Raw genomic sequence first — 72089 nt, forward strand, 5'->3', positions numbered from 1 at the left:
ATCAAAATATATTGTTTGATTCCTCTAAAGAAATTTCTCAAGGAGTTAATTATAGTGTAAAGCTCGTTACTCATCCTGGCAATGTGCAAATCCAGAAATATACAGAAAATGTACAACAACACAAATTAATCTTAATATACACATTATGTCATTAATATCAAAATAGATATGAATTTCTATAATCTTCATCTGTAAACCTTAATATCTTTAAAAATATTTAGGTAATGTTGCAGTTTTAATTTGTGTCTATGTAGTTTCGTCCCCTTTGTCCTATTTTAATTTCTTTCCACTCTTGGTATTACTCCCTTGTTTTCATTTGTTTTGCTAAGTTTTCCTCTTATTATTATTTTGATATTTACGGAAGAGTTGCAAAATTGTATAATGAGTTCTTGCTAACCATTTACTCATGTTTCTCTGAGGTCTACACTGTAGGCAACCATAAAACATTTATCACAATGTAGAAATTCACATTGGTGATGAAGTGAAATTCACATCATCAATTTGATGATGCTGTGAATTAAATTGCAGACTTTATTCTAATTTTATGAGTTTTTCCATTAATATCTTTTTTTTCTGTTTCAGCATTTAATCTATGATACCATGCTGCATTTTTTTCTAGTGTTCTCTAGTTGAGTTCCTCACTCTTTATTTTTTTTGTAAGCTTGTCACTTTTGAATTATGATCAGGCATTTTGTAGAATATCCTTCAGTTTGAGTTTTACTGTTTTCTCATGATTAACTGAGTGAATAAATTTTCAGGAAAAAAAAAAACACAGAAATAAAATACCCTTTTCATTGCATCATGCCTATTCCTTTTTAAATCATAACTTCCCTTTTCTTCTGTTTCACTCTCACAGCTCTGATTTCTGCACTTTCTCTTATTACAAGAATATCATCATTTTCTACTTAAATGAGTTTGTTTTCCATAAAAAAAAGTCTGCACTTGGAATTAAAATATTCTTCTATTTAGCATCATGATGCTTAACTGACCAGGATGCTTTGAGATGATTTATAATAAACCAATGATTTCCTACTGCATTTTTTAAGAATGCATGCTAGCCACTGATACAATATATCTAAAATCTAGTTTCTTTTTTCCTCTAGATAGAAAACTGAAGATTTTATATAAAAATCTCAAAAAGAGAATCATGCTTAATTATGAAGCCAAATGATTGACACAAATTGGTAAATTCCCTTGACAACTTAGACAATTCTTAGTTAATATAAAAGTTTTATAATAAAAACAGACTTAATGCCACATATTTTAATAATTACTTTTCAAAAATGTAGTGCTAAGTAAGAAATTCTATTATCAAGGGGATAAATTACAAAGGACTATTATTTATGATTCTGGTTTTAAAAGGTTCCTCTAAAAGTTATTTTTAATATTACAAAATATTGAAGTTGGTTGAAAGTTAAGAATAGTCCTCATTAAGTTAAATTAGATATAATGGGAAACCACTTATTCATTTATTACTTACACCTTTTTTCTCTCATTTTTTAAAGCTCTTACACATTTCTTTCTTTCTTTCTTTCTTTCTTTCTTTTTAGTTAAGGGAAGGACATTATGAAAAATATTAGGAGTAATAAAGATGGCTGACTAGATACAGCTGGGATATACCTTTTCTACAAAGAGGAACCAAAATACTGAGTAAATCTTCACCCATCCAACAGATCTCTTGAAAGAGAATACTGAAATTTAATAGAGAGACAACAGAAAAGGCTTTGATTGAAGATGGGTGATCTAGATCAGCATCCCCAGATCTAGATCAAACCCAAGAAAGGGGTTAAAAAAAGAATTTCATGGCACCACATTCCTGCTCTGGGCCACTGAGATCCTAGCTAAAAGCATTTCCAGAACCCCCACAGACCTTTGGACTGACTTGGAGCTGCCTGGAGAACACACAGAGGCACTGCCTAAACTCATGGGGAGCCCAAAAGACTTCAGTGTGTTGGACAGATGCAGTAAAACACGACTCAGCGCCCACTTCTCAAGATTCTGTGTCCTGCCCTAAACAACTGTAGCTCATGTTGTTTGCTGGGCTAGGAGAGAGAGGGGCCTGTGTACACTTAGGTGCCCAACACAGGCCACACCACCATTGCTCTGGGACAGAGGTGCATCTGCACCACAAACTCCCATAGCTGCTGGTTCCTCCCATTACTGCCTACCTGGATTTTCTTGCAGGGGCAGCCCACAGCATAGACTTCGTTGCCCGACCTGAGTGATTTGTAGGGCAGCCTGGGAGCAGTTCACTCCCCCACCACAGCTAGCCCTTGACCCTGAAAGGCCAAAGGACAAGTCCACTGGCCTAGTCCCAGTTCCCCAGTAGTCAAGCACACTATCTAGGGGTACAGAGATGAAAACTGTGATCGGATCTCATGCTGGAGGAGGGCCCTCTTTGTCAGAACACAGAGAAGAGCATAAAACATGCTCACATGATGGCACAGAAGCTGTGTGCATATTTCTTTTCCTTCCTGCTTCTTCCCTTCCCTTCCCTTCCCTTCCCTTCCCTTCCCTTCCCTCCCCTCCCCTCCCCTCCCCTCCCCTCCCCTTCCTTCCTTTCTTTCTTTCATCTTTCTTCTCTTTCTTTCTTCCTTTCTTTTCCTTTTTCCTTTCCTTTCCTTTCTTTCTTTTCTTTTCTTTTCTTTTTTTTTTTTGACAGAGTTTCACTCTTGTTGCCAAGGCCAGAGTGCAATGGCATGGTCTCGGCTCACCACAACTTCCACTTCCTGGGTTTAAGTTATTCTCCTGCTTCAGCCTCTGGAGTAGCTGGGATTACAGGCATGCACCACCACACCTAGTTAATTTTGTATTTTTAGAAGAGATAGGTTTTCTCCATGTTGGTCAGGCTGGTCTCAAACTCCCGACCTCAGGTGATCCTCCCACCTCGGCCTCCCACAGGGCTGGGATTATAGGAGTGAGCCACCACGCCCAGCCTGCCCCTTCTTTCATGAACCCAGACTGCTAAGAGTGAGGCCTGATAGTCTCGGTTTCTTTTGTACAGAGTCTCACAGTCTGTAGCACCTGGGACATCTTGGTGATATAGGTGTGAATGCTTGGGATGAGCTTAGCTGGTTGGCTCTGTTGTTCACACTGGACATTGGAGAGAGACCCCTGGGGGGTCAGGGGAGTAGTAAATGGGTAGTCCCCATGGCCCTTTGCTAGACTGAAAGCCCAAGACTATCCCCTCTTTCCCTGATTAGGCACTTTGGTAAGAAGACGTGCCTCCCCCATTCCCTGGAGGGTCTCCCCAGTGGCTTGAGGGCTGCCTCTACAACCCCACCAAGGTCAGGACTTGCGCCCAACCCAGCCCCATCTATATCTGCCATCTTGGTGGGAGAACACCATGCAATTATCTTGAACCCCGCTCCTCACCCATTCCCAGAAACATTCTGGTACTTTCCCAATCAACTAAAGCCATGTAAAATTCCACTGCCATCACCACATATGCTTGTCACTTGTAAGTGCCAACTACTGACCAGGAGGTCAAACTGCATGACCCATTACAACTTCTGTGACATCAGTGTAAAATGCTCAGCTGGCTCTTACCTACAAGCACCAGCTATTAATGTGTGGTGTGGAATGTACTACCCAATACAATTACTGTTGACAGAAGTATACAGTACTGGGGAACTAAATAAGCCTCTCAAGCCCTCCACCTCTTCATCTCTGTAGAAGACAGTGAGCCTCACCACACACAAAGCTTATTGTAGACTGCTACCACAATCTACAAAAACAAATAAACAGAAAGCTACCATTTAACAAATCCATTGCATTAAGGTTATTACCACAAAATTTATATAGAGAGTTGACCCTATAAAAACATGGAAACAAAGCCAAAGGGCCATGCCCAACATACACAATAGTCACACCCTCAAATGAGGAAAAATAGCCCACCCAAACAAAAGCAAATTGAAAAGTAAGAGGTAATAGCTTCTACAGATAAAAAACAGTCAGCACAAGAACTCAGGTATTATGATAAAACAATGTAATAACACATCCAAAGATCATACTAGCTCTCTAGCAAGGAATTTTAACCAAAATGAAAACTTTGAAATAATAAAAGATTCAAGATATATATTGTAAGGGAGTTCAATGCAATCCAAGAGAAAGTTGAAAGCAAACAAAAAGAAACCAGAAAAACAATTCAGGAGATGAAAGAAGAGACAGACATATTTTTTAGAAAAACAAGGAAAACTTCTGGAAATAAAAAGATCACTGAAGAAAAGAAAAGATCACAAGAAGAAAGAATTTCAGAGCCTGAAGATGAGTCTTTTGAATTCATCAAGTCAAATAAAAACAAAGAAAGAAGTAACTTTAAAAAATGAGCAGAGCTTTCAAATATATGGGATTATGAAGGCATTCTTAAGGAAAAAAGAAAAAGTAAGAATTGTGGAACATATATTTGAGGAAATAATTTAAAAATTTTTTCTCAATCTTGCTAGAGATATAGACACCCAGATACAAGAAATATAAAGAACACCTGGAAGATACTACATAAGGTGATTACTACCAAGGGATATAGTCATTAGACTCTTTAAGGTCAATGTGAAACTCTTTGTCTTAAAGGCAGCTAGAAAGAAGTGTCAAATCACCTGTAAATAATATCCCATTAGACTAACAACTGACCTCTCAGCTAAAACTTTCCAAGCCAGAAGAGACTGGGGAACTATTTTTAGCTGTCTTTAAAAAAATGCCAGCCAAAATAATTTTATATTCTGCCCAACTAAGTTTCATAAATGCAGGAGAAATTAAATATTTCCTAGACAAGCAAACACTAAGAACATTTGTCACCACTGACTAATAATACACAAATTGCCCAAAAGAGTTCTAAACATGGATATGAAAGTAAAATACTCACCATCATAACATCACACACAAGTAGAAACCTCACAAATCCTGTAAAGCAATTAAACAATTGAGACTCCAAGGAAACCAGCTAGCAAACTATGACAGGAACAAAGTCTTATATATAAATACTAACTTTGAACATAAATGGTATAAATGTTCCACTTAAAAGATATAGACTGGAAAATTAAATTTGAAAACAAGACTCAACCATCTTCTGCCTACAAGAGATCTCTCTAATAGCTAAAGACATCTACAGACTCAAAGAGATTGAAAACAATATATCACCTAAATGAAAAGCAAAAGTGAGCATGAGCAGCCATTCTTATATCAGATAAAACTTTCATGAAACCAAAAACAGTAAAAAAAAGACAAAGAAGGGCATTATATCATAAAAAAGTGTTCGATAAAACCAGAGGTTTTAACTATCTTAAATATAAATGCACCCAACACAATAGCACCCATGTTCATAAAACAAGTACTATCTGACATAAGAAAAGAGACTAATGGCAATACAATAATAGAGGAAATGTCAACATCCCACTGGCAACACTAAACATGTCATTGAGGCATAAAGTCAACAAAGAAACCCTGTACTTAACTGAACTCTAGACCAAATGGACCTATTAGACATTTACAGAACATTCTACCCAACAGCTACAATATTTCTGTTGTACATAGGTGCAAAAATCCTCAGTAAAGTACCAGGAAATTAAATCCAATAGCACTTTAAAAGGGCAATTCATTTAAGTGGATTTCATTCCAGAGATGGCAAGAATGATTCAACATTTGCAAATTAATAAATGTGATTCACCACATAGACAATTAAAAACAAAAAATTATATGATCATCTCAATAAATGCAGAAAAGACCTTTGATAAAATCCAACATCCCTTAATGATAGAAGTCCTCAACAACCTAGGCATTGAAGAAACATACCTCAAAATATTAAGAGTCATATATGGCAAACAGACAGTGAACATCACACTGCTCATTACCTATAAGAACTGGAACAGGACAAAGATAAATTGCACACTTTATAAAGCAAGTAACAATGTTAACAACGGTATACTTGTTAACCATTTTAAATTTTACAAAGAAAGGTTACTTTTTTGTTTGTTTTGTTGCAATGTTTGTTGCTAATATTTATATTATCTTTTTCTTTTTTACTTTTTTCATCTTTTGTTATTTATTGTACTCTAAGTTTTAGTGTCATTATCAAATGCAAATTAGTAGTTATCTTATCAGCATGGTCAATGAAAATTCATAATTTAGGTTAACAGGAATATCTTGGTATTACATACTGAATGGTTGCTGAATATTCCTAAATCATTACAATTTAATATAACACTTTTCTTCATTTCCTCAGTAGAAGACTAACAGTAGGATCAGTGAAAAGTAGTACTAATTAATAAGATCTTCTTATGTCAGACAACATGAAAATGAAAGTGTGAATGGCTTATTTGAATAAATCATTAAAAATAAGACTACACACAATTTTAGCAAGCATATAATTATTTAGGCAGTCTATTCAGGAAGTTTTTTACAATTCACAGAGAGTTAAAATGAAAACAAAACAAAACCTGGGAAATATATCTGTTTCTGCACAGAGCCACTTAATTCCAGACATATACCTAATAAAAGCAAATATATATATATATATTTCTCCCACATCAAATAGTGTATTTTAAATACCATAAAAAATTACAATCCCAACATAATTAAAAGAAATTTTGTTCTCTTTCATTTAAAAATAAAATAGTAAGTCGCTATCACTGAAACACTAATATTTTATCAATCTGAATATTATTAGCAGTTTTGCTTCAGTCCATAGGATTTTTATTTGACTCTTCAGTCAATTTATTTGACTCTTTTCAACATTTACTAAATGTATCTTGGGATCCTCAGAAGACTCAATGATGAAAGTGAATTCAATTATCTAAAAAAACAGTTCAATGTTCTTAAATGCTTATTATATTCTATTTCTCCATCTCTCTGTATAAAGTTTATTGTTTACTGAAATTGTGTTTTGCTTTATCTTACAGATAGAATGTAAGTATTGTCAGAAAGAAGTTCCTTTATTGCTTAGTTTTATATATTAGATTACATAAAATCTAAAGTATCAGGCCCTTGACTTTGCCATCGTTGTTTTTGTCTGAGCATAAGAAACAAGAGATAGTTGTGGCAAATGTAATCAATATATCCCATGGTTGTTTCAATTCTATCTACTTAACAATCTCTGGAAAAATAGTAATTTTTGTGTGTATAATCATTAAGTCTTTAAATAATTTAGCACAGCAAAAGATAATGTCTATGATTTAGGTTAAACTCAATGAAGACACTCTTTTGCAGTCATACATTAGAAAAGATTAAATGCTGTTTTTCAGTCCTAACTCAGATACTTCTTAAACTAGAAAACCTGGGCTCATTATAATTGAAGATAATGATTCTTTGTTTGATATGGAAAATAAACGTTTTCTCCTTAAATATATAGGGTATAGAAAAACTCCTAGGAGCACTGTAAAAACAGAATAATCTTACATTTTAGGAGATCTGGATGATGAAAAAAGATAGTCATTAAAATCCTTCCTTCCTGTATTTGTTTCTACAGTTTATTATTTCTCAACTGCTGCCCTTGCTAATTCTACTGCACTGCTTATAGCACATGTCTTCTTCAGACAAATGACTCTTTCTTTTGGCCAATATTACAGTGAATAATATGCACAAGTGCTTTCATTTGTAAAGTGCTTTACTATTATAATTCAATCTTCTCAGCAACCAGGAGAGGATAATTAACATTATCTCCATTTTACAGACAGGAAAACTAAAGGGAAAAAAAAGGCTGAGAGCTGATGCCAAGGCACGAGGTACAGAAATATACTAGAAAGGCAGAGTTTTTCCGGAATATGTAAAGAACATTCAATTTCCTAAAGCATCAGAATGTTCTGAGTGGCAAGAAACTGTATCTGGCAAGGTCATAGAGGCTTCTGTGATATATCCCTACAAGGATATATATCATATATTAACATAAAGCAATCATAGACTACATGCTCTTATATGCACGCCTTCATGTATGCCTCCAGAAAATCTTCTGTAACTAAGTTCTGAATATTTATTTAATCTATGTTTGTGCACACAAATATTTTATGACAAATTAATGCATACCAGTACAATTGTCTGTTACATGATGTGCATATTTTCTGTTTTTCATATTTTTCTATGTAGTTACCTATCATTTTTATACTCCTTGATTTCTTTAGGGGAAAAGCTATCTTCTATTATATTATTACAGTGCAGTCTACATAGGAGAATAGGCTTTAACAACGGGCACTCATAATAGATAAAAGTTGGAGATAGCCACTACAATTTAACAACTTGGTATTGAATGGAATGAAAAGCAAGGTGTCATTGCAGGTCAAATAATCTTTGCATATGTTATAGAGCTTTGCTATTCCTTGTGTTCTTCATGTCTGAATCCAAAGGAAACAGAATAGAGCTCTGGTGACTCAATGTATGAGACAATAAAATGGTATTAGCTTATGAGGAATGTGGGATATAAACATGAAACATTTAGTATATCTCCTAGCTCAACACAAATACTACCTGATCAGAAAGACATTTATCTTTCTTGTTCTGTACAATTCTAGAAATTCCTTAGAGTATTGCCCAGTAAAACAAGTCAGGATGTTGCTCCAAAAATATCTCCCTTAACTTTATTCTCCCTAGAGATAGATTCTGTTTCAAGTGAAGAAATTTGTATATGAACTGCTCTGAAGATGGTGATTTTATTTCTCTTTTACAGTAATTTATCTCCAATTAACAGATATTCTACAGGTTTCATCCAATTATAAGAGTGTAGAATATTCCAAAATTCCCTAAACCAAGAGTCAGCCATCAACTAACCAAGGGTTAAATCTAGCCCACAGAATGCTTTGTATGGACCAAGAACTCATTTTTTTTAATGTATATTTTAGGGAGTGATAACAAAAAAATATGTGACAGAGATTATATATTGCTCTCAAAGCCTAGAATGTTACCATTATATCTTTGAGAATGAAACCTGTCTGGCCCCTTAAGAAAAGGTTTGTTAGTCTGCCAATTAAACCATCTCATCAGGTATAGTGTACATCAAAATCATATTCTATGATGTGACTTTCATGGAGACCATCATTCTGCCTGCCAAGTTTCCTGTAGTAGCCTTAAAATTTACAGGCCTGTGGGTCTGAGGATGTGAGCCATCCATTACCCAAGAATATAGATTCATATAATGTTAAAACCATTAATGGCATCTTGCTTAAACTCTATCTTTCCTAATTAAACAGCTGAAACTGGATGAGGTGAAGTGGCTTGCCCCAAATCACATAATATCTTTCAGCAGAGTCAGATCTAGCTGGTTCTCCTGATGCCTAGCTGAGCAATATTTTGTTGTGCTTTGGGCCACTAGGATGTAGGCAACCAAGGGCAGAGACTTCAATTGTCCTTTTCACTATAATACAGACCTCAAAAAATTGCCATTTCTCAGTAAATACCATATAAATATTTGTTAAGCTAATGAATGAAAGAATAATACTTTGAAATACTTTGACATTCAAGGAAACAGCAGGCTGCAGATGGAAGTAAAACAATATGCCAATGTTTTACTGGGTTCCATAGGACCAAATATGCTGATAATTCTTGTCATTCTAATTCACAAGGACATCTAGAGTTAAGCTGAGGGTACGAGGCAGAATCTCAATAAGGTTGTATGTTTCTGGATATAAGATGAGATGAGAATCTGTTATTTTAAGTAGCATATGCTAACCTATATATTTAATTAATCCTATTTATACGTCAATCTAATTCAGAGGTTTGCAAACTGGCCCACAAGCCACATAGAGCCCATACCCTTTTTTTTAAGAAATAAAGTATTATTGAGAGTCAATGATGTCAATTCAATTACTTTTTGTCTTACAATTTCTTTAGCATTGCAATGGCAGACTGTGCACTTACAGCAGATATCATAATAAATTACTTGAAAAGCATAAAATATTTGTTATCTGGCCTTTTTACACACAAAAAAATCAATAAGAATAAATTAAAAATCGATTGACCTGGTTAACTGCAAATAGTAGAAAATGGGGTGAAAGATATGAAGGAAATAAAGGCCGCGCACAGTAGCTCATGCCTGTAATCCCAGCACTTTGGGAGGCTGAGATGGGAAGATCTCCTGAAGTCAGCAGTTTGAGACCAGCCTGGCCAACATGGTGAAACCCCGCCTATACTAAAAACACAAAAATTAGCCGGCAGCCCACCTGTACTCCCAACTACTCCGGAGGCTAAGGCAGGAAAATTCCTTGAACCTGGGAGGCAGAGGTTGCAGTGAGCCGAGATCACGTCATTGCACTCCAGCCTGGTTGACAAGAACAAAACTCCATCTCAAAAAAAAAAAAAAAAAAAAAAAAAAAAAAAAAAAAAAAAGACACAAAAAGAATGTCATTTTGTATACTGTTCTTCCTATTAAAAAAATAATAATTAAATTTTAAACAATTACTGTGGAAACCAAAAAATGTAAAAATGAAAACATATTGAAACAAATGACCCTAACTTTTAAAAATGAACATTAACGAGGGACTGTGTTAAATTCTCTTCCCCCGTCCCCAAGGGGTGCGGTTTCAAAGGCAAGAACTTCCCAGTGCCATGCCTCCATCCCCCTCATCCACAAACCTAGAGTTCTATGTCTAACTGTGGGCTGGGTAAAATTCCCTGCAAGCTTCCTTTGTTCAGAAAGCCCTCCAAAAGCCCTGGAACGAGGAACTCTGTTGAGTTTGAAAGAATGCCTCTCATTGGACAAGAACATGAATGGGCAGGAATAACTTCAAACTTAAAACCCCGATGCCCCTACCTGTGCAGATTTCCCTCTCTGGGATTCCCTCCCACAACAGCATGGAAGCTCTCTCTACTTCTCTCTCTTTCTTTCTCTCCCTAATAAATCACTCTCTGCAAAACTCTTTGTGTCCAATATTTACTCAACCAGTAAGCTCACGGTGCTGCCAGGGCCTCTCCCCAGTTCCTGGGACCAGGGAGCCCAAGTACCTTGGCCACACCAAATCGTGGAGGAGGAGCTAAGCCCGTCCTGTACCACGACCCGGTTACACTAAGACCCCACTGATGAAAGAAGGAAAGAGAGGAAAAAACAAAAAGTAATCCAAATATTTATGAATATGATAGTGAACTATATTCCTTTAATTTGGGGCAGGATGAAATACTAGACAGCTGCAAATAAGCCCTGAATTCTTTTTCAGTAGTTTTGTGTATAGTTTTATAGATTAAAAGTTATATTGGAATTATTTTGTATATATTATAAGATTGAGAAAATAAGTGAATGTGCTAATCTTGTTGGGAGTCAGGGCTCTCAGTTTGGAAGAACACAGTTATAGATATGGAATAGAGAAAGACCAAGAAAAACTTGGATTAGAATTGGAGTCCTTGATGTTAACTTGAGATTTCTAAAATATGTATTTGTGAAAATACATTTACCTATACACATACATAGTTAATGCTCATTATTCACAGAAGGTTTGGTATACAAAATTGCCACACTGCATTTCCAGTTTCCCAGATGGAAAGCATGGCTAAGTTTCTGCAAGTCTGTAGTCTCAATAGTTCTATCAATAGATCAATACATAAACTAGTTTTATATGTGTTTCTGTTTAAATATACATTAAGCATATAATGTTGATTGATTAACATTGAACTTATGGTCAACAGCATTCTAAGCTTATTTTGCACAGAGAAACACTAGACATCACTTCAGCACTACCCTTGTGGGCTTTCAAACAGTGAAATCAACAGCAAAAGGCATAAAAATGCAAAAGAAAATGTGACACTGCATAGACCCTCAGATACTTAGTTTACAATATGAGCTCTGAAACAAGAAAGCAAGGTTAAACTTTGTTTGACTTCACTTGGGATCCTGTGTGTCAGTAACTCAAAATGCTTGTCTCTCTGTTGCTCTGTGAATTTCTGCAAATAACCACAATCATACCATAAGTATTGACTTTGGGGTTACAGATACATCTTTGTGAGTAGACAAATTCCATAATTTGAAATCCATATATAATGAGAACTGACTGTTACCATGCGTGTGTATATATAAGTATTGACTTTGGGGTTACAGATACATCTTCGTGAGTAGACAAATTCCATAATTTGAAATCCGTAAATAATGAGAACTGTTACCATGCATGTGTATATATGTGTGTGTATGTGTATACATGTATGTTTGTATATAGGTACGTATGCATAGGTCTGGATGACTAGACATGTATATATTTTTGAGCTGTGTGCACTAAAAAGGCCTAGGAAAAAGAATTCTCTAATAGTAAGGATTATATCTAACACCCAAATTTATATTTCTAATAACCATTCCTCATTAAACAAACCAAAGCTCCTGTGAGAAATGACTGAGTTCAGGGTGAGACATAAAGATGAGCCTGGAACAGTCTGTCATGCCAGCATATAAAGACATGCTCAATAAAATAATACTGCATGTCACAAGGACAGCTGTATTATTTTACAGGGCCAGCTAGGGCAACTTGCTCTGGTCACTTCTGGGGCAATCTGAGCATTAAAACAATGTTTTTTATCAAGGCAGTTACTAAAGATGATTGTAGAAATGTAAATATCACTCTTCTCGCTACATGTTTATTTTAGCAAATATAGTTTTTTAACAAAAACAATGAAAAATTTATTTATGTGAACATGTGTTAAGTTTATAATTGATACTTAAATAAATACCTATATATCTTTTATAAATTTCTGAGTAATTATATTTCTGGAAAATTTTGATAGACCTTATTCATATAAACAAAAATTCTTTGGAGTCCATAGTATTTTTTAAAGTGTATAAGGTCCTGCGATTAAAAATGAAAATGAGAGCTGCTAGTATTAGTCATAGATAACAGTTGGTAAATGTTATTGCTATTATTATTATAATTGCAAGATATGAAGGGAGTTAAGTTGTTCTTTCAGAGAAGAGGTTATTTTTCATCTTCTTAAGAGATGAGCAAGTAGAAAAAGATAGGAAGACTTTTCTTGAAGGAAGAGCAAAAAAGGATGTATGTTTGATATATTTGAAACAATGTGGCACCTACATAATAATTTTAAGTATTATAGCTTTTTGTTCTTTGGGTGGGATTTTTTTTGCTTCAATAAGGACTATAGGAAGTGAGGTAAATATTCCTTCTAATATTAACTTTAATAAGAAATTTATTTCTTCAAAAATAGGAGATCCTGATATAAAAGAAAAATATGAAGCCTGAATTTCCACTTAGAAATTTCCAGTGCACATTACCTTCTTGAGTTGGGAAATAATCCAGTAAAGAAATGTGTTCTACTTTGTTTACTCAGCATTAATCACTCATTTATCCCATTAAGGAGTACTTTGACACCAACTTCTTTGAATGTTTTGGGAATACAAATGCATAATATTTTAGCATGCATGTTCTTATTGTATAATAAATGGGCAGTAATTTGTAATTTTAGCCACGAAATAATATGATTAATTTTGCATTTATAAGTATCTATCTACTAGCAATAAATACACTGGATTTGAAACATCATATCTAGAGGTGGTGTCTCCCAAGGTAAAACAATGAGAGTTCAGATAGAGAAAGAAACAGCATGATAAAGAAGATGGAATGTATCTAAGGATTTTTAAGGTAGTAGATATATTGAGTCCCCGACATCAACTGGATGAAAGGATGTGAATGAAAGGGAGTTGAGAATAATTAGATTTATATTGGGAATAAGACAGATTGTGTAATTCACCAAAATAAGGAACTCAAAGTAGAGTGAGGAAAAAAGTCATTTATACAGATTCATTTGAAATACAAGTAAACAAAAAAGTTTAAAGTTCTCTTTGAAATCTATTTTGAAATTTATATTTGGGAGTCATCATTCTAAAAATAGATGCTGAAATGATGTTTAAAATGTGGTTATATAGGTAAAACACAGAAAACGATGAAAAATGACTAAGGTTTTAATGCTGGAAAAAATACAGTACTTAAGATATAGGCCAAGAACAGAAATCTACAAAGGAAATTGAAAAAATAATCAAAGATTTTGGAGAAGAACTAGGACCGATCGCAGAAATCAAAAAATTGGTGTTTGAGAAGTTAATTAGAAGAGAGATCCAAGATGGCTGATCACTAGCAGCTCAGGATTGTAGCTCCCAGAGAAAGCGCACAGAACGAGAGGACGCCACACTTTCAGACGAATTTTTGTTACCCATGGACTGGAAGATTCCCAGCAGAACTCCAAGACACATAATCACTAGATTCACTAGGGTTGAAATAAAGGAGAAAATTCTAAGGGCAGCTAGAGAGAAAGGTCACGTTACCCATAAAGGGAAGCCCATCAGACTCACAGCAGACCTCTCACCAGAAACCCTACAAACTAGAAGAGAGTGGGGGTCAATATTCAATATCCTCAAAGAAAAGAATTTTCAACCCAGAATCTCATATCCCGCCAAACTAAGCTTTATAAGTGAAGGAAAACGAAAATTTTTCACGAACAAGCAAGCACTCAGAGATTTCATCACCACCAGGCCTGCTTTACAAGAGCTTCTGAAAGAAGCACTACACACAGAAAGGAACAACCAGTATCATCAGTCATCCCAAAAACTTACCAAAACATAAAGAGTATCTCTATAATGCAGAATCTACATCAACTAATGGGCAAAATAGCCAGCTAGCATTAAATGACAATATTGAACTCACAAATATTGATATTAATTCTAAATTTAAATGGATGAAATGCCCCAATCAAAGACACAGACAGGTAAATTGAATTGAATAAAAAGTCAAAACCCATCGGTACACTGTATCCAGATCTATTTCACAAGCAAGGACATATAAAGACTCGAAACAAAGGAATAGAGGAAGATTCGCCAATTAAATGGAGAGCAAAAAAAAAAAAAAGAAAAAAAAACAGGAGTTGTAACTTTCGTCTCTCACAAAATAGACTGTAATAGTAACAAAGACTAAAAGAAACAGAGAAGGACATTACATAATGGTAAAAGGATCAATGCAACAACAGGAGTTAATGATTATAAACTCCCGATACAGGAGCACCCAGATACATAAGACAAGTTCTTCATGACTTATAAAGAGACCTGGACTCCCACACAATAATAGCGGGAGATTTTGACACCACATTGTTAATATTCGACGAATCAATGACAGAAAATTAATAGGGACATCTATGATTTGAACTTAGACCTGGAATAAGTAAACTTAGTGAATATTTATAGAATTCTCCACCCCAGGTCCACAGAACATACATTTTTCTCAATATCACATTACACCTATTTTGAAAGTGACCACATAATTGGAAAATTGGAAGTAAATCACTTTTCAGCATTTGCATAGCATTTTACAGACTTAAATGAAATATTGGTTGGCTGTTTGTTTGTTATTTTCTTCCCTTATTCCTTCCTGTCTCCGTTGTTAAGCATAATTATCGGCATAAAAGACGTTTTTAATACCTATTTTTTTATTGCATTCCAGCCCGGGCAATAGAACAAGAATCCTGTTCTCTCTCCCCCTTTTTCTTTCTCTTTCTTTCTCTCAAAAAAAAAAAAAAAAAAAAAAAAAACTCAATTACCCCAAGCCACGTTTCTTATATAATCCCAAATAGCTGTTATTCCTGATCATCCTATTTCTTGTAATGGCACCAGTAGTCTTCCATTCAACCAGGCATACATGATACCCCTTCCCCATAGGATCAAAAAAAAAAAAAAAGAAGAAGAAAAAAAGAGAAGTTAATTTACCAAATTCGAAAAAGAGGCACAGCAACCCCTTCAATTCAATTTCATGTTATATAATTAGCAGTGTAGTTTATTGAAAACTTTAGCTAAAGCCTGACTACAGTCATTTCAAATGTACAGTGTCTTGTCTTATTATGTTTCAAAATAATTGTAAAACTTTAATTATTATAAGATTACAATAGAAATGAGAAGAGAAAATAGATGTGTAGGGGAACATAGCAAACCTAGAAATAGACCAAAACAAATATGAAATCTTGCTCTTTGATTGCTTGTCAATTCAAGGTACTATTATTAAGGATAGGAAAATATTTCTTAAACATGGCACAAATTTATAAGACACACAATGAAAAGTTAATATAATAATGAATTTTAAAGTTATATACTTCATAAATTCCATGAGCAAAGTAATAAGATATAAGCATGGCAAATAATCAACAAATACTTTATAAGAGTCTGTATAGATGAATATTAGATATAAACAGCCCCAAACAGCAGTTAGGTGGGAAGTAAATTCACAAATAAGGAAGAATAGCCATAAATACATTAAAATATGCTCAACTTTCATATGTTTTATATCCATCATGTGATAAATTTAAATTCTGAAAAATACCAAAAATTTAGAGGCTACAATTAAGTGAAAACATATACATTTATTGAAACTTTAAATTGTCTCAAAAAATTGAAATGCATTTGGTGATATATAATAAATTTGAAATATATATATTCTTCAAAATAAATTTTACTCCTAAACACTTACTCTGAAAAAAATACTGCATTTGTGCAAAAGGAAAATACTTTTTTCTCAGCTGTATTATTAATTATATTGAAATTTGGAAACAAGTAAAAAATTCTTCAAGAAAACAAAAAAAATTTTAACATATCATTTCAATGAATTATTGTAGAGTTGTATAAAATATAAATTAATCTCAGAAACATCAAGTATGGGAAAAAATAACTTGTAGAAAATGCATGCAGTATGGAAACATATATGCAAATATTTACTACAAAACATTAATATATATTGTTTAAAAATAAATCTGGAACAGAGTAGAGAGTTAGGAATGGCAATAAGAAATCAAAATAGTGGTTACAATTGGTGGGAAGAAAGATATGATTGGAAAGAACACAAGAAGCTTCAAATGCATTTATAACATCTTATGTCTTAGGTTGATAGAGACTAGGTGCTTAATACATATGCATCCACATATATGAGCATATATTTTTTTGTAACTCTGAAAAAAAAACAACAAAATCAGAAACTAAAACAAAAATTAAGTGGGAACTCTAGAATCAGCCTGCTTGTGTTGGATCTTCATACTATATTTAATAGTTTTGCAAGCTTGAGAAACATACGTAATCAGTCTAAGCATTGGACTTCTTACTTTAAACATGGAAAAAAACAATAAAAAAATTTAATTGGCTTGCAGTGGGTATTCATAGAGTCACTATGTGTCAGCTACTAAGATCAGTATCTAGCATATGGTAAAGTAAACTCTTTATAATGAAAAAAGAAAGTCAGTGCAAAGTAAGATGTTTGATGATTAGTGTGGCTTATTCACTTGGGGAAAAGAGAGCTCAGACTCTAAGTAAAGCGACTCTAAATGTATTAAAAAATTACCTTCCCACGCCAAATATATATTCAGTGATTAAGATGAGCACCAAATGTGAAATAAAACAGTCTATTGTCAATAAACTAACATATTTTTAACAGCGTGTTCAGCCCTTGATTGAGATTCAGGGATCTTTGGTGCCATATTCTGCAGAGAAAAAAAATACATTTTGTGTCATAGGAAAATTTTCAGAGCCTAAATCAGTGATCCAAAAAAACCATATATACTCAAATTATTTTCATCTAAGTATTTGCTTAGGTGTATCACCACTCTACATTATTTTTATTATAGCATCTAGTCTATTACAACACAATTATGATGGATGCTATACTATCATAATACTAGCATTGAGATCTCCAGTTCTCCATACAATACTACTTAAGAAAAACCACTCGAGAGGAAAGAAATAAAATCCGCAAAGTTTATTTAAAGAAATTTGATTAGTTTGTTAAGGTTGGAGTATAATGTACAAGTCAGGCATTGGAAGGAGTCTGGAATGTAGATTGGGGTCTGCTTATGATGTGCCATGCACTAGTTACCATCAATTCCCCATATAGATCTCTTTAAATCCCTTCTACCTTGGAAAGAAGGTGCTAAACCAAGTGATCTATGATTCACTTACTTAGGAACATCCTGGAGTAAAGGAACAAAAGCAGGTGATCTAATCTACTTTTCATGTTAACTAGCCCTCCAGGTAAATAAGCTAAAGATATTTCCTAGGATGAAGAGAGCTTATCTATTGAATGGCCTCAGATAAAATGTCATTCATGGTAAATTAAACCATAATCTATAGTGCATATCTTACTGGTGGATATCACATAAGTTAGTCACCTTTCTGGGGTATAACATTAGATTTTTTTGTATTTAAATATTTTTCTATGTGAGGTAACACCAGAAACTTCACTTAAATACCTATTATTCAAGACCAGAGGTACATGCCTTACAGGTATCAAGGGGAACCGTTTACAATATCCGAGACTTCTCTCTGCTTGGTTGAGTCCTCTTGATGTTCCATATCATTAACATTACTACTAAAGCTTTAAACTGGGTAAGATCTCTCATTAGTGTGCATCTAATTGACAACTGATCATGTGTGTTATTCAGTGATTCTCAGCACCTACCCCACATGTCCAGCACCCTTGCCTACAGGTAGGACAAACATTAAGGTATACTTTCTGCTACAGAGTTCCATGTGATTAGGCTGCGATGAAGGTTTTTGATTGAAATTGCATCCTCACTTGACTGCTGTTTCTCTGCTTTACTCCTCCATTCTCCTATCAATTTCTTTTGATACTACTTTCTCACCAAGTCACTTGCACATAAATCTTTGTCTCAGCATCTGTTTCTCAAAAACTGACTGTATATAGTGAGATACTTGGACTTTAATATGACTTTAATACATACAAACATTGAAACCACTGAAGGGTGTGGAATAGAAAAATAATGACTGAGAAAAAGGAGCAGAACTGAGCTGCAATACTCATCAAAGAAAAAATGTCTGCTTTCCATCTTATTACTGACTTGTTTTCTATTTTTTCAGTTCTTCACTTTACTCATTGCAATTTTTTCTGAAGTTCACTGACATAAATACTGAATTTGAAGGACAATTCAGTTATCATAAGAAGCAGCACTTTAAATCTGATGGAGCCGAACAAATATGTTATAATCAGTAAACATTTTTCTAGGTAGCATTGTGCAAATGCCAATATATAAATCAAATTTTAAATCACTTAAGGAATCAATTGAAAAAGCAATTTTGCTTATGAAAGTGTGAAGAGTATAGAACCAATAGTGCAATGAGGATTGTTAGGACATTGGTTCCTTGCTCTGAACACTTGAGAGACATTTTAGGCTTAATCCATTCAGAATAACTTCCCAATTCAAATTGACCCAATATCATTTCATTATTTCTGATTAAGTGACAACACTTAATCAGACATAAAGAAGGCAAAAAGAGGAATAGACATGAACAAAAAAAGTTTAAGAACCAATTTTGAATTAAGAAATGTTAAAATCTGATGTTTACTTATAATAAGTAAAATTAGACTATAAAATTTATTTCAATCCAAGTTGTAAAAACTGATTAACTCTATCCTATAAAGTAGATCAATAATAGCACTTTAAGTCTTGGATAATAAATCCTTCACTAGAATCTTCTGGGAAAAAATAACTTTTTATGTAATAACAGTTGTTTAATGTCATATTTTAATGGAACTAACTCTTGTATTTCTCTTTTTAGAACTGACAAAAAGATATTAAGCTAAATTTCTTTAAAGATTGTGAATTTTAAAGCATGAGAAAACCTGTGCCCATCTTAAATAATAAAGAGGGAATTAAGTGAAACACTTTGAATAAAATAAGGCTTTCTTATATAAGCAAAAGCAATGTGGCTTATTGTTTAAGGGCCTGGAAACTAAACTCATTCTGCTCAGGTTTAAATCTCAGCTCTGATATTTATTAGAAGTATGATTTGGGGCAAGACACTTAAATATTCTGTCATTTTCTCATTCTCTAAATTTAAGATAATAATAGTAATAATGTGTGTTGTATTCTCAACAACAGAGTGTCATTGAGAATAATATATATAAAACACTTAGAATATTGTGAGGATTATATGTAAAGCACTTAAAATTAGGCTGTTATAAGCACCATATAAATACTATATTCTGTTATTATTATTAATGTTTATGCCTTAATAATAACTGAGGAATAAAACAAGTGCAAAACAGCACTTGTAAAATGTTATATTAAAAAAATGTTTAAATAACACATAGGCAAAATAGGCAAATAGTTAATTTAAGAAACTAAAAGTGTCAGACCTTTAATGTTGGCTTCCCATTAAGCAAATAAATGCACTTGTAAATATCTGAATTTTCTTCCTTGGATCTGTTTTATTTTTTACCACTGGCATTTCTAAATGCTTATGCCGAAATATTGATTCAAATTTTTCATGGGATAATATGTCCACCTAAGCAAATTAATTTATTAATATGTATGAGAAATACAGAAATTAAAGCATTTAATGTCTATTAATACATTAATTAAACTACTAATAATTGAACTTGTATTATGCATCAGACATTAGAATGCTCAGAGGTATTAGAAAAATGAATATAACACACTCTCTGCTGTAATGCGAGCTCACAGTCTATTAGAGGAAAGAGATAGTTCATAGTCTCTATACATTCTGTGAAGGTTATGATAGTGATTTCTGCAAATTGCAGGGAAACAGAGAGATGAGACCCTCTACCTGGCCTGTGGAACCAAGTATGGCTTTCCAAACTGAAAATTATTACACTGAATTTGAATTAAGGTCTTCATATTAAGTGTTCTTTTTCTACTATAAAATTAGACTTTCAATATTTAAAAGCCTCATAATCTACACCCATCATGCATGTTGTAGGTGTCCTTATTTAGGAGTAGCAAGATAAGTATAGTTCAAACATAAAATATGACAGCAAATTGGCCTTGATTTAACACTAGGATTCATTCTACTCTATTTACTAAAATTAAGAGTTAAGTACTCTGCCTGTGTTATGAAGTAAAAAGTTGTGAAAGGTACCTAACGTCTCTGAGTTTTCACATATCTGGGATAAGAGAAATTACATAAACTTAACTCCTAAGACTGTAGCACAGTCTACAGTGCCTGACACATAGCAGACATTCAATACATGGTGGCTAGAATCTTTATTGTCATCTTTTTATTATTATTAAGAGTGCATTAAATTTAAGTTAGTAACAATGACCATGAGAAAACATAACTTCCTCTGTTTTATTTTTATATTCTCTTTTAGAGTTAAGGTCAATCCAGCACAGATAAATGCCGATAGAAATGTCCAATAAATACGAATTGTTTGTGTGTGGTCAGAAATTTTTAAAATGTGATTCTTAGCGTTAGCACTTGAATGTGCAAATAAATTCTCTGGAGACTATTAAGAATACTATGTAAAATGTTATCAAATAAATAAATGCACATAAATACAATCTTTAGAATAAGGTTAAGAAACCTTACACTAAAGCATAAGGTTTATATTAGGTATAAAATTACATTAAGATATAACTTTAGTATAACATTAAGAAACACATACTACATACATATATGTATGTTTGTGTGTGTGTGTATATATATATACATATATAATATATATCATTGATTTTATATACATATGTACATATGAAATCAACTCCTATGATCCAAAGGTGAAACATTACATATTATGTCAAAATTGTTAATTTGCTGAACTCCATAAGCTTTACTTCAACACTTAAAAGTAGCTTTATCTTTGTGTGGGTTAACACAGTTTTATGGTTACAGTATAGCAGATATTTTAGGTTAAAAAAAGGTAGTAGTTGATAAAGGAGTAACAGGTTTCACTATTAAATCTCTATTCTAAAATGTATATGCTGATTAAGAGACAATCTATTTTTAAAGGGATACTTAGCTGTGGGAAACAAAGCAACCACTTTATGAATGGCATGCTTTCTGGTAAATCTGCGAAAAACTGTAGAACATAAATACCTGTCTCATGAGGATGTTTGGAACTGAATTTTTTAGAGTTAATAAGTCATGTGGAGCATATCATTGGAAAGCTATGATTTTATAATCTAGCATCATAACATAATAAAAATACTACTGTTATCATTTTAAAGATATTAGATAAGGATAATATTCATAATTTAAAAAATGATAACATGTCTTTCAATGTTGATGCCTTTAAACAATGTTAACATAGGGCTATATTATCTCTGCTAGTGTGGAGAGAGGATATTTCAGAGCAATCGAAAAGTGAACCTGACTCAGACTCACTGGAGTGTGAATTGGTATAAACTAAGATAACCAAAAATCAGCAATGAAGTCTAATTCTCGAACTTAGAATTTTACTTTCTTTATTTCAGTCTCTGTGATGCTCTTCATCAATCTTTTTTCTCTAATAAACTTTCACAGTAGCTCTCATTTTCTAGTTAAGAATAAATTGTCTTAGATTCTGACTGATTTAATTGAGCAATAACTGTCTGCCTTATCATCCTGATATTTCCATGATGGAGAGAGGTGTTCAGGGCCATGCTGCAAACTATCTAAGTTAATATTTTAATATCATGATAGTACACCATTTTTGTACACCAAACAAGGCAATTTGAGCTAATTCATTATACTTAGGTGCTAATAACTCTAAAAATAAAAAATAACTCTCGTTTTTATTTACCAAAAGTACATTTTATCAGCAATCAAAGTTTTATTCATTGGAAAGAAAAACTATGTAATATGAGGAGTGAGGGAAAGTCTAAAACAGATTTTTTAATCTATATTTCTATCCACCAGATTTATGAGGATTTCTAGGTAAGAAAAATGTAAACGACAAAAGCAAAATCCTAAAACATTAATTTACTCTCTCTCTCTCACACACACACACACAAACACACACACACACACACACCAAATAAAGAAAACTATTCAAGCATACTAGTAACCAAACTGCAAATTATATAAAGCACAAGCCAGGCACAGTGACTCACGCCTGTAATCCCAGCACTTTCAGAGGCAGCGACAGGCAGATTGCTTGAGCCCAGGAGTTCAACATTAGCCTGTGCCACCTGACGAAACCCTATCTCTACAAAAATTACAAAAATTAGCTGGATGTGGTGGCATGCACCTGTAGTCCCAGTTACTTGGGAGGCTGAGGTAGGAGGATAACTTGAGCCCAGGCAGTTGAGGCTACAGTGAGCCATGATTGTTCCACTGTACTCCAGCCTGGGTAACATGGTGAAACTCTGTCTCAAAAAAATAATAAATATTAAATAAATAAATATGGTACAATATTTTTCTATAAAAGTGGATTCAAAATGCACGAAGTATAAAGAGACAGTCATTCATTTATTTTCTCAATATGTGCATAGCACATGCTATGTAACATCACTTTGAAATTCTTGAGCTACCTATATAATTATAGCAAAATACATGCATTCATAGAGTCTGTCTTCTAGTGAGAGAACATAGAAAACAAGCACCTAAATAAATGAGGAATAAAATAAATTCAGGAATAAATAAATTCAATGAAGAAAATTAAACAGAGTGATACGCTTGAGAATGACTACACTGAAGGAGGTATTTTGATTAAGAACTTGGTAAAAGCTTCCCTGGTGAAAGCTTTTAGCTGAGGTTAATGACAAAAAGCCAGCTTTGCAAAATACTGAGGAAAGTAGGATTTTTGTTTGTTTCTTTTAGTTGTTTTTGTTTGTTTGTTTTGACTGCGTATTTTTATTTGTTTCCTAAGCACAGGAAATAGATAGAACTACAACATAGAATCTAAGAAAGGGTCAATTTAAGCATCCCCAGAAATGAGGCCAGTGTGAAACCAGCATGAAAGAGGATTACAGAAAAGTAAGAATTACGTAGGTCTTATTAGCTTTTACTTAAATGTGATGGAGAGTTTTGAAAATGAAAGGGATGTGATCTAACTATATTTAAGCGTAGAAGTGAGGAGACCAGTAATACTGACTTAGGTAGATTGGGAACAAGGAATATAGAAGTAAACAGATTTGGTTGAAGGCAGAGCCAACAGGTGCTACTGAAATCCAATGTAAGGGGAGAGAAAATGAGCACAAGGAATCCTAGAGACATTAAGTTTTAGCCTAAGCCAGTGTTTTGCTGTACAATACTGAGCATCACATGCTGACATTCAGAAGACTCAGAAAGAACATATTTAATAAGAACCCTTGATTCATTTTCTATGAGTTGACTAACACTAGATTGCCAGTAAAAAGTCAAAAGGAGAGGAATAGCAAATAAAAGTGACTGCCGGATATTGGTCAATGGGTAAGAGGTAGCTGAGAGTTGTGTAGGCTCATATAAAACGAGGTGAGAAAGAGTTTCAAAAAAAAAGTGTGATCTATTATGTCAAATGCTGCAGAGAAGTCAAAGAAGATAAGAATAGAAAGGTCATCTTTGTATTTAGCAACCTGAACACCCTTATTGACTTCAATAAGAAATCTCTGTTGCATTGTAGAACAGACCAACATTTGATAAGAATTTTTCAGAAATATGAGATGTAGCCAATATTTTATTATTCTATCTTTATGACAGAGCAAAATAAAGAAAAAGAAAGAAGGAGAAAGCAGATAAATGAGTCAATAGACAAAAGTTTAAGGTGAAGAAATTATTTTTAAGATGAAGATGCTAGAAGATATCTGTATTCAGAAAGAATTATTCTAAAAATAGTCTGAAACTAGGGATAGAAAAAGAGATAAAAGGAGTTGGACAATTATGATGGCAAGATAAATTTGTGTAATTTTTTGCCAAATGCAGTTAGTTTAAGTTTTTGAAATGTTTATTCATTTTGAAAAGTTAATCTCATTTCTAGGAATACATTTTAAAAGTTTAAGTAACAAAATGTTATTCACTACATGATTTTAAATAGCAAAATGTGGTTAATATGGAAATGTTCTATAAAGTAGTTCATCTCTACTAGAGGATATTATACAATCATTCAAAAATTTTATTACGAAATAATATTCAAGAAAAAATAAACATGGAATAATGTTATGTCATAAAGATTTAAATTAATATTGAAAATATTCTAATTACATATATGAATGTGTAAGTTTGAATATATTTGTATCTATAGATACATGAGGTATGAGTATGTCTTATGCATATGTGAATTTTTAAATATATCTTCAGTTTATATTTCTGGTTGCTAAAGTAATTTTTACTTTTTCTAATGTATCCATATATTCCAAAATGTTTTTCCAGAAATAAGTGTGCAAATTTTTATAATTAAAAGTGATGCATTAAAAGATACATAAATACATTATTTTGGGAGAACAGTTAAAGTCAGAAACATGTGCAGTAATTGGAAAGTATTTAAATATAGAAATTTGGAAATAGTTGTGAAGAATAGTCCATGGACAATGGAATCCTCAATAGCTCTAAACATGGAAACCATCTTTTTCTCCACTTAAAGCTATATCTTACATAAATAACTTGAAAGTCAATCTGAAATGAGACTTTTCCTACAGGGAATATATATATGTGTGTGTGTGCCTGTACAGATCTAGTTGTATGTGTATATATGTGTATATGTGTATAGATATATGTGTGGGTGTAATAGAGAGAGAGAGAGAGAGCATTTTGCAAGAGTAGGAGTGGGAAAAATTGCATCTTCAGCAAGTGCAGTATCTATATAGTTTCAGCAATGAAAAATTACTACAGAGTAAATTTTAATAAAAATATTCATTTCTTAAAATGGTAAGAAAAGTAAGAAATTATGTAATTTAGAAATATAACTTAAAAATTAGAACAAGCCTTGAAAGATTATTAAAGAAAGTCTTAAATATACAGAAGTTTCTAATTAAATTTGTATTAATACAAGTAGACTGTAAACAGAGAAGAGGAAAAGTAAGTTAGAAACTAACATAGATATGCAATTTTAAAACTGAGATCCTTCTTAAATCCACAATCCTAGTCCAATCATCAGAAAAACATCATACAAATCATAACAGGTCATTCTACAAAATACTTCATCAGTACTCCTCAAAAGAGTCAAGTTCATCAAAAATAAGAAAATTGGAGAAACTGGTCTAAGTCTTGTTTGGCTAAATTCAGTCTAAATGTGGTGTGGTATCATGGATGTGATTCTTGAACAGAAAAAGAGGCTGGTTCAAAGAAAAAAAAACCGAATAAGTTATGGAATTTAGTTAATAATAGAATACCAATATTTGTTCATTAAATACAGCAAATGTATCACAGCAATGTAAGATGTTAGAAATGGGATAAACTAATTATGTAAATTTTGTAATATCTTCACATTCTTTTCTTTAAATATAAAGCTATATTCAAAAGGAAGTTAAGGAATACAAAAAAAAATTAAAAAAAAAAAAAAAAAACTGGAATATGGGCAAGATGGCCAACTAGATGCAGCCAGGAAATGCTCCCATAGGGAGAGACCAGGATTTCAACTACATCAACATAATTTGAGCAGATCTCCAGAGAGGAAACACCAAATGCATATGGAGAAAAGACTCAGACCCTGAGACTGAAGAGGGAGGAAGCTGGGAAGCCTGCTTGGGGTTGCTGAATGCTGTAGTCTGCTGAAATCCTAGCTGCAAGGGAACCCACATCCTTACAGATGTGTGAGCTGCCAGGGGGATCTCCCTAGAGAGTAGATAAAGATGGAACTGCAGTGAGCACAGAGCCAGGAACTTTTCAGGGGTTGGGCAGGGTGGTGTCAGCTGTGTCAGCTCCCACAGAGCCTGGTAATAAGTGTCCAACCCTCAGGGCTGCCCATCTCCCTCTGGAGGCTCTGGTCCCAGCTAAACGCTGGGAGATAGCAGGGTCCACTTCCCCACAGGACTGCAGCACATTTGTCTTGCAGGCCCCCTTGCCCCCCAGCCCTTCCCTGAGACTCTGCCAGGCCACCCCATAGGAGCATGTACACAGTGCAATCTCCACTGCCCAGCCTGGATACTTTGCTCCATCTTAGTGCATTCCTACAACTTGAGGGCCTTTTAGATCCCAAAGAACACAATCCTAACATCTGGAAGATGAACTGCTAGCAGATCCTGGCAACCCAGGACTGATCCAGAGGCTCAGGAGTGTTGAGTGAAGATCTGTGCTTGACACTCTGATGGGGGTGTGGTCCACACTCTCAGAAAACTGAGAGTTTTGTGGGCTGGTGTGGAATGCCTCTCTCAAAAGGGCTGATCTGATGAGGGCATGGTCTGTTTTCTTACCAGATCTTTCCCCAAAAGAGGTGAGGCTGGAAAGACCTAACAACAACAACAACAACAAAATCAAAAATCATGGGCACAATACCAGTGATTGGAGGCAGCTCCCCTAAGGCCCATGAGCTGACCTGGTGAGGGAGTCACTCTGTTCCCTTCATACACACAACGTAACTGCAAACTCAAGGATATACAAATGAACTGCATGACTGAATAAGAGCCTGCGTACTGCTCACTGTTCTCAATGCTATCTACTGGATTGCAGCCCAAACCACAACACCAAAAATCATGTTTCTAATTTTCCCTGCTGTGAAACCAAAGGCAAAAATGCAACAACAAACAAAAACCTGTACAGAGCATTAGCCCTCTGAACACTTTCAGAAACAAAGCTGACTGACTATACTCAGTTTCAACTGCAGTTAAAGAAGTACAATCCTCCCAGATGAGAGAGAATCCATGCAAGAATTCTGTCAATTCAAAAAACCAGAGTGTTCCCTTACCTCCAAATGAGCCCTCTAGCTACCCAGCAATGGTTCTTACTATTCTAAATTTCCTGACATGACACAGAATTCAGAATCTGGATGCCAAGGAAGTTCATTGAGATTGACGAGAAAGATGAAACTCAATACAAGATGTAACTGGGGTGGGACGTCTGGAAGAACCTCCCAATTCCCCCATTGGAAGAGGTTCTTGGTCTCTCTTACACAGAAGAATGGGGAAAGAGGCCCCAGACGCTCGGTGAGTTTGCTGTTGGAAAAAGTATTGTGGACGCAAAGAGTATTGTGGAGAGCAATTTATTAGAGAGAGAAAGAGAAACAGCTCCCCCGCTGCCGTGGGAAGGGATCCAGAGAAAGAATCCGTATAGGGAGGGAGCAGTGGGAATTTAACCCTTGAGTTTTTCCCCCTCCCCATTCATGTTGTCATCCAATGAGAGGAGTTCTTTCAAACATCCTTGATACCAGATTGGCTGCCTGGTCCACAACAGAGCCCCTCTCCTCCCAAAGCTTGCCATGGGCTTTTTGGACAAAGGAGCCCACCTGGATTTTTCCACCTAACCCAAAGAACTTTACTTCCCAGATGGAGGGGTACTTTACATTCCGGATGGATGAGTGGAGCCAGGAAACTCTTGCCATTGAAATCTGCCTCTTGCTGACCGGGAAGAGTCACTCAAAGGAATCCAAACAATCCGGTGAAATGATTCGAGAGCTGACAGATGAAATAACCATGTTAAGAAAGACCCAAACTGACCTTGTTCAGTCAAAAAATTCACTACAAGATTTCAAAATACATTCAGAATATTAACAGCAGAATAGACAAACCTGAAGAAATCTCAAAGGTCAAATATGGGCTCTTTTAATCAACATAGGCAGACAAAAATAAAGAAAAATAAATAAAAAATGAACAACCCCCCAATAAATATGAAATTATGTAAAGAGACCAAATCTATGACTCATTTGCAATCCTGTGAGAGAATGAGAGAGAACAAGCAACTTGAAAAATATATTTAAGGTTATAGTCCATGAAAATTTTTCTAATCTCACGAGAGAGGTGGATATACCAATCTAAGAAATACATAGAACTCCAGCCAGATATTATACAAGATGACCTTCCTAGGGCAAATAGTCTTCAGATTCTCCAAGGTCAACGCAAAAAAAAAAAAAATCTTAAAGGCAGCTAGAGGAAAAGAGCAGGTCAGAAGGAACCCCATCAGGCTAACAACAGCAGGCCCCTCAGCAGAAAGCTTACAAATCAGATGAGATTGGGGGCTTTTTTTCAGTGTCCTTAAAGGAAGGAAATTCTAACCCCAAATTTTATATCCTGCCAAATTAAGCCTCAGTACTTTCAAGGAAATAAAATTATCCTGATATAAGCAACTCCTGAAGGAAAAATGTATTTCAACTAGACCAGCATTACAAGAGGAACTTAAGGGAGTGCTAAACATGATTGAAAAGAATGCTACCCACCAAAGTGAATGGACACTTAAGCACATAACCCAATCGCACTATTAAGCAACTAAACAATCAAGTCTATGTAACCACCAGTTGACAACGTAATGACCCACATATGTCAATATTATTCTTGAATGTAAATGGGCTAAACTCCCCACTTAAAAGACACAGAGTGGCAGATTGAATAAAAAGACAAGACTCAACTATTTGTTGCATTCAAGAGACCCATTTCTGTGTAAGGACACCCACAGCCTCTAAGTAAAAAGGATAAAGAAACAAACATCTGCCATGCACATGGAAAACATAAAAGACCAGGAGTCTCTATTCTTATATAAGATAAAATAGGCTTTAAACCAATAAAAATTAAGAAAAATGAAGAGCATTATATAATGATAAAAAGTACTATGAAACAAGAAGCCTTAACTATTCTCACTATATATACACCCAATATTGGAGCACACATATTTATGAAACAAGTTATTTTTTGGCCTATGAAAACACTTAGAAAACCAATAAAAACAGTGGAAAATTTCCGTGCCCCATTGACAGCATTAGAATGATCATTGAAGCAAAAAACTAGCAAAGAAACCCTGGACTTAAACTCAACACTTGTCCAATAGGACCTAATAGACATCTACCAAACACCACTCAACAACCACAGAATATACATTCTTCACATCTGCACAGGAAACATATTCTAAGATGGACCACATGCTTGGTCATAAACTAAGCCTCAGTAAATTCAAAAACTTTAAATGATGCCAAACACACTATCAAACCACAATGCAATAAACATAGAAATCAATACCAACAAGATCTCAAAACTACACAAATAAATGGAAATAAATAGCTTACTTCTAAATAACTCCTAGATGAACATTGAAAATAAGGCAGAAATAAAACAATTATTTAAAATTAGTGAAAATGGAGACACAACTTACCAAAATTTCTAGAATGCATCAAAAACTGTTAACATGAAAGTTTATAGCCCTAAACACCTTCATCAATAATTTAGAAAGATCTCAAATTGACAATTTAACTTTACGGCTAAAGAAAATAGGAAAAATGAACAACCAATCCCAAGCTTACAGAAGGAAAGAAATGCTAAATTTAGAAAGAACTTAATGAAATTGGGATGCAAACATTCCTATAAGAGATCAGTAAAATCAAGAGTTTGTTTTTAGGAAAAGTAAATAAGATGAAAAGACCCCTACCTAGATTAACAAAGAAAAAGAAAATCCAAATAAACACAATCATAATTGACAAAGACAGTATTATATCTGATCCCACAGAAATACAAAAGATCCTGAGAGACTATCATGAACAACTCTAAGCACACTAATTAGAAAAGTTAGAGGAAATAGATAAGTTCCTGGAAATGCACAATCTACAAAGATTGAATCAGGAAGAGAGTGAAGCCCTGAATAGACCAATATCAACTTTTGAAATTTAATCAGTAATAAAGAACCTACCAACCAGAAAAAGTCCTGGATCAGATAGATTCACAGCTGAATTCTACCAGATGTACAAAGAATTCATATCAATCTTACTGAAACTATCACACACACAAAAAAAAACCAAGGATGAGGGGTTCCTCCCTAATTCATTCTATGAAGCCGCCATCTGCCTAATACCAAAATCCAGCAGACACACAATGAAAAAGTAAACTTCAAGTCAATATTTCTCATAAACATAGATACAAAAATCAACAAAATACTAGCAAATCAAATCCAGCAGCACATCAAAAAGTTAATCCAATACAATCAAGAAGGTTTTATTCCTGGGATACAAGGTTGAGGTTGGTTCAACATATGCAAATCAATAAATGTGATTCAACACATAAACTGAATCAAAAGCAAAAATTATATGATAATCTCAATAGACTCAGTAAAGGTTTTGATAAAATATAAAAAGAAACCCTTAACAGACTAGAAATTGAAGGAATATACCTCGAAATAATGAGAATCATCTATGACAAACTCATAGCCAGCATTACACTGAATGGGCAAAAGCACAAACCATTTCCCTTGATAACTCAAAAAAGACACAGATCCCCACTCTCACCACTCCTATTCAAAATAGCAGTGAAAGTCCCAGACAGGGCAATCAGTTAAAAGAAAGAAATAAAAGGTATCCACATAGGAAAATAAGTCAAATTATCTCTTTTCCCTGACAATCTGATTCTATGCCTAGAAAATCCTAGATTCTGCCAAAAGGCTCCTAGAAATGATAAACAACTTTAGTAAAGTTTCAGGATGCAAAATAAATGTACAAATATTCATAGCATTTCTATATACCAACAATGTCCAGGCTGAGAGTGAAATCAAGGATGCAATCTCATTTACAATTGCCACAAAGAAAAGGAACTACCTAGGAATACATCCAACTGAGGAGGTTAAAGATCACTACAAAAAGTACAAAATACTGCTAAAAAAACAGAGATGAAACAAATAAATGGAAAAACATTCCAAACTCATAAGAGAAATCAATATCATTAAAATGGCATACTTCTCAAAGTAATCTACAGATTCCATTTTATTCCTATCAAACTACCAATGTCATTCTTCACAGAATTAGACAAAACTCTTCTAAAATTTATTTAAAACTAAACACACACACACACACACACACACACACACACGGGCTGGGTGCAGTGGCTCACGCCTGTAATCCCAGCACTTTGGGAGGCCAAGGGAGGTGGATCACGAGGTCAAGAGATTGAGGCCAACATGGTGAAAACTCGTCTCTACTAAAAATACAAAAATTAGCTGGGTGTAGTGGCTTGCACCTGTAGTCCCAGCTACTTGGGAATCTGAGGCAGGAGAATTGCTTGAACCTGGGAGGCAGTGGTTGCAGTGAGCCAAGATCACATCACTGTACTCCAGCCTGGAGACAGAGCAAGACTCCATCTCAAAAAAAAAAAAAAAAAGTCAAAGCAATCTTAAGCAAAAAGAACAAAGCCAGAGTCTTCACACTACTTAAATGCAAATTATACTACAGAGTCACAGAAACTAAAACAACTTGGTACTGTTATGAAAACAGACACATAGACCAATAAAACAGAACAGAAGACTCTGAAATGAAGCTGCATATCTACAAATATTTGATTTTCAACAAGACTTACAAAAACAAACAATGGGGACAGAACTCTTTATTCAATAAATGGTGGTGAGAAAATGGGCTAGTCCTATTTGGAAGATTGGAATTGGGCCCTGACCTATCACCATATACAAAAATTAACTGAAAATTGATTGAAGATGTAATTCTACGATCTTAAACTACAAAAGTCCTGTAAGAAAACCTAGGAAACATTCTCCTCAACATTGGCATTGGCAAATTTTTGGCTCAGTCCCCACAAGCAATTGCAACAAAACCAAAAATAGACAAGTTGGACCTAAGTAAACTAAAGAGCTTCTTCACAGCAAAAACTATCAACAGAGCAAACAGACAACTTACAGAACGGGAAAAGATATTAACAAACTGGTAAAAGACCAATACCTCTCAAAAGAAGACATACACGTGGTTAATATGCATGTGAAAAATGCTCAGCATCACGAATCATCACAGAAATGCAAATCAAAACCACAATGATACCACCTTACGTCAGTCAGAATGGCTATTGCTAATAAGCCAGGCCAGGCACAGTGGCTCATGCCTATAATCCTAGCACTTGGGGAGGCCGAGAGGGGTGGATCACCTGAGGTCAGGAATTCAAGACCAGCCTGACCAACATGGCAAAACCCCATCTCTACGAAAAATAGAAAACTGAGCTGGGCCTGGTGGTGCGCAGCTGTAATCCCAGCTTCTCAGGAGGCTGAGACAAGGAGAATTGCTTGAACCCTGGAGGCAGAGGTTGCAGTGAGCTGAAATTGCACCACTGCACTCCAGCCTTGGCAACAGAGTGCTGTCTCAAAAAAAAAAAAAAAAAAAAAGCCAAAAAAAAAAAAAAAACCAAGATGCTGGTGAGGCTGCAGAGTAAAGGGAATGCTTATACATTGTTGGTGGGAATATATATTAGTCCAGCCACTGAGGAAAGCAGTCTGGAGATTTCCCAAAGAAGTTAAAACTGAGCTATCATTTAACCCAGCGATCCCATTATTTAGTATATATTCAAGAGAGATTATTCTACTAAGAAGACATAGGAACTCATATGTTTATTGATGTGCTATTTACAACACTGAAGACATGGGATTGACCTAAATGCCCATCAACAGTAGATTAGATAAAGAAAATATGGTACATATACATGAGGGAAAACTATGCAGCCAGAAAAAGAATTCAATCATGCCCTTTGCAGTGACATGGATGGAGCTGGAGGACATATCCTCAGTGAATTAACAGAGGAACCAAAAGCCAAATGCTGCATATTCTCACTTATAAGTGGGAGCTAAACATTAGAACACATGGAGATAAATATGAAAATAACAGACATTGTAAACTACTAGAGGATTGAGGGAGAAGGTTGGGTGGATTAAAAAACAACTCCATTTTGAGTATTAAGCTTACCACCTGAGTTACAAAATCTGTTCTCCAAATCTCTGCATCACGCAATATTCCCATGTAATAAACCTGTATATGTACCCCCTCTATCTAAAATAAAATTTGAAATAAATAAACAATATTAAAATGTAGAGACAATTGGCAAGAATGCAATAACTTTATAAAATATAAGCATGTGTCAATTGATCATCACCTATTTTATGCAAAATAAATAGAGGCTGTTTAATGATACAAAAGAATGATATAATTAATTGTTAACAAATAATACTCCTTCTTTTCAAATACCCATAATATAATTATGCCTTTTTAAAAAATTTTGTATACTTACTTCACCTTTAAAAAGTCAACAAAAGTCTATGCTAGTAATAGCCTAAGCCACATCCCTGATTAATAAATGTTTATTCATTAGGAATCAACATAAATGTTTTCACAATAACGTTATAATAATACTTCTACTATTTGGAAATTTTCCTAAAGGCAAAAACATGCTCCAAAAGAACCTTCGGGTTAAAGAGGGTATCAGATGAAATTATTAAAGTTGAAGGCTAGTCAAATAATAATAACAGTGAGAATAGCAGAGAGTGAAACTGGGGCTTGGGGGAGGGGAAGTGAACAGAAAAATTATAGTCAAAAATGTTTCCATTTTGGTTCTAGAAGTAACTAAAATAAACTGATAACTCAAGGAATTAGGAGAAAAATACAAAGCAAATTATCAGGAAGAACTACATAATGGAAATAAAGATAAGGGATATGAAATGCAATGGGTCTTTAAGGGAGCAAGAGTAGTTTTAAAATAACTATTATCTAAAATCCAAAAGGAAATATTATAATCTTTGAGAATAACAACAACACAAAAACCCTGGGATCATTATAATCCCAAAGAAACATACTGAAGTACCAGAAATAAGTATATAAACAGAAAAATGTAATATTATTCTTTAAGATTTTCCAAAATATTTATAAAAAGAAAGTATCTATTTTGAATATAAGCTGCCTTAAAAATGGGGACATCTGATTGAAGATGGTGAGATGAGCATACATGGTTTATTTTTCTTCCAATAAGTCACCGAAATGAAAGTACAGAATTAGAAAGCCAAATATATTTACAAAAATACTGTTGATGGAGCACAGGATTCTCCATGAACTAAGTATTTTAATGAAACTCTCAGAGTAAAGGCAACTGGAGTCATACTGATACTTCAGACAGATACCCCAGATATGAAAGAGTCATAGCAGGAATGCATGGATACATTTTTCAGAGTGAGTCATGGCTTACTGCAGAGCCCTTATTGCTTAGGTACTGGAATTTCAGAGAAAGTAGGGTCAGAAAATGAAGTAATTGGAAAAAACAAGTCTTCAAAATATCTATAGTATTTGTCCATTCCTGTAGTGCTTTCTTCATCACTACTTGTTCGGTGACATATATCCCTATCTGAAGACAAGAACATTTTATGTAATCTTTCTTGGAGGGGTTAGGGCTGCCAGGCTGAAAAGTGGTGCCACCAAAGACCCCCTATATTTGGCTCTAGCTGACTTGGGATTGGGTTGTGAGAGAGGAGCCTGCCTCCTTACTTCTCATCTATTCAACATAAAGTTAAAAATTTCAGCCAAAAGATAATAACTTCATATAAAATCTGCAATAAATTATCCCTCAAAAGAGAAGCTAGTAAAAGCAGAGAAAACCTGCCAATAAAATCCAAACTCTGATTTTATTCATAAATAACCATGAATTAAGGTAAGAAGAAATAGTTATAGGATGTAAAGGAAAGTTTCAGTGAATATCAATTATGGAAAAAATAAATAGCAGAGAAAACTTTATAAAATTTGTAAATATATTGTTGAAATAAAAGTAAACAACAAAAAAACAAAAACTGGAAGAAATTGTGGCATTTAAAATTTTCCTAGGATAAATTTATTTAAAAGAGGAAACAAATTGAAAATACAATTTGAAGGTTATTATGTTCGAGTGGATAATCCTAAGATTATCGACATACAAAAACAGGCATTTAAGAAAGAAAAATAAGAAGGAAAAAAAGCATAGAAAGAGAAAATAATTAAAATAGTAAGAAAATTTTATAGTTTGAGAAAGTTCTAGGCAATCGCGTTTTGGAGAATACAGGTGTCATGTAACATGTTGGTGAATATGGTGTTATGTTCTGACTAGACACGTTTACATGAAATTTTTGAATGTGAGGCTAAAGAGAAAACCCTGAAAATTATTTTGAGAGTGTGTTTTGTTCATTAAATAGGAAGACAGATCACATTAACATCAGATTTCTCATCACAATCTCTGAAAGTAAATCAAGCAAAGTCTTCCATGATCTAAGAGAAAGGAGTTTTGAACACAGAATTTCTTACTCTGGAAACATAGTAATCAAGCATAATCATGAAACAGAGTCATGTTGAAGCAGGCAAGGACTCAAACATTTCTCTCTCTCTCACACACACACACACACCCATATATATACATATATATATATATACACACACACATACATATATATATATATATATACATACACACATATATATATACATATATTTCTTTCTTTTTTTTTTGAGACGGAGTTTCGCTCTTGTTACCCAGGCTGGAGTGCAATGGCATGATCTCGGCTCATCGCAACCTCTGCCTCCTGGGTTCAAGCAATTCTCCTGCCTCAGCCTCCCAAGTAGCTGGGACTACAGGCGTGCGCCACCATGCCCAGTTAATTTTTTTGTATTTTTCGTAGAGACGGGGTTTCACCATGTTGACCAGTATGGTCTCGATCTCTTGACCTCGTGATCTACCCGCCTCTCACACATATATTTTTAAGAATTACTTGACGATAGATCTTAAAAACATAAAGAAATTCCTTGTTTCCCCAAAAAGCGAGAATAAGGAAAGACAAAGACTAATGGATTAATTTTAAAAAGTAATGTAAAGAAATAAATGTTTCTGTGGGAATAGATGACAAAGTTCAAATCAGTATAAAAAGTTTGTAAGCTAGAAGAAAAATGTAACAAAAGAGAAATATTTTGGGTAATAAGTAACAGTTAAAAGTTGGATAATGTGAGAGATCAAAGGATATTGAAGCAAGAAAACCATATTGTAGTCTACTTATCCCTCCTTACATCCTGTTATATTGTTTCTCTATATACTATGTAACATCCTGTTTTTAGTGCACAGGCCATAGCACATTTCTTTTTACATATATCCTAATATACATTTTGATTATTCTGGGTCTAATATTTATATAATCATGTAGTTATAAAATCTGTTCATTCATTTGTAATTTTCAATATATAATTTTCATTAATTATTAATTATTGGTATCAAAATATTGAATTAATATAAAATTAAAGTTGTAAAAACTGATTTATAGGTCTTGACTTTTATTTAAATTTAATAGCATGTTGAGTAGTATTTTGAGATAACTGGTGAAGGACAGGATGTAAGCAAAATTAAGGGGGTAGTAACTTCTTTATGTATAAAGGAAACAAAGGGTAAATTTATATTGTTTAAAATCAAAAGGAGCACTGACTGTAATATTTAGCATCAGTTATTTCTGAATTTAGCCTGGGTTCAGAAAAGGGAAAAGTTTCTCCATTACTAACCATGAAAACATAAGGTAAAAAATCCCCAGTGATGATTAATGATTAAAATGAATACTTTATGTCAGAACAAACACATTTTATGACTACATTTTCCATTTTTATTGATGTCAAATATAAAACATTTGAATTTCAAGCAACGTTACTGCTTTGGGAGATGACCCTAGATCCAAATTTATAATGTTTTCCAGAAAACCACTGATCTAGCTACTTCTGGTCAAATGATTCAAATACCACAGTGAAGGATCATTATTAAAGTAGCCCATAGTAGTGTTACAGCAGCCCCTTAGTGTATTTGTGTAATCATTTGGCCATATACTGTCTTCCCTTGGTGTCTGTGGGGAATTTGTTCCAAGACCTCATGCGGATATGAAAATTTGCAGGTACTTACGTCCCTAATATAAAATCGTTTAGTATTTGCATATAACCTATGCACAGCCTCTCTTAGACTTTAAATTATCTCTAGATTACTTGCAATACCTAACACAGCATAAACTCTATGTAAATATTTATTATAATGTACCGTTTAGAGAATAATGATGAAAAATAGTCCATACGTGTTCACTACAGTACAATTTTTTTGTAAATATTTCCAATCCCTGGTTGTTTGAATCTACAAATGCAAAATCCATGGATACTGAGGGTTGACTATATACTCATATATGCAAGTATTAAGACATTTCATAAAAATAGAGAATATATATAGAAAATATGGTATGACATGTAATATGAAATATACCATAGTATATGCAAATGAAAAGTTGTTTGCGGTACAGTGAATGTTTTATATCTTAATTAAATTCATCCAGTTTTAATAAACCCTTGGTTAATATAAATTCTGTTTATAAAAGAAACAGTACACCTGGATCTAGTATTTGGGAGCACAATTACACTATGACCATAACACCTACAGCCATAGCTCGGAGTCAACTTAGTAACAGGGCATAATTTTGTTGTAACATTCATTGAAGAATATAAATTTTTGTGCAAAGTTCTTTTTCTAGTTGTTCAACACAGACAAAAAATACATACACAAGCATATAAAAGGTGGGTCTATACTTTCAACTCTCTGTATCCTAATTTTAAAACACCAAACTAAAACTGTGTGTAAAACTGATTTCATAATTACCAATTTGAAGTGTCAAATGAACTTGTATTTTAGCTCTCTAAAACCCAAAAGCGATTTTGTTTTAAAATTTGTTTATGTTGACTCTAATCTATTTGTACATCTAGACCTCACTTACAAAGCTGTTTTATTGTAAGGTTAGGCTGAAGAAATAATTTTTTCTGGATTCAGCCACATTTTCACAAAATTATTTTCACAAAATTATTTTAATTTTTTAACTAATATACTTAATTATGTTTTTAAATTTACAAAAAACTGAGCAATGGTACAGAGTTCCATATACATCATCCCTCCCTCTCCACAAACACATAATTGAAAAATTATTTTCAAGAGACATGTGTTTTTAAAAACTGGTTTGTTTTTGTGTTTCTTTGTTTATGTTCTCTGTTATCAACCCTGGTATATATATTTATATTCAAAATATCTACGGAGCAAAAAATGTTATTTTGATCCAATTAGTGCCAGCCTTTGGAAACTCTTGCTAAGATAAACTTAGCAAAACTTGTTTTGGTCGTTGAGATTGATGATGCCACATATGCACCAAAAGGATATGAAGAAAACTATTACATAATCAGGTTCTCTGGAGAGAATGTGGAAGCTCCCAAGCAGATCTGAAATGGCTTAAGAAAGCAGAGAAAGGAGTTCGCCTTGACTTGTGTGTGGGTCCCACCTGCGTTGAGGTTGGCATGGGGGAAGGGGTTGCAAATTCTGAAATTTCCAAACACCAGAAAAGGAACAACTCAGGCTTTCTTCTCAGCTTGCCCTGATTTGAAGCAAAAGAGGAACAGGAGGTTTGAGGCTTAAAAGTTATTAGCCCTCAAACATCAAAAATATAAATAGAACTGAAGATCGTTATGTTATATAAAATGAGAAAATAATAGAAAAACAAATATCACATGTTCCCATTCAAATGTGGGAGCCAAGAAAGTGAATCTCATGAAAATTGATAGAAGACTGGTGGTTGCCACAGTCCAGAAGCATAGTAGAAAGAGAGGGATGAAGAGAGGTTGATTAATATATACAAAAATATAGTTAGATAAATGGTATAAAACTTAGTGTTTGATAAATTTGTAGAATGAATATATTAAAGAAAAATCAGTTGCATATTTCAAAATAGCCAATAGAGATATTTTGGAGTGTTAGGAGCATAATGAAAAGATCAATGTTAAAGGTGAAAGGTATTCCAATTACTCTGATTTGATCATTACATAGTATACAAATGCATCAAAAAATCACATATATTCCCAAAATATGTACATCTATTATGTATCAATAAAATGTAAATAAACTTTACTACATAGGAGATTAAAAATATACATACTTCCTAAAATTTGGACACAATGACTCTATCTTCTGATTCCAATCTAATTTGTATTATTCTGAATGCCCAGTTCAATACTTTGAAAAGTAGGAATTTACCTTACTACTCAAAAAATCCAGATATTATATTTATCTTATTATAATCCATTCACCAACCTTCATTTTAAGTTGTATGCTTTGTGATGGAATGCTTTCATCATACCAGAGAAGAATTCCTGACATAGATAAGCTCCCAGGATTGTTATTAATGGTTATATTTATGCAGTATTTTATCCTTTTCCTCTGTAAAGTTGTATCTTTACCCATGTGGGAGCAGACTACTGGGGACAAGATACTGAATAAATTATCGTGTATCTTATATTACAAAATGAACATACACTTCTGTTGGAAATTACCAATAGACATTATATATTATTTTGTCATTATTTCAAATTCATAACCGTATGTTTTTATGATTTAGCATGGACTTAGATTTATTATGGGTTCAATAAACAGCTAAAAAATATAAGCCTGACCATCCTTCATTAATTTCATTGCTGCCTGATGCAACATGGGGATAATATTAAATTACTTCACCTCAAAGTGAATGTATTAGTGTTTTTCTCCTTCAGTTTAGTTGGAACCAACCAGCAATGCAGAGTGGTGGATGCTTGGAAGTAAAGAGTAAAGGGAAAAGTAGAACATTTTTAAAGACAAATGAATCAATTTATGTGTACTGCCTAGATTTCTTTGGACTCTAAATCAAAGTATCCAACCACAGGTTGTTCAGTGGAAAGGACAACTGGTAGTCAAACAACATTTTTCAAGTCCCATGTACATTGGGTCTAAAACAAGAAACAAATATTAGAAGACAGGATCTTCTTGTCAGTCCCTAAATTAATTAATGGATTATTTTTATAGGGAATCTAGAAAAATATTCTGTAATGAGTGACAAACTTCTGTCAGAAAGGTTTTTCAAAAAGGCCTTCTTATTTATTCAAAATTAATATTGAGATAATCAGAAACTTTTTTTTCCTTGTTTCTCAACCCCTTGCTGATGAGGTCTCACTTTTTGAATTGTCTTAAAAACCCAAGCAGAACTAAAGATACATGTTCAAAATATATATATGTCACAGGGATTATGAAAAATAGGCTTGTCCACAGTGATGATCTAGGGATGTGAGCTGATGGCTGCTTAAATCTTTTGAAATAAATTTCCTCTATCTTTTATTACCAAGATGATTAAGAACAATGGTGTATGTTTACATTTTTAATGTTGGACATTCTCTGGTCTACAATAGATATTTAATAAATTATTCCAAAATATAAAAACAGGTGATTTACTCCTATTCAATTGTTAAAAATTAAATCATTAAATATCAGTATTAGATTTCACTTCAATGTGGCTTCTTCGTTAGTGCTCAAAATTTAGTTTCTCCAAATGAGAAAAATATTGTCATATGGCAAAGGCTGAATAGCCTTCTTAGGCTGCAAGGCAGAATCATCCTAAATTTTGCCAATAACAAAAGGGATCCTTATAGAATGATGAATGTGTCAATTCATCAAGAGAATACAATAATTGTAAACATCTATGCACCCAACATTGGAGCACCTAAATATATAAAGCACATATTAAGAGATCTTAAGGAAAGATAAATGATAATACAAATAGTAAGGCACTTCAATACTCTATTTTCAGAAATGGACAAATAATCTAGGCAGAATATCAAAAAGGAAACAGTAGATTTAAACCAAACTTCAGATCAAATATACCTAATGGTAATATACAGAACATTCAATTTAACAGCAACAGAATATACAAACTTCTCAAAATCACATGGAACATTTTTCAGGATATATTAGACTATGACACAAGTCTTAACAAATTTTCAAGAAGACTGAAATTATATAAAGTATCATTTTTTTCTATAATGGTAAGAAACTTGAAATCAATGTAAGGAAAATTTTAGTAAATTTACAAGTATATGGAAAGAAAAATGTGTGCTCCTAAACAACCAATTGGTCAAAAGAAAACTAGAAAAGAAATTTTAAAATATCTTGAAGCAAATCAAAATTGAAATACAACATATACCAAAATGTATGAGATGCAGTAAATTCAGTTCTAAAAGGAACATTTATAGCAATAAAGGCCTACACCATAAAAAAATAAAGAGCTCAAAAAAACCTAACATTGCACATCAACAAACTAGAAAAAAGATAAACTAAGACTCAGATTTATAGAAGCAAGAAAATAATAAAGATCAGAGTAGAAACAAATGAAATAGAAACAAGAAAATTAATAGAAAAGATCAGTAAAACTAAGAGTCGAATTTGGAAAAGATAAACAAAATCAACTTTTATCTAGACTAAGAATAAAAGACAGCAGACTCCAAAAAATCAGAAATGAAGAAGGAGATATTACAACTGACACAACAAATATAAAGCATCATAACAAGCTACTATGAATAATTATATGCCAGAAAATTTGATAGCCTGAAGAAATGAATAAATTTCTTTATTTATTTGTTTAATTAATTAATTTATTTATTTATTTATTTTTAGATGGAGTTTCACTCTTATCGCCCAGCCTGGAGTGTAATGGTATGATCTTGGTTCACTGCAACCTCCACCTCCCAGGTTCAAGCAATTCTTCTGCCTCAGCCTCCTGAGTACCTGGAATTACAGGCACCCACCATCATGCCTAGCTAATTTTTATATTTTTAATAGAGACCAGGTTTCACCATGTTAGCCATCAGGTCTTGAGCTTTTCTTTGATGAGATATTTGCTATTACCAATTCAAACACATTATTCTTCTTTGGTCTGTTCAGATCTTCTGATTTTCATAATTCACCCTTGGTAGATTGTAACTTGAAGAATAACGTGTTTGAATTGCTAATAGCAAATATCCCATCAAAGAAAACCTCAGGACCTGATAGCCTTACTGGTAAATTTTACCAAGAATTAAAAGAGGAATTAATGGCAATTCACCTCAAGTTCTTCCAAAAAAAGTGAAGGAACAATTCTAAACTGATTTTATGTGTTCAACTTCCCCCTAATACCAAAGCAAACCAAAAACACTGCAAGAACATAAAATTGCAGGCCAATATCCCTGAAAAACATAGATGTAAAATTCCTCAATAAAATATTAGCAACCCAAATTCAACAGCATATTAAAGGAATCATTTACCATAATCAACTGGGATTCATCCATGTATATTAGGATGTTTTAACATACATAAATTTATAAAAATGATATACCATCTTAATAAAATGAAGGACAAAAATTGTATGATCATATCAAAGGAGCCAGAAAAAACACTTGGTAAAATTCAACATAATTCTATAATAAAAACATTCAATAAATTAAGTATAAGAGGAATGTATCTCAACACAATATAGGCAATATATGGCAAACCCGTAGCTAACCTAATACTCAGTGGGGAAAAGTTGAAAGCTTTTTTTCTGAAAACAGGAAGAAGATAAGGATGCCTGCTCTCACAACTTTTGTTTAACAGAATACTGGAAATCCTAGCCACAGCAATTAAGCAAGAGAAAAAAATAAAAGGCATCCAAATTGAAAGGAAAAAAGTTAAATTATCCTTGTTTGCAGAAGACATAATTTTATATATGGAAATAATTTTATATATAGAAAACACAAATATATAGAGATAATTTTATATATAGAAAACACAAAATACTCCACCAAAGAACTGTTAAAAATAACAAGCAAATTCAAAAAGTATGCCAGATTTAAAATCAACATACAATAAATCATTAGCATTTCTATACTACAATGAACTATCCAAAACAGAAATCAAGAAAATGATTCTACATACAATACTTAAAAAATAGTGATAAAGTACATAGAAATAAATTTAACCAAGTAGTTGAAAAATCTGACCACTGAAAACTGAAAACTTTGGTGAAAGAAATTGAAGACAACACAAATAAGTGAAAAGATATTTCATGTTCATTGATTTGAAAAATTGATATTGTTCAACTATGCATACTAACCAAAGCAATTTAAAGATTCAATGCAATCTCTGTCAAAATTCCAATGACATTTTTTCACAAATAGAAAAGCAATATAAAATTTATATAAAAATACAAAAGACTCTGAATGACCAAGTAATCTCAAGCAAAAGGAACAAAGCTAAAGGCATCACACTTCCTGGCTTCAAAATATATTACAAAGTTGGTAATCAAAACTGTATAGTACTTTCATAAAAACAGGCATATAGATCATGGGACAGAATATAGAGTTGCATTTTCAGTCAATTGGTTTTGTCAACAAAGGTGCCAGGAACCACAATAGAGAAAGAACAGTCTCATCGATAATTGATGTTTTAATAACTAGATATCCATAGGCAGAAAAATAAAATTAGACTCTTATCTCACACCATCTGCAAAATCAACTCAAAATGGATTGAGACTTAGATGTAAGATCTGAACTATAAATATATTAAAAGAAATAACAAGGGAAAAGTTTCATGCCATTGGTCTGGGCAATTACTTTTTGGTTATGAATCCAAAAGCACAGGAAATAAAAGCAAAAATAAATAAATTGAATTATATAAAAGTAAAAAGATTTTGTAAACCAAACAACAGAGTGAAGAGATAACTTATGGAATATTATAATAAAAAATATTTGCCAATTATACATCTGAAAAGGCTTTAATAACTAAAATATATAAGGAAGTAAAACAACTCAATAGCAAGGAAACAAACATTACAAAATGGGCATAGGATCTGATAGGTGTTTCTATAAAGAAGACAAAGGGAACCAATAAAGTTGGTTTTTAAAGTTCAACATCACTAAGCATCTGATAAATGCAAATCAAAACCACAATTGGGGTCTCACACCTGTTAAATGGCTATTATCAAAAAATGAAGAAAGATAAGTGTTGGCAAAAATTGTGGAGAAAAGGGAACCCATGAACCCTATTGGTAGGAATTCAAATTAGTATAATTATTATAAAAAACAGTATGACTTTTTCTTGAAAAATTAAAAGTAGATTTACCATATAATCCAGTCATCTCACTACTTGGTATATATACTTAGTAAATGAAATCAGTATGTCGAAGAAATTTCTGCATTCCTAAGTTTATTACCACATAAATTACTCACAAAAGCCAAGATCTGGAATCAACCTATGTGTCCATCAACAGATCAATGGTTAAAAATCTATACTATATATTCACAATGTAATACTCTTCAGACTTAAAATTATCCTTTTATTTGTAAAAGCATGGATGAATCTGAATGACATTATGCTACACAAAATAAGCCAGTGAAATATAGAGAGACAAAAAGTAGATAAGTGATTGCCTCAGGCTGGGAGGTGGCAGAGAGAGGCTCAGGGGAGGGTGGAAAAATGGGGAATGACTACTAATGATTACAGAGTTTCTTTTTTGGGTAATGAAAATACTCTAAAATTGATGATGGTGGTGGTTGCATAACTCTGTGAACAAACTAAAAGCAATTGGATTGTATACCTTAAATGAAGGAATTGTGTATTTGGATTATAATTCAATAAAACTATTTTTTAAATATTTAAATAAATAATACCTAATAAAAGATAAACTAGCAATATTTGAAGTTCTTTATGAGTAGATATTCTAGTTTGAGTCATCTCGAGAAAGCAGAGTCAAGACAAGGATATTCATGTTAGCAGTTTATTTTAGTAAGTGATTACAGGAAAAGGGAGTGGAATACTGTGATGAATAAAACAAAGAGAAAAAAAAAAACAATACTCAAGTGCATTATTGAGCTGGTCACCACTGTGGGCAACAGGGACTTAATCCCAAGAGATCCTATCAAAAGTCATAGGGAACTTGTCCTGATGTTCTCTGGTCAATCAATAGAAGAAGAGTATGTTTATATAAATTATTTCCTTCATTGGTCAAAGGTTTGCTAGTTCCTTCTTATTTCCTTCTTGTGTACGTCCAAATTGCTTACCACAGCATCAGAAAAGCCCAAGACTAAAAAGTGAGAAATATTTTGTGTAGCTGAAACAAAATTCAACCACATTGCACTAGTGGGAAGCATATATCCATGGTATTGGCTGGTTTGAAAGGCGAACTAGAGTAGGTAAAGCTTTTCACAGGAGTATCGAATATATGGAATATAAATTAAATATCCTCACTCATATTTTAATTGATACATTTCAATTTAAAAATAATGCAATTATACTATTATATATTTTTTCAGATTATGCTTTTTATTCAAGAATTTACATTTGAATCAGTAAGTATGAAAGTAGTCATCTGTCATTTCATTATTTGTATGTGTGTATTTCTTTAAGTATAACATTTATAATAATGCATTTTTCTTCTATTATTGAAACACATTCAAATTTATAGAACAAATAAAACTGAATACAAAAGTATATCAACTATTTGAGAGTAAGTTACTGACCTGATTTTACCTCAACTCCATAAGCTTTATTGTGCATCTCCTACCAACAAAAACACTCTCCCATATAGCTGTAACAGCACTATGAATATTAGCAAATTTACATTTATGTTACTGCTATCTAACCCTCAGATCTCATTCAATTTTTAAAAATTTATTCTAATAATACATAGAAAAATAATACAGTTCTCTATAATATGACCATTACATTAAATCCACAGTTTTGCACTGAGTGTAATGGTCATATTATTTTTGTCTCTTTCAGTCTAGGGCAATTGATATGCCATCCTTGACTTTCATGGTTATAACATCTTTGAAGTTTATAGATTGTTTCATTCATATAGATTTTCCCTCAGTTTGGGTTTGTCTAAGTATTCCCATGATTAGATTTGGCAGAAATATTACAATGGAATTGTTGTGATCTTCTTATTGTGTCCCAATAGATGGTGCACAATTTAGATTTACTCCATTAAGAATGATGTTTACTTTAGCTACCTGATTAAGGTGATTTCTGTCAGTCTTCTCCAGTGAACATGTACTCTTTTTTTCCTTTTTAATTAATAAGTGCTTTGTGGGATGTGCTTTAACACAATGTAGCTATTACATTTACCAAGAAACTTTAAATGTGTTTATTCTTTAAAATCAGAATGAGTTCATTTTCTCCATTTTATTCAGTGGTTATAGTCTCTTGCTGTACTTATTTTATCTGATGCCTAAATTGTTTCAGAATCAGCCAATGGGAGCCTCTTCAATCTGTCTTCCATGTCTCTTGTCCCTTTGACATGTCCTCATCATTTTTTGAGCACTTCCTTGTTTTCTAGAATGACAAAATGTTCAGCTTCATCTTATATTTTCCTTGCTTCAGCCCTACAATTAGCTATATTTCCAAAGAACTGTAGTTTCTTTTAGTAACAATTACTTTTTGAAATAAATCTAAGTGCTAGATGTATTGATTATTATTTGGTTATCACTGTTTCCCAAATCTCACAGAGTTCATTCTAGTTTTCTCCATTTCTATAGTTATAAATTTTTCTCCAACAGAGAGAAAACTAATTTTTATTAACCTTAATTGGTTGCTTTATTTGTCCAGTGCCACTGTAGGTAATGAATTTCTGATGGCTTCAAATCACATCACATCGATACCCTCCTCAATGCACTTAGACTTGGACATCCCACTAAAGACCACCATTCCACAAGGGCATCCTCCTCATCATGATATGGCTCTAACATTCAATACAAGCCACACTTTGATGTGGATACTTTCCTCATCCTGTTTAGGCTCTAACATCTATATCAGGCCATGCCCATGCAGACATCCTCTTTTCAACTCACTTAAGTTCTGACTCTATGTGCCATGCCACCCTTCTAGATGAATACTCTCCTTACTCTACTTTACTTATGATACCCTGAATTGGGTCATCTCCAAGCCTGGATGCCTAGCTCATCTTCATCCTATTGATCTCTGACATCCTATGGTTAACCAATTCACACAGACCCTAATTATTCTGTCCTGACTCCATCTCTCTGCTCTGGTGCTTCATGATCATCTCCCTCTCTCTCACCTACTGTTTTTATTGCAGATGCTTAACTTATTCTGTCCTACCTCTTCTCTTTAGGATGAAACATTATTCACATAAAAAAGTAGATAAATAAAAATCATAGTTAACATCCTTAAATCCAAGTATATGGCATATATAATCAGTCACAGTAAACTCCTTTTACTCATTTCTTAAAAAATGAATTGTTTTAAAATAAGAATAGATTTTAAATGGGACATTTTATAGAAACTTTCTTAAAATGAGAAAAAGGAATGGAAGCATTACAATTATACCTTTTCTCTCTGCCAAATTTGGAATCAATTGAAGATGACACATAGAGAAAACAGAGAGATGGGAATCAAAATATTGGCTATATTAGAAATAAAGCCGGACTGGTGAATGCCATTTTGATGAGTGGATTAAAGTGGTCTTCTTGATATTTTCTCTCCAAAGATGAGACTTTGAGAATAAGAATTGAAATATATATACTTTCCAGAATTACTGACTCACATTAATTCCATCTTAATATTGAACAATAATGGAGACAGAGATTCAGAGTTTTCTCCATAAGACAGGCTTGAGTTCTGACCTTTATGGTGATTTACAGTGCTGTCAATATGATGGACAAGAGAAAAGTTGAGTGAGATGAATGTTAAGGACAGTCCACTAAAAGAAAGACACAATAGGTAATCAGCCTTGTATAATTATTGCTTCTTTACATCATTACATAAATCATGTAATTTTTCCTTGCTCACTTTGTAAAGACTAAGTGAAAGCCAGAAATAAGGCAATAAATTCCACCAGTGTTTTACCTCGAGGAACATAGTAAAAGTACTTTCTTCTCTATAGGTTCTTCCCCTTTACACATCCCTTATGTTTGGTTTTCTTTATCTTTTGGGCTTTTCAATTAAGTAGTTGGTCAACTGTGATGGGTCTGAAGGTGCACATTTAACTGTTCTATTAGAACAGAATTGTTTCCATTTCATGATGCCACTCCACCAGTATCAATCACCAATATTTGTGTACCGTCCACATGCATTTTCAATTTGGGTAAACTTTAAAGCTTCTCCCAAAAGGCTTTGAAGTGGACATAATGAAGTGGCATTTTCCTCTTATTTGTTTATGTTTCTTCTCTTTCTAGTTTTACAATACTGTTTTGCTAAATTAGTGATAAAAAAGTTCATTATGTGTTCCCAATTTCACACATTTTCTGTGACATTTTAAGTCACTAACTTGCCAACATTGCTGTATATGATACTGTCATCTATCAATGAACCTTCAATTCCTTAAACCCCAGAGACAGTTGGGCACTCCAACCCTATCTGTACTATTGATACAGATAGGAGACAGTGAAACACTGGGTAGAAGAGGGTGGTTGCCCTGCAAAGGCCCATCCTCAAGCCAGGATATTTGCAGCCCTAAATGAGGACAGGCATTCTGGTTTTTGCACTGAAAAAGTTGCCTTTTGGTCTACCATTCCTCCTACTCTGTACCCATATAAACCTCACATTCCAGGCTCCAGAAGCAGATGAGCAGGTAAGAAGATAAGGAGACAAGCAGACAGGTGGTGGAACAACACAGCAGAAAAAGAGAGAAGAGGAGGAATGTCTGAATGTGCAGAGTTCAGCTGGGGGTGGTCAGAGAGGAGTTCCATTTCTAGACAGCCTGACTCCAGGGGAAGATCATCTTCCCACTCAATTCCCACCCTTCCAGGTCCTCTTCTATCCTGCTGAGAGCCACCTCCATCACTCAATAAAACCTCACATTCATCCTTCAAGCCCATGTGGGACCTGATTCCTCCAGGATGCTGGGCAAGAGCTTGGCATACAGAAAGCTGTCACACTGGCCCTCTGGTCTTGCAAAAGAGCAGAGGGTCCATTGAGCTGGTTAACACTTAAAGCTGTCTGTGGACAGCAAGGTTAAGAGAGCATTGCAATACTGAGGTTACAGGCACCCACCCCTAAACAGTACCATGGGGCCAGAGCCCAAAGCACTGACCCTGGCCTCTGCACCTGCCCATCTATGTGCTCTCCATCCAACAACGGTTTGAGCAATGGTGGTGACCCAATAGGCAAGCCACACCCCTATCACACATCCTGTGAGGGGTATCAGGAAACTCTCCCATTTCACTATTTCAAGACAACTAGCAGGTCCTTTGTGGTTATGCTGAGGCAGAGTTATACTAGAAGACTCAAGGCTCATACATATATATATATATATATATATATATGCCATTAAAATTTGAGGGTTATTCATATAGTATTTTTTTTAGACAGATTCTCACTTTGTCACCCAGGTTGGAGTAGAGTGGTGCCACTTGGCTCACTGCAACCTCTGCCCCCTGGATTTAAGCAATTCTTCTGTCTCAGCCTCCTGAATAGCTGGGACTACAGGCATGTGCCACCATGCCCCGCTAACTTTTGTATAGTAGAGATGGGGTTTCATCATGTTGGCCAGGCTGGTCTCAAACTCCTAACCTCAGGTGATCCACCCACCTCGGCCTCCCAAAGTGCTGGGATTACAGGCGTGAGCCACTGCACCCGACGTCTTATACTATTTTGTCATTGAAGTAATAGCTATGAGAAACTAAAATGTCATATTAGGAAACGTTGCCTAATTTGACATGTCTGATTACACATCAGGGTTTTTGCTCTGTGAGCTAAATAAAGGTAATTATATGTTCCTAGCAGAGTATCAAAATGAATGTAAATAAGATATGAGCTTTTCAAACCAGAAAAATACACAAGAAAAAGATATTATTTAACCATAGCTAGACAATTAGGAACTCTGTCACCTGAAGGGAGGCAAATGTGTATATGTGTGTTTGTGTGTGTGTGTGTGTGTGTGTGTGTGTGAGAGAGAGAGAGAGAGAGAGAGACAGAGACAGAGAGAGAGAGACAGTGAGACAAAGAATGTGTGTGCATATGTGTATGTGTGTTTAAATTCTGGTAGATACACTGTTCTCTGAATGCTTCTCCAGCTCCTTCTCAGATTTCAACTTATTAGTAGATAACTAATATTCTCATTTAATAAAAATACTACACATTTTAATGTGTATGGAATGCCATAAATATGCTTTTAGCCTGTCTTCCTTAATAGACTTTGGGAACCAAAAGCAAAAATTATAGTTTCTGGTATAAATTTGGGAGATAAGAATGACAGAGGTTATTGGGTTCTAAGAATTTATGATATATATTCTCTTTTCAAAGCCATGACTTTGACCAATATACAAAAACAAATTGACAGTTGTAGTAGTTATGTATTACTATGTAACAAATTACCACAAGTTAGCATTTTAAGAGAACTCAAATTAGTTATATCAATTTCTGTGGATACAGGTCTGAGTATAGATTAGTGTGCAGCAGTCCCCAATCTTTTTGGTACCTGGGACCTGTTTGATGAAATACAGTTTTTCCATGGATTGAAGGGAATTGTTTCAGAATGAAACTGTTAACTGTTCTGGTCTACATCAGATAATCAGGCATTAGAGTATCATAAGGATCACACATCTTAGATCCCTCTCATGCTCAGTTCATGCTTCTGTGAGAATCTAATGCCACTGCTGATCTAACAGACGGTGGAGCTCAGGCAGTAATACTCACTCATCCCCTGCTCATATCCTGCTGTTTGACCTGGTTCCTAACAGGCCCTGGACCAGTACTGGTCCATAACCTGCAAACTGGGGACCCCTGCATTCCTGGATCCTTTGCAGCGGCTCTCCTTAGGAAGATATCATGATGTTAACTGGGACTGCAGTCTCATATGAGGCTGAATGCTTTTCCAAGCTCATTGATTGTGGGCAGAGTTCTATTCTCCATGATTATAGTACTAAAGTTTCAAGGTCCTAGAGACAACATACTGTTCCTAGCCATGTGACCTCTCTACATCTTAGCAGTATGTTTCTTCAAAGTCAATGAGTGATTGTCTTAGCTACATTAGTGTCTGACTTCTCATGCCTCTGATATCCAGATCCTTTATCAAGCACACATCTGATTAGGTTGGAGCTACCCAGGATAATGTTCATTTAATTAAGTTATACACAAGTGATTATGGATCTTAATTACATCTATAAAAATCTCTTCACCTTTTTTCTATAAGCTGGGCCCTATTCCAAACCAACTTATGAAAAGAAATTTTAGAGTGGGACCTATACACATATGCTGTTTAAAATCCAAGTGATTATAATATGCAAACAGAATTGAGCACTACTTATTCAAATGATTTATTTTTTATTGTTTTATATGTGCATGGGTCTCTTCCTGGACTCCATTTCATTCTCTTGTTCTACATGTTTATCTTAATGCTGATAGCAAACTGGCTTTAGCACTATTATAAACCTGGAAGTCAAGTAACAGACACCTTTCAACACTATTATTCTTTTTCCAAAATTTTTTTATCTAGTGTAGGTCTTACAGATTCCAATGTGAATTTTAGGATTAGCTTGTCTATTTCAACAAAAATCTTTCTGGAGTTTTATTTGGGATTGTATTGAATTTGTAGAACTATCAGCAACATTAACATCATTATAATATTGACTGTTCAGATACATGATTAATGTTTATTGCTCTACTTATTTAGGACGTTCAACATTTCTCACAGCAATTGTATATATATATGATGTTTGTTTTCTGACATATAATTAAGAATATAGAATATACTTACCAAATAGGTAAGTTTTCAGAGTTAAAGCCTTGCATATCTTTTTGTCAGAACATAGGGAATTCAATTCATATTTTAAAATATTTGTAAATATTATTTTAACTTCAAATTCTAATTAACCTTTGCTAAATCGTAAACTTTAAAATTGATTTTCATATACTGGTCTTTTATCCAGCAACCTTGCTAAATTCACTTACTAATCTGGTAGCTTTTTCTACAGAATGTTAATGGATATTCTGTACAGACAATCAAACTGTCAATCAAAGCAGTTTTATTTCTTTATAAATCTGAATGCCTTTTCTTTCTCACTCTTGACTTACTTTATTTGCTAAACACTCTAGTACAATGTTTAAAAAAAAATGAGTGTGCAGACATTTGTCTTCTTTTTATCTTAGTGTGAAGAGATTCAGCCTTCCACCACTAGCTGTGTCACACAGATTCCATTTACAAGTTTGCAGACATTCTATTCCATTTCTAAAGTATTAACAGTTTATCAGAAATCAAAGTTGGATTTTGACAAATGCTATTTTCACATATAGTGAGAATGTCTTTTTTTTTCCCTTTCATGTAATATGGTGTATCATATTGATTGAATTTTTAAAGTTAAACTAACTATATTTCTTGGTTAAAGCACACTTGAATCATGATGTATTAACCTTTTGACATATTACTAGATTTGATTTGCTAAAATTTTCTTTAAAATTTTGCATTTAAATTTATGAGGGATGTTGAACTATAGTTTTCTTGTAGTATCATTATCAAGGTTTTGACATTAAAGCAGTTCAGATTTCATACAATTATTTGAGAATTATTTTCTTCTCTTTAATTTTATGAAAAAGTTGGTGCAGAATTGATTGTATTTACTTTTAAATGTTTGGTAGAGTTTACCATTTGATCTGAGGCTCAAATTTCCCTTGTGGACAAGTTTTTAACTACAAAATCAATTTCTTTGATACATATATGGATTTTTATGTTATCTAATTCTACTTTAAAGCCCTTTAGTTTTTAGTTTGCATCCTTTGAGAAATTTGCTCATTTCATATAAGTTCATAAATAAAATTAATATCTACTACTATCTGAATAATCTATACATGTGTCATATCTCTCATTCCTGATATCATTGTAATCCCTTCTGAAAAAAGAATTATTGCAAGATATTAAAAAATTAATTTTACTTCCAAAGTTCAGATTCTGTGATTTTTTTTTCTCTCCTTTACTTTATAAGCCAAAACCTAATTCTATTAATTACTAATATTTAGAGACATTTCCAGAACTCATAAAAAATTATCAGAAAAAGAAAAAAGAATTGACTAATTTTCAAAAGGATGTATTTTCAGGTAATTTAAGATTATCTGGCTGGGTAGAGTGGCTCACACCTGTAATCCCAGCACTTTTTGAGGTTGAGGCAGGTGGATCACTTGAGGCCAAGAGTTTGAAAGCAGTCTGGTCAACATGTTGAAACCGCATCTCTACCAAACATACAAAAATACACCTGTAATCCCAGCTACTCAGGAGGCTGAGGCATGAGAATAGCTTGAACCTCGGAGTTGGAGGTTGCAATGAGCCAATATCATGCTATTGCACTTCAGCCTGGGTGAGAGGGTGAGACTCTGTTTCAAAGAAAAAGAAAGATTATCTGTCATCTGAGCCTTAAACTTTGAACTTGTGCATGACTGCTTCATTTGTTAGAAATTGTACAATATATTTTAAATTTAGAAAAGATTGAGCTATCCAACAGCCATCAGAAGGGTCTATTTATACATTAAACATCTATTGTAATTTTATATCCAAATATCTTCCTTTGAAGTATATATATATATACTTGTAATATATTGCTTGTCTGAAAATTTTAATAATGGCCTTTTATATCTGTTGACTTTTATTATTACCTCTGGTATCCATCTTCAGGAGTCAAAACTGTGCTTTCTGTGTTATAAAACCAAGAATTTAGTTTTACAGTATCAGCATTATTTGAATTTTAGAGTTATTTTACAATTTATGTACTTTAATTTATAGGTTCTAAATCTAAAATTTAGATCATTTAAAGTGTACCTCCATGTTTTTCCAGAAATTTAATTTTTGGATGTAAACTTTACCTAATAAGCACTGGTTGGTATACATTTTAATAATAAAACTTCACAACAGGTTTAATTAAAAAGCTAATACTAAACAAGTAAACAAGTACCCTTTTCAATTTTCCATAGACAATAGGCTGCATCAGAGAAGGGTTGGCATCATGGCCAAGAAGTGTTAAGATTTCTCACAAGACTCAGAAGGACACTCATTATGTTTAAGGAAGGTTGTTTTCCTAGCTTGGCTGACAATGTAATTCACCCCAATGACTATGCTATCCTGTGTCTTTAGATAAAATTCTTATGCATAGTCATTACGGGGGTCATGCTTTTTTAAATGTTGTCCTATTATATGTTCCAAATACTATGACTGCTGGGAAAATTTTTAGAGCCAATAGTAGTCAGTCTTATAGTAACAACTTACAATTTAGACCACATTATAAATATATAATGCAAATGCATGAAAAAAATTCACGTTAATCATTTAGAAATCTTTGCCATTCTGTGGTCCATATTCATAATGTAAATGGCCTAAAAAGTAGCAAGGTGATAAGTCAGCATTATAGAGTGAACTGTTCTTAATGAGGTTTCATTTAAGAAAAAGTGAGAAGGTGGATGAAGATTGTGCAAAACAACTCATTCAGCATAGAGGCTGAACCTGAATATACACTGACCCTAATTAGATTGCCAATTTCTTCTCTAGTGCTCCCACCAGCTCAGACCTGGGCTTGGCAACTCTCTTTTTATAAGAGCAATCTCAGATAATTTGTTTATATCAATGCTCCCACTATTTATTCTTGCTGACAATCAGAACTCTTTAAAGGGAACCTGGAATGGCCACAGGAGTGGCTGCATCTAAGGCGACTGATGAGTGTCAGAATCTGATGAGATTACTCTCTATTTCTAGCTGGGTCATTAGAAACAGCCCTGAGGAACCAGAGAGAGACAAATTGTCTTCATTAGAAATTATCCTCAACTCTTGGTGAAAATACTACTTTATATTAAATTTATCACCATAGCTCAAACCTATTTTTTAGCATCAGTAAAGACACTGGTATTTCCCAAGGCAGAAACTTGTAAAATAGAAGGATAGTTTCAAACCTCCTTTAGTTCTTCTTTTCAAAGGAGGTGCAAGAAGCATCCAGCTTTGTTTCATTTCCTAAGAAAAACTGGTATCTTTTGTGGTGCCTACTTAGATGAATTCAGAAGCCACTTTTAGCTCTCCTTTTTTGAACGATTTTCTAGCCTAATAATACCTTTTGTTTTGACTGATTTGTTCAGGTTTTTCCAGGCAGGCAATTTGTTACTTGTAAAAACTGTTATAATGAAAGTTTTGTTTTGAGGCAGGTAATTTCCAGATGTTTGCTTGTTGTTTCATGGGAGGCTCATGAAGGTCACCCATACGTATTGCAACAGGAAGGTGCCATATGTCCAAACTAATCGGAATTGTTTCTAATCTGAGAGTTTGGAAGGTTGATTGTTTAGTCTTAATGAGAGAGAAAGAGCTGCAACAGGCTTCAGGTAGAGAACCATTTCCTCATTTATAAAGAGAAAGAGGAATTGATTGGGACAGCATCTAAAGGACCCCCAAAGTCATTTTTTAGGTAGAACAAATACAACACATGCTTTCTTTTACTGAGGAGGACAATGGTGTCAGATAAGAATTTGTATTGCCAACTAAACAGGAGTTTAGTAGAGTGGTTTAAAAGAGTTTTCTCTTGCCAGGGAGGCGGGGCGGGGGTGGGGTGGCTACCTTAGTAGCCATTAAATAAATGTGTCAAATGTAACTTGTAGATACTAATTTTTTCACACCTTAAATACACAATTTTATATCTTTTAGAAAACTTAGCCTTTTTATGGCAGTATTTGGTTTGGTTACTACTTTTACAATCTTAGTTTTTGGTTACATTTTTAACCAGAAGAGACTATAATTATAGGATCTATTGTATCATTTGAAAGGTATGAAAAAGGTTTAACATAATGTGATATAATTTAATATAACAATTTTATCATGTTTTAAATGGAGTATAGGCTTGTATTTGATATATATTCCTTAGGATTAATTTATAAATTGTTTAATTCATATAATCATCTTAAATTATGTTAAAAAGTAATATATTATTATATAATCAGATTTTTTTGAAAAAATGAAACTGAATCTCTAATAGAAATAAAAACAAAAGAAAAGAATGTTTAGATTTTAAAATTATTAGAATACTATTATATTGGTTTCCAACTGATTAAAGGTACTCAAATTTTAATAAGTAAGTGAAACCAAAATATTTTCTTGCCAAAAAAATAATTTGATGACATCCAGACACTGCATAGATTAAAATGATTTATCAGAGAAACATAATTATCTGATCTTTGAATTGCAGTCCTTGAACCCGAATTACAAACATTTCTAACATTTCAAACATGTTAGAAAACCAAAATTTCAGGCCTCACCTTCAGTCCTACTGAATCAAATTGTCAGTCTAATGAGATTCTCAAGCAATTAGTAAGAATATTAATATTTGAGAAATATAGATCAAGTCATTGTCCTAATAAATATAAAAACCAAAAAGGCGATGATATTTAACATTTATTTAATGATCACTGTTTTCCAAGCATTGTTTGAAAACTTGTAAATGTAGATTTTCCACAATTAAATCCTGGGGAGAAAAAGCCCTATAAAGTTGTCTTCCTTCCTTCCTTCCTTCCTTCTTTCCTTCCTTCTTTCCTTCCTTCGCTCCTTCCTTCCTTTCTGCCTGCATTTCTGCCTTCCTTTCCTTCCTTTCTTCTTTTCTTTTCTTCTCTCTCCCTCTGTAGCCCAGGCTGGAGTGCAGTGATGCAATGATAGCTTACTGCAGCCCGGAAATCCTGGGCTCAAGTGATCCTCCCAGCTCAGCCTCCTAAAATGCTGGGCCACACTCAGGCTCTACATTATTATTTCTGAAGAGACACAATTAATCGCTGTGAAGCAGAACTCCAGTTAACAGAGTCTGATTCTAGAGTTTATTCTTTTGAGAAAAAATGGCACTTAATATTTTGTCATTTTGGATATACTGGCCCAGCATCTACAACAGAGGAGGCACTATTCTAGCCTCTGAGGACACAATAGTGAACTATGTGGATAAACTTTCTGTTTTTATGGAATTTACATTTTTTACATGGAAGAGTTAAGTATAATAATTATAATAAAGACTATTTCTTTTCATTGACTGTGGGGGATAGACTCTAAGATTGCATCCAGGAGCCCCATCTACTCGTGTTTACACCCTTTTTTCCTCCTTCATTTTAGTGTCGTTGGACCTGTGACTTGCTTGTAGTTTGTAACCAACAGAGTATGGCAAAGGTATACATGATTACATGATCTATAATGGTAATGTATCTTGCTAAGATGTTCTCTTTCTCCTTTGCTAGCTTTCAAGTGAGCTGCTATATGGTGAAATGCTTATGGAGAGAACAGCATGGTCAGGTCCTAATGGGGTCTCTGACAACAGCTAGCAAGAATCTGGGCCTTTAGTTGTGGTGCCTGCTTAGGTGGAATCAGATTCACCTTTCTATAGGATTCCAGGGTCAAGCCCTTAATTGCAGCTTTGCAGAGAACTCAGCTAAGCCGTGTTCAGATTCAAGAATGACAGAAACTGAGATAATGAATATGTACTGCTTTGTCACTAAATTCATGGCAGTTAGTTGTGTGCAAAAGTTTAAGAATTGTTTTATTACAATAAAGTTTGCCGTATGTCATTTCATAAGTTTAATCACATAATATTTTTATGGTACACATTTATTAATTATCTGCTATGTGTTAGATAGATACTGTTCTACTCTCAGGTACATCAATTATCATCAAAGAATAACATTTTTTAATGATAAATTTAAATTTAATTAGGTATTTTGAAAAATACACAAAGCATAATTATGTGAAGTTTTAAGTGAAGCTCAATCTTTTGTAGCTCTTTAGCAGACAATATCAAATATTAGTCAAATTAGGTATTTGTTCTTGGGAATTAAGTCTTCATTACTTCTCAAATATGTTCTAAGCCTAATAACATGTAGTTCAACCTAACAAAATGATTTATAAAATGTGGTACTTATTGTTTTTTTCCAGATATGTCTGTTTAGATAAATAATATTTGAACCTACATTCTCTGATACTCTGATGGTCTTTTTAGTTTTTTGTGGTATAACTTATGATTTATGTATCATTCAGTTTGACAGCTTCTAAATTATTAACAATGGGGTCATAATTATGACTTTAGATTGTTAACTCCAATTGCCTATTTGATGTTTTAATTCAGAATTTTTCAATAGAGATTATTATTTACAAAGAACACCCACTGATTATAACTAGATGCCTATTTCTACTTTTCACTGACAGAGAAGTTAGTAAGTCACTTAATACTGGAGAATTGACACTCCAGGGTCTGGATTACCAACACAAATGAAAAATGTCAACAAAAAAGATTTGATATACAGTTTTTAAATGATCTTAAAATAAAGGGTTTAAAATAAATTTTGAATTAAATCTTTTAATAAAAGGAAACCAAAGAGTTCTCATCCCTCCCCTGTTCTCATGTTAGAGAACTCTATTGAGAAAGAGAAAGTAATGAGATCTTTTTTGCCTAAAAATTAAATAAGGGGCCAGGGGCTGTGGCTCATGCCTGTAATCCAAGCAGTTTGGGAGGCCGAGACAGGTGGATCATGAGGTGAAGAAATGGAGACCATCCTGGCCAACATGGTGAAACCCCGTCTCTACTGAACTTACAAAAAATTTGCTGGGTGTGGTGGCACAGGCTGTAGTCCCAGCTACTCAGGAGGCTGAGGCAGGAGAATTGCTGGAACCCAAGAGGCAGAGGTTGTGAGTGAAAATTTCACCACTCCACACTCCAGCCTGGTGAAAGAGAAAAAGAAAAAATAAATAAAAATAAAAAATAAAATAAATAAAATAAAAAACCTCAGTAAAGGACCATCTAGTTAGCAGCATTGAAACTCAACAGGTCTTTGAGTAGCTAATAACACATATTAAGAGGCACATGGTTCATTAACAGATCCATTTCTTCTTAGTTTCAATTACAAGGGTACATAATTTGAAAGGATAAAGAATAAATAAGAGATAATAATCTATATAATGATATTAAGCCTTGATACTTCAGGCCTGTAGACTAGTTATATGGGTATCACTTAGAAGCATAATTAGAAATGCAAATTCTTAGGTGCCCTCCACACCAACAAAATCAGAATCTGCTTTTAACAAGATCCAGGGAACTAGCATAAAAATTGAAGTCTGAGAAGCACTGAAATAAATTAACAAGTTATCAAGAAATATGACAGTAAGAAAAATGTTTCTTACCCCTTTGTAAATTTTATTTATACTTATCACAAAAAATTAATTTTGTCCTCAAGAGATGTATATGTGTTAGGACTAGGAATGGAATGGAGGGTTCCTAAAGTGAGATGAATCTTGCAGAGTACAACAGAAAAATGAAACCAGACCCCACAGCAAGGATTATAGTTGTGAAAATATCCCTTTGAGGTTGGGAACTGGAACACCAAAGAATCAATGAAGGGTTGTCAATTTTTTTGATACTGATAGCTTCATATACAAGACTCCAGCTACATAAAATTTGTGGAAGTTGAAAGAAGAATGGTTACCAATTGGGTACTCATAACAGGGATAAATTATTTTTAAAAGTCTTCCAGAATGGCAGTGTGAATTCAGAACTAACTCTACAGACCTGCTCCCCAGTAAAATATAAGCATAATTGATAAAAATTATATTTTTAAAACCTACAACCATTTACAGTCTCTGGAAATTATCCTAAGGGTAAACAGAGAAGGATGAAACATGGATTCAATAATATATGCTAAAACCTGGTAAGAATAGGGAGAATTTGTGGCATTTGAAACAAGATCCATTGGTTCTCTCTCTCCTCATTATTCAGCATGATGGAAAGCTAAAGTAGGTATATCCTAGAACACCTAGCTTTAGCCCAGTTTCTAGTCAAGGTCTATGGTGTCTTTCTTGTAATGAAAAGGCTACCAGAATTTTTCATCTCCCCATCCAGAGTTGTAGGGACTAAACTCCAGGTAAATGTAACAAACTCGGGGGTTTTCTTCTTCCACACTATCCCAGTTGTAATGCAGATCACCTACCTCAGGCACACAGTGCTGAGAACTCTGGGGTTCTAACTGCCCTTCCTCAACCTTGTTTAAAATAAAAATGTTTAATGTTGGAAACTGCAAGTGAAGAAATGTGAGACATTACTAAGTTGTCTAATGTTTATGTAATGGGAGCATTAGAAGGAGATGAGAGAGAAAAATGAACAGAAAGAATTATGAGGAAAAGCTAATGGCTGAAAACATCCCAAATTGATTAAAAACCTAGCTACATGTCATAAAATTAATCAATTCCAAATAGGATAGACATGAAGAGATTCCACATCCAGATATAGTATACTAAAGATGCTAAAAAACAATGACAAAGAGAAAATTTGAAAGCAGCAATAAGCAATACTTGTCACTTACAAGGAACATTCTATAAGATTAACTGTTAACATCTCAACAGCCATCATGAAAGCAAGAAAGCAGTGGTATAGCATATGCAAACTGCTGAGAGAAAAAAAGTCAGCCAAACAAGAATTCTATATCTAGTAAAATACTAAAAAGTGAAAGCAAAATACAGACAGTCCTATATAAACAAAAATTGAGAGAACGTGTTCCTAGCAAACCTGCCTTAAAAGAAATATTAAAGTGAAATTCTTAGGCTAAAACAAAGACATATATAGTAATTTGAATCTACATAAAAAAGCAAAAATTAACAGTAAAGGTTATTATGCAATTATAAATAAGATATGTAATATCTAAATGCATATTTTCTCCTTTCTTCTGTTAAGTAATTTTAAAAAAAACTGCGTAAAAAAAAAACCATATAATTGTTTTGTTGAGTCCATAACATACAGAAATGAAATATATTTGCTAATAACAGAACAAAAGAGGTGAGTGGAAGAATAGTTTTTGTAGAGTGAGAAAAAGACACCAGATGGTAACCTGAATCACAAGTACAAATAAAGAAAACCAAGAAGAGAAATAATAATAATAATAATATTGCAAACATCATAAATCTATCCTTGGTCATCTTCTTTAAGTTTCTTTTTTTTGAGACAGAGTTTTGCTCCCTTACTGAGGCTGGAGTGCAATGGCACGATCTCAGCTCACTGCAACCTCTGCTTCCTAGGTTCAAGTGATTCTCCTGCCTCAGCTTCCCGAGTAGCTTGGATTACAGGCACCCACCACCATGTCCAGCTAATTTTTGTACTTTTAGTAGAGATGAGGTTTCACCATGTTGGCCAGGCTGGTCTTGAACTCCTGACCTCAGGTGATCCACCCACTTTGGCCTCCCAAAGTGCTAGGATTAGAGGCATGAGCCACCACCCCTGGCTCAGTTTCTTTAAAAGACATATAATTATATATACGTTAATTTTAATAAGGTAATGTTGGGTTTGTAATATTAATATATGTAATATTTGTTTGAAAATAGCACAAAAAGGCAGAAATAGAATACCACCCCGCAGAAAAATATTTTTATATGTGTAGTCAATATTAATGAGGGATTAGTTTAGGAACTCTCACAGATACCAAAATCCACAGATGCTCAAGTCTCTGATATAAAGTGATGTAGGATTTGCACATAACCTATACACATTTTCCTGTATATTTTAAATTATCTCTAGACTACTTATAAACTTACATTATAATATAATGTAAATGGCATGTAAATAGTTATTATATTATATTTATTTAGAAAATAATGACAAGTAAAAGAATTCTGTACATGTTCACTACAGACACAATTTTAAGAAAATATTTTTCATCATCAATTGGTTGAATACATGGATGTGAAAGCCACAAATATAGAAGGTCAAGTATACATCTATCTGTCTATCTATCTATCTATCTATCTGTCTATCATCTATCTATCTGTCTATATCTATATTTATATCTATGCCATGTTTACTTATATCTATATTATATTACTGGAATTATATCAGTCCAAATTAAGATTCTGACAACTTAAGAAGTATATGGTAATGTCTAAGCAGGTGCTAAGCTGGTAATTCAAAAGTATAGTGAAAACATAGAGAATTAATATGTTGCTCTAAAAAGTATTTAATACAAAAAATTAGTCAAGCAGAGGAACACAAAAATCATGAGAATATAAAATGTAAAGTGTAAAATCCCAGATATAAATAAATTTAACCATATAAATAATAGCAGTAAGTGACAATAAAATAAACATCTAATCAAAAGGCACAAATTATCAGACTGGATTTGAAACATCATCCAATTATAGGAAGTCTATAGGATACACACTTTAGTTTCAAAGATGCCAACAAGTTAAAATTTAAAAAATGAAAAGTAACATATCATACAAAATATTTTATACACATTGGAGTTGCCATACTGATTTCAGAATGAAGTAAATGTTCTTTTTGTTTCTTTTCTTCTTTCTTTTTAAATTCACATCTTTAAAAATTGTATAATTGTAGTTTCTTTTTAATTTTGTAAATTGTAATTTAATTTTGTAAATTGTAATTTCTTACAATTGTATAATTGAAAAAAGAATACAATTATAAAATTATATCCCTATGTAATTATACAATTGTATAATTCTAATTTCTTTTCAATTTTCTTTTTAAATTTTGGATTCAAAGGGTACATGTGTGGGTTCATTACATGGCTATCTTGTGTGACACTGAGGTTAGGGGTACAGATCAACCTGTCACCCTTTGAGTAGTGAGCATAATAACCCAATAGGTAGTTTTTTATCTGCAACCTCTTGTCACCCTCCCCCATTCACTAGTCCCCCATGTCTTTATGTCCATGTGTACTCAATGTTTAGCTTCCACTGGTGAGAACATGCAATATTTGGTTTTCTATTCCTGCACTAATTCATTTAAGATAATGTCCTCCAGCCGCATCCATGTTATTCTAAGATAAAATCTCTTAAATATGCATCTGGATGAAACAATGAAAATTGTATTACTGTAACCCATATGAAATCTTATAAAATTAAATTTCTGAAAATTGGGAGCAAGTGTTCTGCATTTTAACAAACTCTTCAAATAATTCTAATACATACATACAAGAAAATATAATAATTATACTGTAGAGGAGGACATTAAAATTAAAAGAAGTATTGATGTTTATTGAATTGTAGCTGTTGCTCCTACTTGAAATAGTTTCTCAATATTAGATCATATTTTTCACCCAAACAAATTGATAATTATATAATGGGTTATGTTTCTCCTTTCAGAATCTTAGACCCCCACCCCCCAACCAATCACTTCTCAGCATTTTGGCTAATATCAAGTTGAGAATCTTAGACCCCAAAAGTCTTATTAGGTTGTCACAATTAATGGCTTTTTTCACTTAAAATAGATACTTTTCTTTACCAGAACTAAACTGCAATACTTCAAGCTGATATTAAAAGTTGTTAGACCCATGCTGTATACATGTGGACTGCTGACAAACATGTAACTAAAATAATTTTTTCCAATTACCAAATATGTGTTTATAAATTTATTTAAAGTATATTATGAAATATTACACAAAATATCTGAACAGTTAATAAATATTTGTTATATGTTTTACATTTACCTTTTTAAGAATTAAATTTGTAAGTTTTATTTTTATAACATCCATATTTTTATTTACTTCTTTTTAAACTTTTATTTTAAGGTTACATGTGTAGGTTTGTCATATAGGTAAATTATGTGTTGTGAGGGTTTGGTGTACAAATTATTTTATCACCCAGCTAATAGTTATAGTACCCATTGGGTATTTTTTGGATCCTAACCCTCCTCCCATGCTCTACTCTCAAGTAGGTCCCGGTGTCTTTTGTTTCCTTCGCGTCCCTGTGTACTCATTGTTAAGCTCCCATTTATAAGTAAAAACATGCAGTATTTGGTTTTCTGTTCCTGTGTTAGTTCACTTAGTATGATACCCTCCAGCTCCAACCATGTTGCTGCAAAAGACATTATTTCATTCTTTTTTATGGTTGCATAGTATTCCATGGTATAAGTGTACCACATTTTCTATATCCAGTCCACTGGTGATGAGCATTTAGGTTGATTCCATGTCTTTGCTACTGTAAATAATGTTGTGATGAATACATGTGTGCATGTGTCTTTATGGCAGAAGATTTGGTATATACTCAGTAATAGGATTGCTGGGTGAAATGGTAGTTTGAAGTTCTTAGAGAAATCTCCAAACTGATTTCCACAGGGGATGAGTTAGTTCACATCCCCGCCATCAGTATATCAGCATTAGCTTTTCTCCACAGGCTTTCCAATATATGTTTGTTTGTTTTTACTTTTTAATCATAGACATTCTGACTGATGTATGATGGCATCATATGGTTTTCACTAGCATTTTGCTAATGACTAGTAATGTGAAGCACTTTTTCATTTGCTTATTGGTGGCATGAATATCTTCTTTTGAAAAGTGTCTGTTCATGTCCTTTGCCTACTTTTTAATGTGGTTGTATGTTTGTTGGCTTGTTAATTTGTTCACCTTCCTTATATATTCTGGATATTGGACCATTGTGGAATGCATAGTTTGCAAACATTTTCTCCCATTCTGTGGGTTGCCTATTTATTCTGTTCATAGTTTTATTTTTGCTGTGCAGAAGCTTTTTAGTTTAATTAGGTCCCACTTGTCAATTTTTGTTTTTGTTGTAATTGATTTTGGCATTTTCATCATAAAATCTTTGCCAGTGCCTATGTCCAGAATGGTATTTCCTAGGTTTTCTTCCAGGATTTTTATAGCTTTAGGTTTTACATTGAAATCTTTAATCTATCTTAAGTCTATTTTTGCATATGGATAAGGAACTGGTCCAATTTCAGTTTTCTTCATGTTGCTAGCCAATTATCCCAACACCATTTATTTTTTCACTTTTTTGCCATTTTTTTAATCTCTTCTACAAAAATAAAAACAGGATATATCAGCAGAACATGCAGGTTTGTTACACAGTTATGTATGTACCATGGTGGTTTGCTGCACCAATTGACCTTTCCTCTAAGTTCCTGCCTCTCATGCCCCACCTTCCATCAGGTCCTGGTATGTGTTGTTTCCTCCCTGTGTCCACGTGTTCTCAATGTTCAGCTCCCACATATGAGCGAAAACATGCGGTGTTTGGTTTTCTGTTCATGTGTTAGCTTGCTGAGGATGATGGCTTCCAGCTTCATTCATGTCCTTTGCAGGGACATGATCTCATTCCTTTTAGTGGCTGCATAGTATTCCATAGTGTATATGTACCACATTTTCTTTATCCAGTCTATCATTGATGGGGATTTGGGTTGGTTCCATGTCGTAGCTATTGTAAATAGTGCTACAATAAACCTATGCATGCCTGTGTCTCTGTAGTAGAATGATTTATATTCCTTTGGGTATATACCCAGTAATGGGTATAGTGGTATGGGGTCAAGTGGTATTTCTGGTCCTAGATCCTTGAGGAATCCCCATACTGTCTTCCACAATGAACTAATTTACATTCCCATCAACAGTATAAAAGCATTCCTATTTCTCCACAACCTCACCAGCATGTATTGTTTCCTGACTTTTTAATAATTACCATTCTAACTGGTGTGAGATGGGATCTCATTGTGGTTTTGATTTTCGTTTCTCTGATGATCAGTGATGTTGAGCTTTTTTCATATGTTTGTTGACTTCATAAATGTCTTATTTTGAGAAATGTCTGTTTATCTCTTTTGCTCTGTTTTTGATGGGGTTGTTTGTTTTTACTTGTAAATACGTGTAAGTTCCTTGTAAACTCTGTATATTAGATCTTTGGCAGTTGGGTAGATTGCAAAACTTTTCTCCCATTCTGTAGGTTGCCTTTTCACTCTGATAATAGTTTGTTTTGCTGTGCAGAAGCTCTTTAGTTGCATTAGATCCCATTTGTCAGTTTTGGCTTTTGTTGCAATTGCTTTTGGCGTTTTTGTCATGAAGTCTTTACCCATGCCTATGTCCTGAATGGTATTTCCTAGCTTTTCTTCTAGGATTTTTTATGGTTTTGGGTTTTACATTTAAGTCTTTAATCATCTCGAGTTAATTTTTGTGTAAGGTGTAAGAAAAAGGCCCAGTTTCAGTTTTCTGCATATGGCTAGCCAGTTTTTCCAGCATCATTTATTGAACAGGATATCCTTTTCCCATTGCTTCTTTCTGTCAGGTTTGTTGAAGATCAGATTGTTGTAGATGTGCAGTGTTACTTCTGAGGTCTCTGTTCTGCTTTACTTTTCTGTATGTCTGTTTTGGTACCACTACCATGTTGTTGATTACTGTAGTCTTGTAGGATAGTAGTTTGACATCTGGTAATGTGATGCCTCCAGGTTTATCCTTCTTGCCTAGGATTGTCTTGGCTATATGGGGTCTTCTTTGATTCTATATGAAATTTAAAATAGATTTTTTCTAATTCTGTGAAGAACATCATTGGTTGTTTGATGGGAATAGCATTGAATCTATAAATTACTTTGGGCAGTATGGCCCATTTCATGATATTGATTCTTCCTATCCATGAGAATGGAATTTTTTTTTTATTTGTTTGTGTACTCTCTTATTTCTTTGAGCAGTGGTTTGCAGTTCTCCTTGAAGTTGTCCTTCACGTCTCTTGTTAGCTGTATTCTTAAGTATTTTATTCTCTTTGTAGCAATTACGAATGGGAGTTCATTCATGATTTGGCTCTCTGCTTCCCTATTTTTGATGTAAAGGAATGTGTGTGATTTTTGCACATTGATTTTGTATCCTGAGGCTGCTAAATTTGCTTACCAGTTCAAGAAGTTTTTGGGCTGAGATGATGGGGTTTTCTGAATGTAAAATTATGTAATCTGCAAACAGAGACAACTTGACTTCCTCTCTTCCTATTTGAATACCGTTTCTTTCTTTCTCTCGTGTGATTGCCCTGGTCAGAACTTCCAATACATGCAATACTTGAATAGAAATGGTGCAAGAGTGTGTCCTTGTCTTGTACCAGTTTTCAAAGGGAGTGCTTCCAGCTTTTGCCCATTCAATCTGATATTGGCTGTCAATTTGTCATAAACAGCTCTTATTATTTTGAGATATGTTGCATCAATACCTAGTTTATTGAGAGTTTGTAGCATGATGGGTTGTTGAATTTTATCAAAGGCCTTTTCTGCATCTATTGGGATAATCATGTGTTTTTTTCCCTTTGGTTCTGTTTATGTGATAGTTTATGTTTATTGATTTGCATATGTTGAATCAGCCTTGAATCCCAAGGATGAAGCTGACTTGATCGTAGTGGGTAAGTTTTTTGATGTGCTGCTGGGTTTGGTTTACTAGTATTTTATTGAGGATTTTTGCATAGATGTTCATCAGGGATATTGGCCTGAAGTTTTTGTTGTTGTGTCTCTGCCAGGTTTTGGTATCAGGATGACACTTGCCTCATAAAATGAGTTGGGAGGAGTCTCTTTTTTTCGATTGTTTGGAATAGTTTCAGAAGGAATGGTATCAGCTCCTCTCTGTATTTCTGGTAGAATTCAGCTGTGAATCTGCCTGTTCCTGGGCTTCGTTTGATTGGTAGGCTATTAATTACAGCCTCAATTTCTGAGCTTGTTATAGGTTTATTCAGGGATTCAACTTCTTCCTAGTTCAGTCTTGGGAGGGTGTGTGTGTCCAGGAATTTATCCATTTCTTATAGATTTTCCAGTTTAATTGCGTAGCGATGTTTATAGTATTCTCTGATGGTAGGTTGTATTTCTGTGAGATCAGTGGTGATACTCCTTTTATCATTTCTTATTATGTCTATTTGGTTCTTCTCTTTCTTTTTCTTTATTAGTCTGCTAGCAGTCCATCTATTTTGTTAATTTTTTCAAAAAACCAGCTCCTGGATTCATTGAATTTTTGAATGGCTTTTTTGTGTCTCTATCTCCTCAGTTCTTCTCTGATCTTAGTTACTTCTTGACTTCTGCTAGCTTTTGGATTAGTTTCTTCCTGCCTCTCTAGCTCTTCTGATTGTGATGTTAGCATGTCAATTTGAGGTCTTTATAGCTTTCTGATATGATCATTTAGTGCTAGAAATTTTCATCTTAACACTGCTTTAGCTGTGTTCCAGAGATTCTGGTACCTTGTCTTTTTGTTTTTATTGGTTTCAAAGAACTTCTTAATTTCTGCCTTAATTTTGTTATTTGCCCAGGCATCATTAGGACCAGGTTGTTCAATTTCCATGAAATTGTGTTGTTCTGAGTGAGTTTCTTATCTATTTATTCTAGGTTTTCTAGTTTGTGCACATAGAGGTTTTCATAATAGTGTCTGAGAATTTTTGTTTTTTCTGGGGTCACTAGTAATTAATGTTCCCTTTGTCATTTGCATTTGTTTATTTGGATTGCCTCTATTTTTTTCTTCATTAAACTAGCTAGTGGTCTAGGAATCTATTCTTTCAAAAAACCAATTTCTGATTTTATTTATTTGTTTATTTATTTATTCTCATTTCATTTAGTTCAGCATTGATTTTTCATTGTTTCTTGTCCTCTGCTAGTTTGGGGGTTGGTTTACCCTTTCTAGTTCTTCTACCTGTGATGCTAGGTTGTTAATTTGAGATATTTTTAATATGGGTGTTTAGTGCTATAAACTTTCCTTTTAGCATTGCTTTAGCTGTGTCTCAAAGATTCTGATATGTTTTATCTTTGTTCTCATTAGTTTCAAAGAATTTCTTGATTTCTGCCTCAATTTCATTCATTACTCAAAGTCATTCAGACATAGGTTGTTTAATTGTCATGTAGTTGTTTGCTTTTAAGCAATCTTCTTAATACTAGTTTCTGTTTTATTGTGCTGTGGTACAAGAGTGTGGTTGATGTGATTTCAGTTTCTCTTTTTTTTAATCTGCTCATAGTTATTTTATGGTCAATAGTGTTATGAGTTTTTGAGTACATGCAATGTGGAGATAAGAAGAATGTATATTCTGTTGTTTTGGGGTGAAGAATTCTGTAGATATCTGTTAGGTCCATTTACTCAAGTGTCAAATTTAATTCCCAAATATCTTTGTTAGTTTCTGCCTCAATCTGTTTGATACTTTCAGTGAACTGTTAAACTCTCCCACTATGTTGTGTCATCCCAGTCTCTTCATAGGTCTCTAAGAGCTTATTTTATGAATCTGGGTCCTCCCCGGTTGAAGGCATTTATGTTTGTTACAGTTAATTCTTCTTGATGAATTGAACCCTTTACAATTATGTAACATTGTTCTTTGTCTTTTTTGATCATTGATGGCTTACAGTTTTTTTTTGATATTAGAATAGCAACCCCAGGTTTTAAGTGTTTTTCATTGTTTGGTTGATTTTTCTCCATCCCTTTACTTTGAGCCTATTGGGAGGACATGACTAGTTTTGAAATGTGAGGACGTGAGATTTGGAGGGGCTGTGTCTTCACCCAAATCTCATCTTGAGTGATAGCTCCCATACTTCTCATGAGTTGTGGTAAGGGCCTCCGTGGGAGGTGAGTTCCCATGGTCCTGGGCAGCTCTGGCCCTGTGGCTTTGCAGGGTAAAGGCTCCCTCCTGGTTGCTTTCATGGGCTAGCATTGAGTGTCTGTAGCTTTTCCAGGCACACAAAATTAGATTTTGAGTTCTCCCCAGCCTCACATGGAACTGTGAGTCTATTGTCTTTTTTTCTTTATAAATTACCCAGGCTCAGGTATGTCTTTAGCAGTATCATGAAAACAGACTAATACTCTCAGTTCAAATCACTACCACAAGAGAACTATACTTTGTGTTTTCTCCTTTTTTTTTTTGTGGAGCAACCAAAACGAGTTTAATAAAACAAAAATATGTTATTCTCAGCTTAAAATCTTCAGTTTCTTCCTTTTGGACATAGACAGAAGTTGCTGTGTTATTCTCTACCAAGATTAAAAAGTTCATGCATTATCTGGCCTCTTTCCACTGTGCAATATAATCTATTTTTACTTCCCTGTTGGCTCATTATAATTTAGTCATAATTCTCTTATATATCTCAGTTCCTCAAACAAATCAAGCCCTATTTTTTTATGACCTTCAAACAGTTTGTTTAAATCTATATAAAACCTCAATGTTTAGGATAAGAGAAAGATAATCAGTAAGAGCATAATTGGTAAGGAGTAAGATCATTAAAATCATACTATGTGCTTGCTAAACAATTCAATTTTCTGGAAAATAAGTGTTAAAATATCAATCTGCTTGTAAGTAGAGGGGTGGAGAGTTTTCCTTGTGTGTTTTAAATAATCAAAATTCTCTTGATTGATTGATATTGTTTTATTTTTGAAATGGAATTTCGCTCTTATCGCCCAGGCTGGAGTGCAATGACTCAATCTCAGCTCACCACAACCTCCACTTCCTAGGATCAAGTAATTCTCCTGCTTTGCCTCATGAGTAGAGGGACTATAGACATGTGCCACTATGCCTATTTAATTTTGTACTTTTAGTAGAGATGGGGTTTCACCATGTTGGGCAGGCTGGTCTCAAACTCCTGACCTCAGCTAATCTGCCTGCTTTGACTTCCTAAAGTGCTGGGATTACAGGTGTAAGCTACCACGCCCAGCCTAAAAAATCTCTTGATTTAGTGTACTCAAAAGATCTTTATTTTGCAGATATGTGGATATATGGGTATCACAAAGATTGGAGGGTAAGAGGAACAGTGGGATGAATAAAGGACTGGAATAAGAAACTTATAAACTGGTAGAGAGCAAAGAATATCTATTCTTTGAGTGTTTCTTTCTAGACTCTTATGTTCTCTTCCTTCATTTGTCTTTATGTCTAGATTATTCTTTTAATCTACTATTTGACTTTATGTCTCTTTATTTTCATATATTGAAAGACAACTGCTTCACTTTGTACAAGTCCTCAGATCCAGTCAATCAATAAATAAGCTGCTTTCTGATTCCCATTTCCAGATTTGAAGGATGAAGTACTGAGAGTCCCAGTATGGATTAACTCTCTACTTCTGCTCTGATTAACAACGTACTAGTAGGCAGAATGATATAGAAAACCAATACTGAGCCAATTTCTCCTCCCAGGGGATTCTTGTTAAAGGAGTATAATGGGTTGGTCAGAAACACTAAAAAACACTTAATACAAACCTCTTCAAATATGGTTCAGATACACATTTTAGCTTCATATACCACATATCCTTCCCAATGCTTCAGTCATATAATCAAGTTTCTACTGATAAAGATCACTGATTCGTAAATAATATACTTGAGTTTTTTATTGAATACTCTCAATGTCCAACTACTTGAGAACACCTGAACTTTAAATGAAAGTGTATTACAAAAAGCTAATATGCACAGCATATCTGTACTAATAAAAGGCCTACTCTAGTGTCTATGAATATTTTTCTTTGTGTGCTTGTTCCATATTAGGTCCTCAAGATACTGTATCTCACATTTTCTCTGTGGTTATTGTTCTTGCCAGGGATCTTATACCTGACAATCCCTACTCTGCTTCTACCTTACAAAATATTTTTGAAGATTTTCGCATGCTCTCTAAATGTGTCCCTGACTTAGGAATTTTCTTGTGTCTTTTCATTGACAGTTCACAGACTTTGCCTAACTATATGGTAAAGATAAAACCCTCAACATACTCTGTACAAGGCAGACATATTACACCTTCTATTCTGGTTTAATTCATCCTTATATTTCTGCTTGAACTTTTCTCCCTTTTTTATGCCTATCAAAATTCTTCTTCAAAACTCAAATTAAAATTTACTACCTCAGCAACATCTTTTGAAAATTTCATAATAAAATATAGGGGCTAGCTTTTTTGTAATTTCCCATTTTCAATTGGATTTATTTCAAAGGTTTTCTTCACAGATGGTCTGAAGTTTTGGATAAATGTGTAACTGTCTTGTCTCCTTTGCATGACTATTTCCTTGAGAATAGAAAATGTTTTGCTTTTCTGGTAGCAAGTGACCTCACATAATACAGAA

The sequence above is a fragment of the Aotus nancymaae genome, unplaced genomic scaffold, assembly GCF_030222135.1.
Source record: "Aotus nancymaae isolate 86718 unplaced genomic scaffold, 86718_ANA_hifiasm-v0.15.2.pri h1tg000088l, whole genome shotgun sequence".
Taxonomy (NCBI): Eukaryota; Metazoa; Chordata; class Mammalia; order Primates; family Aotidae; genus Aotus; species Aotus nancymaae.